A 72,089-nucleotide genomic window follows, 5' to 3' on the forward strand; every position below is an offset into this window, starting at 1 on the left:
CGAGAGGCGCGAATTTGCAGCTGCAATATTATTTTTAACTATGCCAAAGACCTCTTTGTTCCAGACCCGGAGCTTAGCCCTTAAGGATTTCAGTTTGTAGCAGAAAAGTTGTGCTGGTGGTAAAAAGACATGGGTACCTTGCCAGTGCGCAAAAACCAAATCCCAAAGCGAGATATGGCTAGTCCACATAGAAAAGAATCGAAACCGGGAATGCCTTACTATACCGTTTTTGCAAACTAGTAACAAAGGACTATGGTTTGATTAGCGGAAGAGAGCCGTACAGCTGATAGTACTCCAGGAATCTATAAAATCCTCAGACACAAGAGCCCTATCAAGTATACTTTCAACATGATCAGTGCCAAACCGACCGTTTGACCAAGTGTACTGCAAACCTGCATTAGCCACTTCGATAAGCTCATTATTGTTAATAAAATCACGGAACTCCCTGCAGCTAATATCAGACAGACTGCGTCCAGTTTTTTGTGAGCCCCTGTAATCGCATTGAAATCTACAATAACGATTTTTTTCTGCTATCATCAATAGTACCGACAGAATCCCAAAGCAGACGTCGTCGACCAAAATAATTGCTGCCATATACAAAAGTAAATTGGGAAAAACCCACTGCAGTACCATATCTAATCGTAATGTGCTGATCATGACTCAAAATGATGTTGCAAAGACTGATATTACCAATTTTGCAGAACAGCCAAATAGAATTACAAGGATTGCTTTCAACAAATTGTAAGCCAATCGAATTCTAGAAAAACCTAGGAATTTTATCCAAAGTAATCATGGGTTCAGAAATACATACCAAATCCGGATGATTTACTTGACATATGAGCTTCAGCGCCCGTTGAGTACCAGGGTTATTAATTCCCCTGCAATTCCAATACAACACAATCATGTGCAATTGATAATCGACCTGTTCCGCCCCTTAGAGCGAGAATATGTATTAGTACCCGGCATCTTGGCCTTAGCCTTCTTTCTAGTTGTTATACAGTCAGTATCCACATCTGGAATGTAGATATCATTATTATGAGGTCGTTCTGAAGAGCCCGTCAAGTTACCTTCAGCAACTCGCTCAGCTGTACGAGGAGTATCAGTCTCTGCTGCTGGGAGGTCTTCCTCGTCACTGCAGTCTCCCCAATGTTTGGAACCCTCCTCACTTCCCTGAATTTCCAGATTGGCGGCGGGAGGAAGAATTATTTGTAAAGTGTCTCCTGCTACTTTGTTTTCTTCCGCATCATCCACGGCTGAAGAAGCTTGAGCTTCATTTGTTTCCGAATGAACATCCAGATTTTCATGTGCAGTAGGTGCCGCTCCACTCTTACCTGACTTCATATGCCTCTGCATTTGATGTTTTACTTCTCTGTTGTTGCGCCTACACTGAGCTGTGGTATGCCCAATGGACAAATAAGTGCCACAAAGAGCCGGGAGCTTTTCATACTCTAAATAAACCCACAACTTCTGATTATCCGTATCCACTCTGAGCTTCGACTGAATATCCCTTGACAAATCAACATCTATCAACACCCTTATATAATGGCCAAACTCTCCATTAACAGTATTATGATCGAAACGAATAGGCACCCCTACCACACGTGCAATACTCACAATGATATGTGTATCCTAAAGTTCCCAAGGCAAGTTATAACAACGTACCAAAACTTGCACAGAGGTGGACTTGTGAGAGTCCGGATTGAATCCTGGTGTCCAAGGTGAAAACCAAATGATTCCAGGCTTGAGTGAAATGGGACTGAGCCCCCAAATAGTCTGTAGGGCATCCCTATCTGGCATAATAATCTGGTTGAAACTGTTACCCAATGATATACGATTCTAATCCATATTTCTCTTCCATAGTTGATTCAGACGCTGCTTCAATTCGGTATGTTTCCACGAGCGATCTCCCTTATTCAGAGATATCCTCCCAATGACTGAGTGCTGAAATGCTTTAACTCGTTCCTCATAAATGGCTTGTGGGACTTTAATGGCCTTGAAACCACCCTCCTCTGAAATTAAAGGTTGCGATGACGCTGAAATCGCCGTTGTGGTGACTGATTTCTTTACAATCGATGCAAAGGAAGGTGCGGGAGGATCCTTACTAATTGTAGTGTTTAGTTTGCTGTAAGACCTACGATCTAATAAATGGGCAATTGCGAAGGCATTTGATTCGGTTGCAGCGGTGGAAGTAGAAGCCATGGTGAATCTGAAGAGAATGGAGGCGCTAGGTCGACGGCGACGGACGGCGACGTGCGGTCGGACGGCGGCGCAGGGGCAGCGATGCTAGTATATGGTGCTGGCGGTGATTAGGTCACGGGGTGCTAGGTCAGGGAGATTAGGTCATCGCCCCTCCTTGAAAGTCTTAAATTTTTCTTTAACCATTTATTTGTTATTTACTTGATTCAACTGTTTAAAATTATTACGTAGTTTCCAAACAATATATTTTTACTATTTGTTTTACCTATCATGTGGCGTACACATTACTACATGGTTGTCATATTGTACGCGATATTTTTTTCCAATATGACTGTCACGCTCCATAAACTTTTTCTATCAAAATTGTTTGGAATTATTCTATGAAAGAAAACAATAGAGTAATGACACTAGTAATTTTGGCTAGCACTTACAAATATTCTATCAGTTTTTATCTCCCAAAAATCAATCTTCTCTTTCTAAAATATATATTAGGAACACATTAAAATATATATTATGTACCTTCTCGCCCCTCATAATTATTGCTTGTCTTGTTCATATCATGCATCTTCTCTCTCTAAAATAATGGTGGATATTCTATTAATCATCTTACACAATGAAACATGACTTAACAAATTATTGCCACACGTTTTCGGGACTAGGGCATACTCCAACCCTCCCTTCAACTCCAGCCCTATGGACTATGAGAATAGGACCAAAAAGAAAGATGAAGTGTAAGAAGAGGAATCCTTCACTGAGGAAGGACATAATAATGATGATTAACTCCTTATGTGTATCTCCCTAGTCCCTAGCCCTATCATGTTTTCTGAAACTCATAACTATTTTCATTTCAAAGCAATGGTAATGTAAGTGGTGGATTGTAATTGTTGGGTCATGCTTTAGTTTTTCTTTTTGCCTTTATCATTGAGGACAATTCTTGATTTAAGTATACGGGGGAAAGATGCATGCTACATTGTTCATTTTTGGGTTATTTTCAAATTTTTGTTTGTGTGATGTTGTTTATAGCATGTGTTATGAGCTATGTGGAAGCATGTTTCTGGAAAATAAAGTTTTAACATTATTGAGAGCATGTAAATAAGTGTATTTCAAGTCAGTTGAATGCGTTTTTTTTTGCCTGTTTAGTGTTGTCGTATTCGATTTGGTGAGCGGCTAGCTTTTAAATTGAGCTTGGCTCTTTACTTTTGGCTTAGTGTTGAACGGTTAAAAAGAAGTATGCACAACGTTTTCTTGACAATCAATAAATTGACATGTTTTAATCTAGCATGCCATAAAGGAACTGAAACATTAAAAGCTCGGACTTTGTGAGGTTGTGATGGTGGAAGAAACATGGTGTAGAGCCTATTTTTATTGGTTCCCCGATACATCTCTCCTTACTCGCCAAATCCTTCAAAATAAAATGATTAGCAAAAAATTCCACTAAAACTGGATTAGTTCGAGTTAAAGAAGAAACAAATAATAAATTATTAACTGTTTTAGGAACATAAAGGATATTTCGAAAATTAATGGAAGAGTTAGAGAGATTAAATGAAGAATGACTAATATTGGATATGGGAATAGTATTTCTATCACCTACAACAACTTCTTCGGGTCCGTCATACTCAGAATGAACATTGAGATTCCCTAAGTCAACAGTTAGACGATGAGTTGCTCCTGAATCCATAAGCCAATCAGGGGAGTTCGATTGATAAGTCACTGCCATATTTGAAGCATGTTTGGTATAATTGCGTAGATTGCGGTATAATTTGGAAGATGGGCACTTTTGATCACTGATATGCTTAGCTGTTTACAGATAATCAATAATCGAATTGTTATCACATCGAAAATTATGTAACCTATTGAAAATATTAATTTTTCAGTTAAGTTTGTTCCTCGATCATCGAATAGAGCGGCTCACCTATTCCAATGTTTCGATCGGCTCACCTATTCCAATGTTAATTCTTTTATGTAATTGTTGAAGAGTTTGCTCCTATTTAAACTATGAAGTTTCACTATTAAAAAAAATGATGTAAGCAAAAGCTACATGTTTGTCAAGTTTTGAATATTAAACACATGATTTGTTTTTGTAATTTCCTCTAATAAATAACCGGGCCCTAAATAACCACATAAAAAACAAATCATGTATATATTAAAAACTTGCAAATACAAATTTTCTTCTTTTGAACGGTAAGTGAGCAGAAAACCCCCAGGTGTTGTTTCAGGCGATTCGCGGTTTCTCTTCTTCTTTTTTCTCTCCCATTTACTGAGCGATTCGCGGGTTATCTCCTCCTGAGCAGAAAGCGATTCCTCCCCCTCTGTGGAGCTTTGATTTTCCAGATCATCCACAACTAGGACCACCGCGCTCTTAATTCTAATTCGAAGCTGTCTCTTTATTGGCCTCTTGTGATTTCAAACACAATTGTTCACTGCCATGCCATCCTATGCCATCCCTTTTTCCTCTCTGCCACCGGTCACTGCCAATTGCCATATCTAATTCCTGTATCCTCAATCCTCACTGTCATCCCTCATTCCTTAGTCAGTCTGACCATTCAGTCATAATCGCCCAAGGTCCCAAGCAATTGTTCTATTCAGGTAATTTTATACTTTGGGCTTTTTATTTGCGTGTTCGGTTGAGATTGAAAAGTCTTGAAATTTTGAGAAGTATTTACTTTTTTTGGACTGTGAGTTGAGAATGCTTGAATTTTGAATGGCAGTCACTGCCATATCCTTTTTGTTTGGATTGTGTGTTGGAATTAAAATGGCAGACATACTCTGTTCATTCATTACGACTTTATTCTGGGATTCACAGGAAATTGTTTAATCCCTATTAGAATCACAGATATATACATATTTTTTTTTTTTATAATGATCTCCCTCTGTCCAGTCGTCGTATGTCAGTGCGAAAGCCTAATCGAACGGCATCGCTCAGAAGCCCCTCGCCGGAGGCAGAGAGGATGGAGGGAAGTGGTGTTTGGGAGGAAAGCCTCGATTGGCTCAAGCTTGAGGTTGCTATTCTTCTTTTTTTCTTCACTTATTAACAAATAGATTTGGTTGCTTTCTTCATTTTTTTGGTGTTTCTTTTTTTTGGTCTGGAACAGCATCCAGTTTCGCGGTCGGTTTCACATCATGTGAATTATAATTGTTTGCTTGAGGCTGAACGGGTTATGGTGGAGGTGCGCATTTTATTTTCCCTTATAATTGCTGTCTGAATCACTATTGTTTAGTCTGAGGAATTTCTGCAGTTTCATAGTATTTATTTCTGCAGCTTCAGAAATATAGGTAGATCATTTTTTGATTTCTGATAGCAATTATACAATGTGAAGAGTTTTGTTGCAGTTTGGTTCTTTTAGTTGGTCGTCTTTCTTTTTTTAATGTATAATAAGTTGTCGCTAATCCGTTATTCTTTGCTTTTAGGGACGTGGAGTTGTTCTTGTTAATACAGATGAGGCAGGTACCTTGATAGTGACTAATTTTCGTCTTATTTTTATGGTGAGTTCTTTACCTTATATCTTGTTTATTTTCATTTCAGTTTTGACATATTAAGGGATATTATTATTTTTTTGAAAGTATTTCCATTTAGTGTAGCACTTTATGGGTTAGGGTGGATAGGATAAATCATTAATTTGTTTTTTTTATGTATTTATTATATCTAACCATGTCAGAAGGATTGAAAGGAATTGTTAAAGGAGGGGTTTCTTCTAGTTTAAAATGTCATTTTTTATTGCTCTAATTTTAAAACAACTGTAGCGCTAGAATGTTAGAGGCGGGCTGGCTTTGTATTTTATAGTTTATAGGTTGTTATTTGTATTTCTTGTTGTGAGGATAACGAGGGTCCATAAGGATTTGATTTGGACAGTCAAGAAGCTTCCAATGAGGTAGGCCATATTGTTGCTCTTATGGGAAATTGGTTTTAGGTTGAATGTTCTTGTAAATTTAAATATAAAATTAAAAATAAGATTATCACCTCTTGCATACTAGGAAGTTCCCATTTTGGTTTGAGAATTGAATTAGGGAAGATAAATGGTGAATTCATGAGGTGATTAATTTATATAGACTTTTGTTTCTACCCATGAACGGTTCTCATAATAGGAAATGATATTTTCTTTTTCTCAGATGTAGAACTATGTTCGTCGTTTCGAACTTAGTGAAAGCCATTATGGTTGACAGCTTGGCGAAGCAACATTTTTTTATGACTGACATTGCTTGACAACTTTTGTTTCTACCCATGAACGGTTCTCAGAATAGGAAATGATATTTTCTTTTTCTCAGATGTAGAAATATGTTCATTGTTTCGAACTTAGTGAAAGTCATTATGGTTGACAGCTTGGTGAAGCCACATTTTTTTATGACTGACATTTTCTGACAATGATCAGCCTAAATCTATGCTCAAATGAGTCCAATATGTGTTACTATGGGGGCTGGGTGATGGGGAGAGTACGGAATTGGAATCAAAGATTTTGGGTTTGTGGGAAAGGAAGAAAGATACTTAAATTTCTTTAATAGTTTGTTTACTCAAATTCCTTTGTGACTTTGTCTCTAAATTATTTAAGAAGACATTTAGTTTATTTCTTGCTTTATTTCTAATAGGAGTGTCTTTCTGTGCATGAGTCTAAGGAGTTATATTGATTCATAAGGTTGACCAATAAGAAATTGGGAAATTGGATGAAGGTCATTGAAATGACCTTTGCTTGTTAAATTTTTCAGAGGATTTGATTTTATAAGCAACAGAAATGAATGGAAAGTAGAATATATATAGCTTCCCAATTAGTTGGGACTAAGGTTTATTTGTTTAAGGCAAAATTAGGTGAGTAATATTCATTCGTCCTTTTGTAAACAGTATTAAAAGGCGAACTTTTAATGTTTCTGGGATTATGTTGATTCCTATGTAAAAGTCTAGCTGCACTTATATGGATTGTTGGAGTTCCTTACCTGGAGCATTTGGTGCCTCACAAAGAGTGCACCCAGAGCATTTCATGTCTACAATAAGTTCCCATTTAGTTTTATGTATGAGCCAAAAAAAAAAAATGTATGTTTTTCTGCTGTAATGATGTTAACTTGAATATGCACAAGATTCATTTGTTTATGTATGTAATATTAAATTGTAATTGTAATCGCATTTCCTTTTTCCTTTTTCTGTTTGTCTTTTTAAAGAGCGAGGGGACAGAAAATATTATTTCACTTGGCACAATTCCATTGGCAACAATTGAGAGGTTCAACAAAGTGGTATGTTTTCTCGTGCTAATTATTTTTGTATTTACTCAACAAGTAAATATGCACTGTTGAATACCATTCAAAGTTCTTGTTTTTTTATTACTTTATTTCGAGGATCATACTCTAATAGGCTGTGTTCTCATGTTAACATCTTAACCTTCTGAATTGTACATTGTATGTGTCGAATGGTTTCACTTTCAGAAGACCTTCATGTGATTTTGTCTCTTATATATTTTTACAAAGCCTTTGTCCACGAGTTCTTTGTTCATGATTGTTCTTGTTATGAGAAGTTTGACTGTTCTAATGAAGGATATATAATTGAGATAAACTGCTTTGCTCTGAATCGATTCTATCACTTAGCTCAACATTAGTGGACGTCAAATTTGATCCCTTAGGATGAAGGGGCTGATGAGGATCTTTTGTTTAGGATCTTGATATAAATAGACCAATCTCATTCCTTGACTTTTTCTTTGACTTTCCACTAACAAAGTTCAATAAGAATAATATTGAGCTCTTTATTGACTTTATTGCAATTGGTAATCAAATAATAAGGATATGCATGTCTGCATTTATGTCTGCATTTGTGTGTTTTCAATTGGTACTTGAGTAGTAAGAATCCATCTTTACAATTTTAGATATTTTCTTCATTAGTTACTCTTTATCCCCATGCAGATTGCAAACCATGCTAGATGCTGATACAAAAAATAATGCTTTAATGGATTATAGTTGATGTTGTGCAGGAATTATATTCTGGAATTATTTAAGCATTCTTTTAGATAGGAGCTCCCTTTTTTATAACATGTTAAAATTTGTGCTTGTTCTGCTGAAATGTGAAATAACATGTTTACTCTTGTTATTTTATATATGATATTTGTTTGTTAATAGGTTAGATTAATATGTCATGTATTACACTTCATTGTTACATAAGATAACCTCACTCTTCTTAATGATGCATGTAAGTTTGTGGTCTGTAATCGGAATATAGCATGCCTTGGATAATATAATGACACATATCTTTATAATATTGTAGGTCGTAAAGAATCAACCTACTCCTCGTCAATCAGACAAGATCCCATCACGCCGACTTCTCCAGGTCATTGGTATGATTTCAGTAATATTCTTTTTGGTTTTATATGAATATCTTTTTTATTTAAGGCGAACTACTCTTACTTTGTTTTCTTGCTAATCCTTTTGAACTTTATTCTCTTGATCACAAGATGAGAGTTGGTTTCGTTATTGAAATGTGGTGAATAAGCATATAACTTGCCTTGGTTTGATTGCCCCCCTGTTATACAATGTAGAATGGATTTGAGGTTTGCGCTTTCAAATTATTAGCTGACATAATTGACATGTTGAAGTTTACATCATTTTCATCCATTAAATTAACTTGGAGGGTTGATCATGAATGCAACTATGTGTACATTCTTTGAGCATAGGCAGTGTTAACTCTGGGTGGAGGAGGAGAGATGTGGTAGGTTGACAGCCCACATAATTTTTGTCCCGATTCTTTTGATTTGAAAGTCCAAGATAAACTTGCATAAGGTTTTTTAAAAGGCTTAATACCTCCGCTGCCCCCCTGAACTTGTCCCATTTTGTCACTTAGCCTCCTCTACTTAGTGGCCAACCTCTCAGCCCCCTCAACTCAACAAATGTAACACTTCATGCCTCTTTATGTGCCTACATGGCATTGATTAACCCACTCAACTCATCTTGTGCATCCTAACTCTAACTCATCAAATGTAACACTTCGTGCCCCTTAGGTTTTTATGTCTGTTTATGTATGTTTCAAAGCAATGAAGGAAGGGTTCACATCTGGATGCAGAAGGTGTATTAGAATGGATGCACAATGTGTCTTCGGAGGTGGACTCATTGCCATGTAGGCACAAAAGGGGTCAAATGTATGACAATTTTTGAGTTGAGGGGGCTGATAGTTTGGCCACTAAGTAGAGGGGGCTAAATGACAAAATGGGACAACGACGGAGGTATTAAGCCTTTTTAAAATAATTTGTTATAGGCCCTAGATTAATTTCTGGTTATGGGACCTTGAAGACCACAATCTGATTGTGAAGGGGAAGCTTGTGTACTGTTTTTTCTAATTCTTATACCTGGGCTAGGGCACGTTAGACAGAACCCTGCAATCTCCAGGACATATAAAAATACAAAATTCAACTCTGCTGTCAGTAAAATCCTAACTAACTAATTCAAAACTGACATTTAAATTTGAAGTCAAACTAATCTAATCTGCTGCTAATACCTTTTTCTTTCTCATGAGAGGGACATGTTGATGTAACATGATTTCTGATTATTAGATCCTCCAGAGGATCTTACAAAGGACATGAATGACTGAATGGCATAGAAGAATCCATATAGCTCACCCCTGTGAGTTTGCAATAAGACTTTGTTGTTGGTGGTGGGGTGGATCATGAATGCAGGTCATGTTCTTATTCATTGCTCCTGAAATGATGGCAGACTTGTTACTGCTGCTTGCAATTTTAAGGGCCCTAAAACAACCAACTTCCTTCCCTTCATCACACTTCTCCAAGAGTCAGCAAGATCTTTAAATATTATTTCCTACCAAGTACCACCCACTGGATTTGTTTTAAATGCTGATATTGAAGAAATTGGTTTCTTTGTATTCATATTTTTTTTAATAAAAAAATCAGCTACTTAGTGAGGCTGCAGTACCTTCCACCTACTTCATGCCTTTAGTAACAGCTTCATGAAATAGGGTTACACACTCAAACTCCTTTTGAAGTTTAAACCTTAAACCTTCTGGAACCTTGTGTTTGTAATCACATTTTGAACTGCATTGTACATTTAGACTTCCACAAGTCCCCTCACGCTGCAAGGGTAAGTCGTTAATCATTTTCCACATCTCAACCAGCTCCATCATTGGTTATGGTTGCAGCTGTATCATCCTTTGCCTCAGCCTTCCATAGTCTCTAAGCGGAAAAAAGAACTTCATAAAATACAGATTTTGTGTTTATTTTTACTTTTGTGAGCTTTGAAAACACTGGATGTAGCAAATGGGTTTCGCAATTAGATTCAGTAATTGGGATTAGAATCATATGATTAAGATTGGAACAATATAGAATAGTTAGAATATAATTAAAACATCTGAACTAAATTGTTAGTAGAATTTGAATTAGTGATTTGTATAGTGACAAGCTTTTTCATACTAATTCAAAATAAACATTATATTTACTAAAATCAAAGACTTGTTGAAGAAGCCTATTACATAAAGATGAAAAACAATCGCAATTCAAATGATGTACAAAAGTAATATATAAACCAAGGGAAAGAAAGAACTTATATGATTTGTTATCCTATTTAGGCTAGGTGCTGTCACATCATAATTTTTCTGATGATGTCATTTTAGACCTACAAGAAAATATTAAATTTAAAACATCTCTTATTTGATAGATATATATGCCAATGCAATTCTGTATAAATTATTTTACTCCGATGAATTAAAACCAAGTAATGCAAGTTCAATATCACTTCTTAACTAAAAAATACCCCTACAAATTCGAAACATAGTATGTATTCTAAAATGCATTTTACCATTGAACTTTTTTTATTGGTCTACCTTACATTTTGCACATCTTGCCATCAAATAGAAACTGCTGTCATCATCCAGTGGTGATTACAAGCTCATTATTGCTAACTTAGTTTTAAACAAAGTAAGCATAGAATAGTAAATATTGTTGATTGTAATGATTTTATGTTTTATTCCTTGTGTATTTGATCATTCTCTCTTTATTGCATCATTAAATTAATATAAAAAAAGAAAGAAAGAAAAAAGACAACCACTGTATTGTTACTTCATAATTTAAACATGTAGGTCTCAGCCATAACTCACATCTATGGTATGCGAGTCCATGAATTGTCAGTCCATTTGGAACTTCAGTCAGATTTATGGTAATCTTGTCCATAAATGTCGGTGGTTCTAAATGGTGAATGCACAACAAAATCAAATTTATAATAGAAGATAGAAAATGAGCAAAGAATGGAACAAAACACTGCAATCCAATGGGAAGTTCACCAAGAGTTATGGAAGTAAAATACCAGAAAGAACATGAGATGATTCCTTGAAAATGGTTTGAGATAGCATCTACGTTGGTAACAGCCACTATATAGCAGCAACAGCTGAGCAATTTTTGGAGCTTTTGCTCCTTTCTATATCTGCGAGCCTTTTGTTTCTTCTGTACATCCTCAATGTTCATATGAAGTCCTTGAAAGTATTTCCTAGTTCCTATTTCAAGTCAATTCCTTGTTTTGCGTAATAACAACTCAAAACTAATGCAACATGCAATTTTATGACACTTTTTTTGTACTTTATTGTTTTTACTTGCATTTATAAATCCTTTGTTGGTTCATTGCATATTTTTTACCCTAAAAAACTTTGATTCTTGAACCTTTCTTTTGTTGTAAATTTTTTGGTTTTGTTGAAATCCCATTATGGGTATTCTTTTTCTTGAGTCTACTAATATTATACATTACTTTGAAGTTCAAAATATTTTTGTTTGGGTTAAATTCTTTAGTTGATTGATGATTTGATGTATTTAGAATGTTTAGTTGCACCACATCTTCATTCTTGCAAATTTATTCAACAGTATTAGTTTTATATTATATGTTCTGCAAATTCTTTCAAAATTTACGTTGTACTATACTCAAATGTTTTCTTATGGCTGCAACAGTCTGTTTCTATTACACAAGACTGACCTTGATTTTTGCTGTGACTCTGATCTTAAATCCATGGCTTTCTACCTAGTGGCAAGATGCCTTTCTCCACTCCTATAGCCAAATTTAATGGAATTTATGACAAGCCACTTCATCCCTACTGCTTTACATACACATAGAGTAGATGCTGATTTGGTTTGGGGACGCTTTCTAGAACTGCCATTTGGAATGTGCAGGCTAATATGCTTTCTTTGTAATTGTTGCATCTCTTATTGTCTAGCATTTATCAGGAATTTGATATATAGTCAGCTAGTCCATTTATTTGGTTTCATGATTTCATGACTGAAATGATATTTGAAAAATTCTTTTTGGTTTCAAATCATATTGTAGCAAGTTCTAATTTATAAGACCAGATTATTTGAAGTATAACAGTTTGGTTATAAAGTAAGTCAATTTGTGGGCTTTTCTATTTTTGGCAGGTAAAGATATGAGAATTATTGTTTTCGGTTTTCGCCCCAAAACAAAACAGGTTGGTTTTTACTTCTAATTCTTGCTGTTTCCATGTGCTTATTTTCTTCAACATTGACATTTGTGCTGTTTATGATGCTAATTCAAAGTGTCTTACTAGTTCATATGCATAATACAATGTATCAGAAAGATCACAACTGAGATTTCCTTATTGGTCCCATGTGGGTGTGTGGCTAATGTCAAAAAGATTCGGAGCAATTTAATGGGCAAAATATTGTTAGATTTATGTATCAAAAGGTATTTAAATTGCTCTTCTTATAGAGGGAAAAGAAAAGACTTTTGGTATCCAACCGTGAATTAGATCCCTGACAATAAGCAAAGATGACATATTGGATGAGAGAGAAATGCAGACATCGTTCTGCTTGCATGTTCTCAAATGGAAAAAGAACAATGATGTGTAAACCAGTTATTGAACTCCAAGAAAATAACAATATTATTCACGATTTCTCAACAATTCTAATGGCACAAAAGGTGCCTAAATGAGGAGAACATAGATAAGATAGTAACTTTTGAATATATATAAACATCTTAACAGAATTCTCTATTTCAGCATCCTTAGAAATTAACTACCTATGACCCAACGAGATACGTTTTGAATAAAAATGAAAGAACCAACTTGAAAGCTCCATGTAGATTGTAGAGTGCAGCTAAGTGACTACATGGTTTAATACATGCACACCGATAAACACTTGAATATTTACTTCCATTCAAATTGCGCCAATTCATTGCACGTTCCTAGTTGTGAGCTTAGGCTAGAATTGAAATGACTGGGTCTGAGATTAGACGAAAATTGCAGCAGAGAAATAAGAGAAGTGGAGAGAAAGTAAAAAATAGTTGTCAGTATGGAAAACGTGTATTGTTTTAAGATAATACTTCAATTCCACCATAAAAAATGATTATTTTGTCTTACCTGATTGATTATGGATGTGGCTCTTTGTTCTAACACATTAAGAAAAACTCTTATACTTGAATACTCCTATCGATTACAAGATGCATATAGATTACAAAATTGAATTCATAGAAACTAACTAACTGGTATAGGTACCCTACACTTCTTTCCTTAATCATAAACATGTAAACTTTGGACAATGCTTTAATCTCCAACTCTCTAGATTGTGCAACATATAGTTTTTATGAATTTCAATGTGGTTCCTGAAAATTGTGCACTTTTTTCTAATAATTGCGAGGCTGAATTGCTAATTTTGGAAAACTGGTGTTCAAAGTGTCTTTTGGTCAAACCTCTTTACTATTTCCTTACTTTTTAATATCTAAAACCTCACCTATAAAATTGTAAAAGTCAATATACAAGGGAGTTCAAGTAGGTTTCAGAATAAAAAGATGTTCAACTTTTTTGTGATATGTGAAAAGTTCTGATTGCGGAACTTTGCCCTTTTCATTGGGCAGGACTTCAATTCACAAGTTCATTTATAATTTTCTCTACTTCCTCGGATTAATTTAATTGCCACAACTCCTCAATGCGGGATTACTTGATTATCCATATTATAAGTGTTGTTGGAAAGGGGAGTTGTATGGTGAAACAGTAGAGGGGTTAGAAGGAAATATGTTGATTTAGAAGGAAGCATGTCCAACCATGGATGTAATGGATTTCCATTGGAATGGAGAATTGAAAGTTGAAATATTTAAAGCCAGATGAAATGGAATTATTTGGTTGGTGTATGGTTTTTTGCCATAAATAAATTTATTGATTATTGAATTCCTTGTTTCGTTTCATTTTGGTCCTTTCCTTTCATGCGCTTCTATTCTTTTCCTTATTAATAAATTGATCTAGTGCCATTCTGTGGATTAGTGAACTTTATATCACCTAGTATATTTTTTCAAATAGATGTTGACTTTGAGTTGTAACAGAGACGTATCATTTTTGATGCGTTATTGAGGAGTATGAAGCCTTTAAGACTCTGGGATCTTTATGCCTTTTCTTGTGGAGCCTCCAAATTCAGCAATGATAACCCAAAAGTGCGGTTGTTGAATGAGTATTTTCGTCTTCTTGGGAAAGGACATCTTAATGCATCAATGGATATGATTGAAGACGGGTCTTATGAATTGTCTAATGAATTGTGGAGAATCAGTACTGTAAATTGCAATTATACAATGTGTCAAAGTTATCCATTTGCCTTGGTTGTTCCAAAATCCATAAGGTGAGCCATTTACAAAATGGAAAAAAAAAAAAAAGGATAACTGAATATATTTTTGTGTAAGGCTTACTTGTGCCTCAACTTTATAACCAAAATCTTTGGAAAGTGTAGTGATGAAGAGATTCTTCAAGCATCCAACTTCCGTGCTAGGTGTCGATTACCTGTAGTCTCTTGGTGTCATCCGGGTATGGTAAATTTAATCATGATCATTTTTTTTTATTTCCTTGATACTCAGTGTTCGTTCTTTTGGAATTTTAGGCACTGGAGCAGTCCTTGCGCGTTCGTCCCAGCCCTTAGTTGGAATTATAACTACAAGGAGGTATCTTAAAATGGCTGCTTAACTAACCATGAAATAAAAATAAGGACAATTAATTATATATGATGAAAATCTAATATGACATTTATAATGCATCTATTCTCTTGGTTATTAATTGTTGTTTGCGATACTTAATGTCAATAGTAGTATATAAAAGTTGTTCCTGGCCTTACCTATTAGCTTAAGCTTTTAGGTTGAATAGTTTCTTGACATGGAATCAATTGAGGGTTCAAGATCAAGGGTTGTGTCAGAAATAATATATAGAAGTTGTTTTTGGGCCTTACCTATCAGCTTAAGCTTTTAGTTTAGGTCAAATGGTTCCTTGATACTTATGTTATCATTTGTGTTAATTTTGTTGGTAATGCTTGATTACATTAATGCATGTCCACAGCAACACTGATGAAAAGCTTGTTGCTGCACTTTGCTCTCAACTTGGCAGTGCAAAGGGGAGAAGGTATGGTTTTCGATTCCTTTTTGCTTTGAAATTGTAATCATTATTTGTCAATCCTATATTTCATTGGGTGGTATGTTTTATTTTCTTATCTGTTGAAATAATAACTTATAGAAGTATCGAGTTCATAAACGATGCAATGAAGTTATAGGAGAGGTCATAGAACAAAGGTTAAGAAGCTATTCTAAAGTGACAAATATCAGTTTGGCTTTATTCCACAAGTTCAACTATAGATGCCTTGAACGTCATTTGTTAGAAAACTACACATTCAAGAAAGGATCTAGACATGGTTCTCATTGACCTTGGCTATGCTTTGTTATATAGAGTACCAAGTGAGGTTCTCTAATTGGTATTAGAGAAGGAGATTCCTATTAGCTGTATGAATGCAACTAAGGATGTGTATAGTTGAGCAGACACCGTTGTGAAACCAAAGTGCGGGGCCAAGGAAGTTTCCTTTGTATTTCATCAAGGATCCTGATGATTTGAGTTCTTATCTTTGTACCTTAGTAATAGATGAGCTGACCAAGCATATAATGGGGAGGTACCTTGGTGCGTGCTGTTCGTAGATGGCATAATGCTTTCGAATGAGACTAAGGAGGGAGTACATAGGAAGGTAGAACAACGGCAAAGTATCCTAGAAGAGGAAGAGTTCACGTTGAGTAAAATAAAGATTGAGTGGGTTATTCATTATAAGTTTGAAAATAGCAAGAAGGGTAATATAGATGATGCTCAAGTATCTCTTAGGGGAATATGACTACCTTCATGTAACCGGTTTTGATACTTCGGATCGATTTTTCATAGTACACAAGATAGAATAGGATATCGATTGTATAACTAAAGTAAGTTGTACTAGCGGAGAGGTGCAATAGGGAGTATATGATACTTAGAAACATGGATATAGAACTGGAAGAGGAATTTTATATAATATTTGTTGTCGATAATAACTTGTGGAAGTGTGTGTTTGACAGTTGTTATGGGCCCACATATAGGATATTGTGTTCACAGGGAAATCCTTGATTTCCCTTGCTTTTTATGTTTCTCGAGTAACCTGTCTTTGAAGCTTAATAATGGGATTTATAAGAGATTACCCAACTCCCTCTATATTTTTCTTGACTGGAAATTTATAATTTATTGAATGTGACCTCCCCTTTAAATAGACAAGGATTGCAAGTATACAATAATTCTTATATAGAAAAACTCCTAAATAATTAGAATCATAAATAATTGAAAAACATTAAAGGGCGGCCCGGTCGCATTACGCGTCCCCGCTGAGCGAGGGTCCGGGGAGGGGTCCCACCACAAGGGTGTATTGGGGGCAAGCCTTCCCTTGCCAATTTAATTGGCAAGAGGCCGCTCCTAAGACTCGAACCCGTGACCTCAGGTCACACGGCAACAACGTTTTACCGTTGCGCCAAGGCTCGATAATTGAAAAACATTAAATAGAATAAAATCCCTAAGACATGTAAACCCTAGTTGTTATTTGCTGCAATTAAGTTTTGTTTCTAATAAGCATCTGTAATAGCAGTAGACCAAAATATTGATAAAATAAGCGTAGCAGAGATGAGGATGGATGAGTGAGCACATACGAATGGATAAGCTTAGGAATGAGTGCATGTGGTAAAATTTAGGTATCTAGATTAATCTAGATGCAAACTAATGTGAAATACAATGAATAAAAGACACAAGAAGATAAAATGACAAACCTCAATTTGAAGCCCAAGCTCTGATACCAACTGATATGAATCCGGTTATGCAAGGTGAACCCGAAATCAGGAATGTTCCCATTGTCGATTGAGATTTAAAAAAGGCAAAGAAAACAAAAAATTTAATTAGACTTCAGCATATATATTCAGTTGTTAGAAGAAATAAAAACAACAAGCAAATTAATGTATAGTTAATCCAACCTTTCAATTTGGATGAAAGAACTCGAGAATTGGTTGATTCTCAATTGTCTAGCCACAACAATTGATCACAATCAAGATAATAATTCAAGAATGCAATCTCACACTCTCAAATTAATGATAGCTGAAATTCACAATAGTATTTAGGAGAAAATAATCAGTATAATTAATCAAGAGTTATATAGAGATTTCAGTCAGCCCCTGTATTTATAGGCCAGAGATTACGTTCCTACTAGAATAATGAAAACTGAAACCTAAAACCCTAAACAAGAAAAAATAAACTAGTGTAATCAAACATAACTAAAGAAGCCTTAATTCTTATGGCTTGTAGAGAAATCTTCTCAAGGCTCAATCGTGCAATCCCTATTGGATGTAAGCTAAAATGTAGGAATTAAATTAAGCCCGATTACTAATAAGACATGGACCAACTATTTAAAAGATCCCAATGGGTTGCACATATACATGTCTAGAGCTCTCTTTAATTAACTTAAGTTGGGGCTAGCGCAATAAGACTAAAGGGCTAAATTACAAAACTAAAACACATCACACTTAAGTTTTTTGCCAAAATAGTGGACTGTCTTCTGATCAGTATGCACATATGAATTGAGGTCGTTTGAAATTTTTTGGAATTTTCATTTTGCATTGAACCTTCCATAAATCACCACTATGCACATATGAATTGAGGTCGTTTGAAAATTTTTGGAATTTTCATTTTGCATTGAACCTTCCATAAATCACCACTTGAAGCCTTCATAATTGATCCATAGGTTAGGACATTATGATTGAAATTCATACCATTCCTGGATCACATCAATTGCTACAGCTTAGTTGTTATTGTTGTCTGTCAAGATGTAATAGTGGTGTTTCTGTCTTAGCTTTGCTGTTATTTCGATGACTGAATATTAATTTCTTCAAAATGATTTTTCTCTTTGTACTTTCCAGGAAGTTATATATTGCTGATGCAAGACCAAGAAGAAATGCTATAGCAAATGGAGCCATGGGAGGTGGTTCAGAGTCATCTTCCAATTATTTCCAGTCTGAGGTATGACAAAGGTTTGGACTGTGGTTGTCTTTGTCATTCACCATGACGATGTATGATTGATTTACTTTGTGCAAACCTGCTCCTTTTGTCAGGTAGTTTTCTTTGGGATAGACAATATTCATGCTATGAGAGAGAGTCTTTCCCGGCTTAGAGAATACCTAGATACTCATGGCACCACTTCATCAGATGGAATGTCTTCATTCCTGGTGAGTCTTCAAATTCCATTAGGAAAAGTAGTAAATCTCTTGACAATTCTGGAGACATGTTGTCATCACAATGTTTTACATCAATATGTCACATCCAATTTATACATCTAACATGATTGCACATTATTGATAATAATAACAATAAAACAATACTACTCGTAACAATAGAACAATTATAAAAGAATAATAGAAAAAGAATTTGCTCCTTGAACTGTAACCATACTAGTCAAAGTCTCACGCAACGTGCGGGCATGATATTTTGCCAAATATTAAAATTTAAATATATTTATGAAATTTAAAACATATTATCAATAATACATAAAAAAAAAAAATCAAATTTAAGACAGTAAATATATTAATTAAAAGAAAAGGGAAAAATTCATTGTTGGTCCTGGAGAAACTAAAGTGAAAAAGGCGAGCACAATTAAAGATAAAAGTTATTATATTGGTAAAATCAAATGATAATAATGATAATAATAATAAGAATAGTAATAGCTTTCACCTTCTGTAAATTAGCACCATTGTTTGGTTCCTTACTTTCTTTGCATTTTGCCACGCCTAACTCTGCCATGTGCTTCTAGTATCCAAACTCACCCACAACTTCATATATAATTGTTTTCCAAAGAATACAGGGAAATTACAAAATTGGGTCAAATGGGAGACCCATTTACTCAACCTACTACATATCTAGACTATGTTTGTGTGACTTTCCCAAAATACCTTTAATATGTTTGTAATTTTACGCCGCGTCTGTCTCCCTCCCGTCTGACTTCGCAGATTTCACGATATGCGAAGTCTGCGAAGATAATGTTTGGGTTATTAGATGATTTCAATTCGCAGATTTCTCAATATGCGAAGTCCTAACGTGTTTTTTGCGAAGTGGTATATAACAAGGGATTCCAACATTAAAATTATTACATTATCAAAATTTACAACAAGATTGCCACAATAACAACATGAAAATCATAATATTATCAAAATTTACAGCAAGATTGCCACAATAAACTCCTAACAAATCATTTTAAAGTGAACGTGACGAATCTGGACGGAAATTTCTCCCTGTATTGGAAGTCCAGACCTTTTGGGATGAGAAATGGAAGTCCATACTTTTTGGGATGGATGTGTCCCTGATAAAGAGTGTGCCAATAGACAGAATAAGGGTCAGTTACTGGGCCAATTGTCTCATGGACCCAAAATATGGAAAGTATATTCTAGGAGGAAGAAGGGACACATGTAATTGTGGTATAGAATGAGTTGGTTACGTATTGGGGAGTGTGAAGTTGTTATAAGGGGGTGAGTAGCATCAGAGAAGGGAGGATTTTATTCTTGAGTGCAAAGGGTCTCTGAGCTCTGTTCAGAGTGGGGAGTTTTTTCCTTGGCTATGCTTGCATAGATTTTTTTTCTTTTCCATTTCCTTTTATATGCTGTTAGCTATTTCTTTTATCAATCCAGAAGAACATCAGTTCAATCTTTCTCTATTAATCTCTATTTTACTTGATTCGTTGTTTGAGAGTTTTCTAGTTCTTATCATTGGTCCGACCTGTCGGATACGAAATCAACGGGAGATATGACAGTCGACACTCGAGCAACTCAAGCCCGATTTGAGGCTCACGATGAACATCTTAAGCAGTTAGATGACAAGATGGAAGAGGTATCTAAGAACCAAGAGAAGACCCATACCTTGGTCCTTCAGATTTTGCAAGAGCTAGAAAAGTCACCAGCGGAAGAAAATTCAGTCGGATCTCCTCAAGTTACTCAACTTTCATCTGGGTCTCATCAAACAGCTCCAAACCAAACTGGTGGAGAATCTCGATTTATTCTAGTACCTCCCCCTGAGTCATCCACAGTCGTAGAAGAGCCCTATATCACAGCTAGAAAAGTTGTGTTGCCTGTGTTTACAGGAGAGGATCCCCGTGGCTGTATTATTCGAGCCGAAACATATTTCGACATACATGGGACTGCTGATAATTTGAAGTTATCTCTTGCGCAAATCTGTATGGAGGGTCATGCTGTGCACTGGTTCATGATTGTGAAGGCTTCTTATGCTAATCTGACATGGGCGATTTTTAAAGAAGAGTTCCTTACTCGCTTCAATCCACACCACCTCAAGAATCCACATGAACAGATGGCTGCCTTGCATCAAACAGGTTCTGTTGACGATTATGTTAGAGAATTTGAGCTGATTGTATCTTTGATTCCACATGAATCTGAATCATCTTATGTGGGTCACTTTTTGAATGGATTAAGGGACGAAATTCGAAATTGGGTGAGGATATTAGGAGCTGATTCCCATTTAAAAGCAATTTCTCTAGCACGAGGTGTTGAATTGGTGATGGGAACAGGTGGCGCTGCCATGGAAAGAACAAATAGAGGCGGGTCAGTTGTGGGAGATAGAAGTCACTTGATAGGGCATGTGGGCAATAAACCTATCACTCAGACATTTCAAAATGAAAAGAAAACAGGCTAGGCCCAACACTACCGCCCCAATACAAATCAATTAGAAATTAAAAAGGTTGACAGTGGAAAAAATATTGCAGACCGACCAAGAGGAACTCGATCCTTGTCTCGCAGCGAATGGGAGGAGCGACGGAGGAAGGGATTATGTTATCAGTGTGGACAGAAATATGGGCCCAGCATAAGTGTCCTGAGGGTAAGCTCCATGTTCTTCTCTTAGCAGATGATGAGGAATCACAATTTGAAGAAGGGGAAATTGCTCTCTTAGACGGAGAAGAGCGGCAAGAGGCAGATGTAGAGGGGGAGTGCAAGGTCTTAGAGTTTAATGGGTTGATAGACTCTGAAGGCCATGGTCTACAAACGTTAAAATTAAATGGGGAACTTTTGGGTATTCCAATTGTGGTTCTAGTTGATAGTGGAGCTACCCACAATTTTCTCTCTCGGAAGTTGGTAACAGCTCTGGGATTACAAATTCGAACATTTGACGGTCTCAACATCAAATTAGGCGATGGTCATCGGGTGTTAGTCCATGAGCGTTGTATAGGGTTGGAGGTAAAGTTTGGCACATTCAACTGCAAGATTGATGCCTTGGTGTTTGATATGGGAAATCTAGATATGGTATTGGGACTCTCAGATATATCACCTTTAATTGGGTGGATCAATATATGAAATTCACTACAGGGGAAGAGACATCAATCTTCTTCCCAATCAGGGTCCGGTTTGTGTACGCCCATATCGGTATCCTTATTCCCACAAAGCAGAAATAGAGCGTCAGGTAAAAGAGCTTCTAACTCAGGGTGTTATTTGCCGCAGTACTAGTGCCTTTTCAAGTCCAGTCATCCTAGTTAAGAAGAATGCCTCATGGCGAATGTGTATTGACTATATGGCACTTAACAAGGTTACAATTCCTGATAAATACCCGATTTCGATCGTTGATGAATTGTTAGATGAGTTGCACGGTGCTTGCTATTTCTCGAAGTTAGACCTGAAATCTGGGTTTTACCAAATACGAATGAAAGAAGGAGATGAAGTGAAGACTGCTTTCAGGACTCACGATGGGCACTATGAGTTCAAGGTAATGCCATTTGGGCTTACAAATGCCCCGGCTACTTTTCAGGCAGCAATGAATGACATTTTTTGACCGGCTTTGCGTAATTATGTGTTGGTATTTTTTGATGATATATTGGTATATAGCAAGGCCTGGTCTTCTCATCTTCAACACTTGCGATCTGTCTTACAAATTCTTGACACAAATGGATTTTTTGTGAATCAGAAAAAATGTCAGTTTGGACAAACAACAGTGGCATATTTGGGGCATCGAATCAGTAGCAAAGGGGTTTCTATGGATGTGGAAAAGATTCAGGCAGTTCTTGATTGGCCGATTCCTAAAAATGTCAAGGGGGTGCGTGGTTTTCTAGGCCTAACGGGATATTATCGAAAATTCATCAAAGGCTATGGTTCTATGGCACGACCTTTGACTGATCTCACCAAGAAAGGATTCAGATGGGGTTTTGAGGCTCAAACGGCATTCGAGCAACTGAAATCAGCAATGGTTGTTGCCCCAGTTTTGAGACTTCCTGATTTTTCAAAACCGTTTGAGGTGGAATGCGATGCTTCCGGAAAAGGACTCGGAGCAGTCCTCATGCAACATAAACATCCAATTGCCTATTTCAGCAAGGCACTTTCAGATCGTAGTTTGGGGAAGTCCGCATATGAGCGAGAGACAATGGCTCTAGCCTTAGCTATGCAACATTGGCGTCCCTATTTGTTGGGGCACTCTTTTAAAGTCTTCACTGACCAAAAGAGTCTTAAACATTTGCTCCAACAACGCATTACCACTCCGGATCAACAGAATTGGGTAGCGAAGCTGTTAGGCTTAATTTTGAATTTTTTTACAAACCCGGCAAGGAAAATAGAGCTGCGGATGCTCTCTCTCGTCGGGACGCGAATGGCGAATTTGGTTCCATGGTTTCTTTGCCAATTTGGTTAGAAGGGAGTAAATTGTTGACTGAAGTAAGGCAGATCCTTACCTCCAAAAAAATTCGAACCGATGTGTTACAGGATGCAACTTCAAGGCCTGGCTTTTCAATTGATAAGGGAGTTCTTTACTATAAAGGTCGATTGGTAATTTCTACCCTCTCCCTCACCTCTTGACGGAGTTTCATAGCACAGGGACTGGAGGACATTCTGGCTATTATAGAACTTACAGGCGGTTAGCTGCAAACTTGTATTGGGTGGGCATGAATGCACAAGTTCAACGGTTTGTTCGGGATTGTGATGTCTGCCAACGTTGTAAGTCAAGTACTCTTGCCCCTGGTGGCCTGTTACAACCTTAGGACATTCCAGAGCTGATTTGGGACCAAATTTCTATGGATTTTGTCACTAGTCTGCCGAAATCAAAAGGTTATGACGTTGTACTGGTTGTTGTTGATCGTCTCTCGAAATACAGTCATTTCCTGCTATTGAAGCATCCTTATACAGCTAGGTCCATCGCTGAGCTTTTTGTCAAAGAAATTGTTCGTCTTCATGGTCTTCCCCAATCAATTTTGAGTGATCGTGATCCACTTTTCATTAGCAACTTCTGGCAAGAAATTTTCAGAATGCAAGGAACTAGTTTGAGCATGAGTTCATCCTATCATCCCGAGACTAATGGTCAAACCGAGGTGGTAAATCGGTGCCTCGAATCATATCTGTGTTGTTTCGCTGTTGAGCAACCCAAATCCTGGTCAATCTGGATTCCATGGGCTGAATTTTGCTATAATACTGCCTTCCATTCAACCACAGGTGTCTCTCCTTTTGAAATAGTATACGGGCGAAAGCCACCTTCCGTCATTCAATACATACCGAGAGAAATTCGAGTAGAGGCAGTGGCACGAGAATTACAGGATAGAGATGAGGCTTTGCGCCAACTTAAATACCATCTCAAATGTGCTCAAGATCAGATGAAACATAGGGCTGATGCACACCGCAGGGATATTTCGTTTGAAGTAAGGAGATTGGGTGTATCTCAAACTTCGTCCTCATCGTCAAACTTCTGTTGCTCATCGCATTAACGCTAAATTGGTTGCTCGATATTTTGGGCCCTATCCTTCAGCTTTACCTGATGGCCTAGCTGTTGAAGCTGACAATGAACCTCTCCCTCTTCACATTTTGGCTTCTCGCTCTATTAATCGGCAGGGTGAAGAGGTCCCCCAGTGGCTTATCCAATGGCAGGGGCAGACCATAGAAGAAGCTACCTGGGAAGATGTTTTTGCAATTCGAAGCCAGTATCCCTCTTGCAATCTCGAGGACAAGACTGGTTTTAAAGGAGGGGAAAATGATAAAGAGTGCCAATAGACAGAATAAGGGTCAGTTACTGGGCCAATTGTCTTATGGACCCAAAATATGGAAAGTATATTCTAGGAGGCAGAAGGGACACATGTAATTGTGGTATAGAATGAGTTGGTTACGTATTCGGGAGTGTGAAGTTGTTATAAGGGGGTGAGTAGCATCAGGGAAGGGGGGATTTTATTCTTGAGTGCAAAGGGTCTCTAAGCTCTGTTTAGAGTGGGGAGTTTTTTCCTTGGCTATGCTTGCATAGATTTCTTTTCTTCTTTTCCATTTCCTTTTATATGCTGTTAGCTATTTCTTTTATCAATCCAGAAGAACATCAGTTCAATTTTTCTCTATTAATCTCTATTTTACTTAATTCGTTGTTTGAGAGTTTTCTAGTTCTTTTCAGTCCCACGGTACAGAACAAGATTGACACAATAACTCTTAACTAATCACTTTAAAGTTGAATGTGACCAATCTTGATGGGAATTTCTGTCTGTATCAGAAGGAAAGTCATCCCATCTGCATCCGAGGACACCGCCTTCTTGCGGGATGTTATGTGTTCAACTACCTTCAGAAAAATTAAATCGTGTTAGGCAGAAAAAATGAAGATTTGGCTTCGTGAAATGAAGATTTGCGAAGTATGAGAATATAAATGTGCAAGGAAGAGCGTGATTTTACTTCGCGAAACGATAATTTCGCGACATCTGTGAGGAGAAATGTGACGCTCTGACTTCGCGAAATGAGGATATGCGAAGTCTGCAGGAGAAATTTATCAATTTACCTCGCAAACTTCGCGTAATCATCGTTTCGCTTAGTTAAATCGATAAATTTCTTCCCGCAGACTTCGCGAAAACGGCATACGCTAAGTGAATTCCTGGGAAAAAACATAGAGAAAACAGTATATACTTACATTTTTTGACAAAAACAATATGATAAATTGGGAAAAACGATGAAAATAACGTAGAATCACCATTTCTTCGATGGTCACAAGAAGAAAGAAACCAAGAAACGAACAGGAACAGGAAGATGAAGAACCATGGCTTCGTTTTCTAGGATTAGGAAGATGAAGAATCAAGAGATGAAGAAAGGAGAAGAGAAATACATGGTGATGTGGAGAAATGGTGCAGATTTCGTGCAATTTATAGGAAGAGAGGAAGATCAAAGGTCTGGGAATCATTTGGGGAAGATGAAAAGGTAAGGGTATTTTGGGGAAGTTACACAAACATAGTCTAGATATGTAGTAGGTTGAGTAAATGGGTTAAATATATTATATAGATAAGAACCATTTTTCTTTTCTTTAAAAAAATTGATACAACCTCTCTAAATGTGTCAACAATTATTCTACTAACTAAATAAAAGATAGAGAATTAAACAAAACTCATTATTACAATGGAAATTAAAATCAATATTTAAACTAAAATTTGGCATAATTTGTCAATTTTGGTGGTGATGGTTAGTGACAATAATGGGAACAAATTTCAATCCAAGCATTCTCGCGACGAAATTCATCTTTTGACCATGCTCTTCTTCCTTCTTTCTTTGAGCAATTATACCATTATTCATTTATTTTACCTATAGAGAATGTTATTAAGAAGAAACGATTTAGGAGATCTAATTAAACAATCTATAGAGAAATGAAAAGGCAATTTGAAAGACATTAAAAAATATTTGAAGTTTGTAACCGAAAAAGAATTTTAAGTTTTGATTAAGAATAAATTTATGAAGAGAAAATGAAAAGACAACTTGAGTGATTTTATTGAGATGATTTGAGAAATATAACTAATTTCAGTTTTTTTAATATAGTATCAACACATCGCTACAACAATAAAGCCTTAGTCCCGAAATGATTCGGGGTCGGCTAACATGAACCATCATACAAAATCGTAAAATCAAGTCATGTCAGCAGTGTAAATTCTCTCTCTCCACTCCGTCCTATCCACTGCCATATTTTCCTCAATCCCCAATAAACTCATATCACTCTCAATCACCCATTCCAAGTTTGCTTAGGCCTTCCCCTACCCCTCATTATTGCATCCCTTTGCCACTCTTCAATCCTTCTAACCGGCGCATCAAGCGCTCATCGTCTTACATGGCCAAACCATCTTAATCGGTTTTCCCTCATTTTATTCTCAATAGATGTAACCCCTATTTTTGTCCTAATTATTTCATGCCCAACATTTCGTACTATATAACAGTGCATGTCTAATTGTCGTGCGGTAGAATTTTCCCTTCAATCTATTAGGCATATCGGGGTCCCAAAGGAAACCCGTAACACTCTTCCACTTCAACCAACCAGATTTAATCCTATCAGCAATATCTCCATCCACTCATCCATCCGTTTGAATAATAGACCCTAACTAACGGAAGCAATCCAAGCCCTAGACAACCCTCCTATCCAGGGTGATTGTCCCCCTCCCTGAACTTACACTCCAAATATTTTGTCTTACTTCGGCTCAATTTAAAGCCTCTAGATTCCAAAGTTTGTCTCCATAATTCCAACTTCCTCTCCTCTCCACGTCTTCTTTCGCCTCATCAACCAACACAATATCATCTGCAAACAACATGCACCATGGTATACCGTCTTGAAGTGAACTCGTTAATTCATCCATAACGACGACAAAAAGAAATGGGCTAAGTGCGGAACCTTTATGCACTCCAATCATAATAGGGAACTCTTCAGTCTTCCCAACAGTGGTACGTACACTCGTGCACGCTCCCTCATATATGTCCTTTATGATGTCAATATATTTCCGCGAAATGTCTTTCCTTATTAAGGCCCACCAAAGTACTTTCTCTTGGTACCTTATCACATGCCTTCTCCAAATCAATGAAAACCATATTCAAATCTTTCTTCTTATTTTGATAGTGCTCCATTAATTGTCTCGTTAGACGAATGGCCTCCATAGTTGATCTTCCCAGCATAAAGCCAAATTGGTTTTCCGAGATCTTCACCCTCCTCCTTAGCCCTTTTCACTCGCTCACAAAGTTTCATAGTGTGACTCATTAGTTTGATTCCTCGATAGTTGGCACAATCTTGGACATCGCCTTTGTTCTTATATAAAGGGATTATGGTACTTTTCCTCCATTCCGATGGCATCTTATTGCTTCTCCAAATCTTTTTGAAGAAAGTCGTCAACCATTTGATCCCTCTCTCTCTCAAATATCTCCAAATCTCAATAGGGATGCCATCGCTTTCTTCAATCTCATCCTTTTTAATGCCATTTTGACTTCCTTTTGAATTCTCCGCATGCAGTCACGATTTATCATATCGTGAGGGATACTTATATCTCCAACATCTTGTCCGCGATCTCCATTAAATAAGTCATCAAAATAGGATCTCCATTGTTGCTTGATATCCTTATCTCCAACCAGGACTCTTTGGTCCACATCCTTCACACATTTAACTTTTCCGAGATCTCGTGTCTTCCTATCTCTCATACAGACAATTCTATATATGTCTCTTTCCCCCTGTATACAGATCCCGATTCACCTTTGCTCTGACATCTCGTATGACCTTCTTTGCTTTCCTTTTAGGCTCTTTATACTTTTCGTAGTTCTCATCACTTCTGCATTTCCCCAATATTTTATAGTGTTCTCGCTTACTCTTTATTGCTTGTCGTACTTATTCGGTCCACCAAGATGTGTCCTTACCAGGTGGCATGCTACCTTTAGATTCCCCTAGAACTTCCTTCGCTACTTCCTTTATACTATGCTCCATCTTAGTCCACACAATCAATATAACTCTTTCTCCAAGCACACTCCTTACTAGGAAGAAGTCAAACTCGCATTACCGCCACTCCGATAAGTCACTAAGTGGGAGGTTCTTTTCGTAAACCAAGTGTTTATGATACTCAAGTCATAGGCTGATGCGAATTACATACTATCATTTCCTGCTTTGTTCCTATCTCCAAAACCAAAACCTCCATGAACACTCTCAAACCCATCTCGCCTAGAACCCACATGTCCATTGAGGTCACCACCCAGTGCCAACTTCTCATCCCTAGGAACCTGTTGCACCAATTCCTCCAAGTCCTCCCTAGAAGAGTTTCTTACAGAGGCATCTAGTCCTATTTGTGGTGCATATGCACTTGTGACATTCACAACCTCATGGCCTGTTACAAGCTTAATACCCATAATTCGATCGCTCTTTCTAGACACCGCTACTACATCATCAATATACTCAGGATCAATAACAATATCTTCTCCATTTCTACCCTTATCCTTTCCTGAGTACCAAATTCTTGTTGGCAAGTTGGGATTAGCAGGTTTTTCCTTTGTGCAATGTTGAAATTTTATATGCCTTTCCCACACTGTTTTATTATGTATTTCTGATATATTAGTAGAATGTTTGGCATTCTTATATGCTATGTATAGTTGAATTAGACATTCATCTTGCATACTATTTTGAATTTGTCATCAATCTGATCTTAGTTTGAGATTTCTGAAAAATATTATATGCTTGTAATCTCTATGATGCTTACCTCCATCTGGTGGTTGTAGGACGTTTTAGTTCCTTACTACAACTTGTCCTTTCATGCATGTTCTAACTGCCTTTTTCAGCAACATTAAATTTTGACTACTTACCTAATTATTGTAAAATACTAAAGAAGTGGATGGAGGGAAATTCTCTAAATACAGATTTAGAATTCCTAAGCTTTCTCTGCACCCTAATGAACTTCGGTAGTAAATTGCTATTTGTATTGGATGCTAATATCTGCAGTTTCCACTTGATTCAGAGACATGGTGGTTGGACCTGGGGTGGAGGCAATCTCAGCAGTATGTCTGCTTCTGTATCAAGCCTCGGTGATACTGGTTGGCTGATACATGTTCAAAATATCTTGGCTGGTTCAGCTTGGATCGCTGCACGTGTTGCTTTGGAGTCAGCATCAGTCCTTGTACATTGCAGGTAATTTATTGTTTCATCTCTTGATCTTGGTGACATTGATTGAAGTGCCATATGCACCTCTTTGGAGTCTTTTCCTTCTGTACACTGTTGATATATATATATATATGTATATTTTTTTTTTTTTGTTCTTTTCTGGTTTCTGCTCTACAATAGACTGCAACATTCTGAATGTTTGGAAATAAAAAGGACAACTAAACGTTGTTTCTGCCTGAAGATGTTTTTTCCTCTTTGAGAATGTTTATATAAGTTTATTTTCAGCCGTTTCTGTTGTGGGCTCTCACCAAGGACCTACAATTAACTTGATGGTCCTTTTACAGAAAGTAGGGAAATGGTGTACTTAACTCTTCTAGCACACACTTAACCATGCACAGAATACGTGCTGATAATATATCCAGGAGTTCTTTGTTGCTTGTTCCTTCCGATGTTATAGGGTCTTTTGATTCCTTTTCACGGAATCAAGTAATGCCTGTTACTTCATGTATCAGCTGTGAATTGGTTGTTTAACCTTTTAATTACCTTTTCTTTATATGTATATACTTTTTTATAGTTGAAAATGTCCAAATGCTTACTGAGACTAAAACTCTTTGGATTTCGACTTAGCACTTTGATCTCTCTCCACACTTCTGTTGATGCCATATATCTTGTGTTATTTCAATTGACTGGGATACAATCTCTATTGATGTGGTCAGATAGTCTGACAAATTGAAATGACATAAAAGGATTCTGTTTAGTGATCACGTAATATCAATACCTGGAAAGCAACTGATCTATTGACAAAAAGCGCTAAATTTCTGGAGGGAGTAGGAGAGGTACACTTGCTTATTTGTCATGTGTTTGGTAGATTCATGCATGCTTGATCAGGAGGGGAAAGAAGTACACTTGTTTACTTGTCAAGTGTTTGGTAGATTCATGCATGCTTGATCAGGAGCGGAAAGAAAAAGTGTCTAAATGGGTTTGTATATCAAGTCTTGGTTACAGATGAAAATTAGTCATCGGTAAACAGGTTCTTCATAAATAAGATTACTATTTCTTGTTATTCAATTCTAGTGGTAACTTCAGATTCCTAATTGGTCAAGGCTTTCCCGCTTTAGTTGTCACTGACAGAAATCAGCGTTTTCAATATATCAACATATTTATTGGTATCTCGGAGCAAGATAGCAATGGTAGTCTTGGAAGGGTTCCTAACACCTTTTTTATCCACTTGAGAAATTGAGATTTGTTTTTTGTTACTCAAGACAGTAGAACCTATTGCACTGCAGGCTTTTGAGTTTCACAACTTCCATAAGGAAATAATTTTTCATAGCAGTTAATTATCACCTTTTCTAACCGTTGGTTGGTTGATTGGTTGATCTTACTTTCCTCTTGTTTACCCCATTGGATGTGATGGTGCATAAAAATTTGTGAGAGAAATCCTTTTATACTAGGGGTGTTGGCTGATAAGGCCAACCTTTTCTTTTTCTAAGTGAATGCTTATTAGCTGGATATTCTTAATGATAGTTAGTGATGCGGTTGAAGAGAGAGCTGCGAAGTTAATGGAAAAGTTTGATTTAATGGCATTTCGGGCAAGTTGTGGAGTTTCAGATTTCTGCGATTTCAGACCCTATTTTGCATGGAAAGGGGCCTGCAAGCAAAACGCACGTCTTCGCCGTGATGTCTGTGCATTTTTAGGCAAATTCTATCATCTAGGCCTTTAATTTTGCAATTTAATGTTTTTGGCGATTTTTAGGACTTTCCTTTTGTCTTTACGTTTCCTATTCAATTTCCGTTTTAGGGTTTTCAGTTTTTACCTATTTAAAGACTTATTTTCATTGTAAGAAACAGCTAGTAGGCATAGTTATTAAAGGCGCGCCTTTGGCGCACCAGGCGCAGGGTTAGCGCCACGACATCACGGCCTGGTGCGCCAAGGGGCAGTTGCCAAGGGGCAGTTAGAAGGGTGGCGCAACTGCTGTGGCGTGCGCCTGGTGCGCCAAGGGGCAGTTGCCAAAGGCACACCAAGGTGCGCCTTGGTGACATAGGGGCAGTTTTGTGGTTTTTTCTAACAGTTAATATCTGGAACAAGTGTTCTGAAGGGTCCCAAAAGAGATTATACGTTTAGAAGAGGAAGAGACAGTTAGAAGAGGAAGCGACAGAGTCTTCTGATAAGAGGAAAAAGTTTAGTAGAACAAAGCACAGAACACGAATTCAAACAGAAACAAAGCAGCCAAGGGGAATTCAAATCCAACAGGAATGATGAATTTGGAGAGTTTTGGTCAGGAGTAGAATTTAGGATTTAGTATTCAACTTTAGCTTTCTAACATGTGGTTTTACTTTGCATTTTAAAATTTATTTATGCTTAAGAATATTGTCATGATTTAGTATTCATTGCATTTTTTATGTTAGTTTTATAATTTTTGTTTTTGTAAGTGCGCCTTGTCTCGCTATGGCGCGCGCCATTGCCGTGCGCCATGCGCCATGCGCCTTTAATAACTATGTTAGTAGGACTATGCTAATTGGGTATTTGTGCGTTCAGTCAACTATTAGCAATGAAACTTTGTTTATTCTGGTGCATCAGCTACTAACAACAAACTAAATTGCTAGTACATTTTTCATCAGAAATTTTCTCTTCACATGCTGATGTTTGATTTTATTGAATTGCAGAACTAAAGTAAACTTCGCTACTGTGCTTTTTTATTTTATTTTAATTTTAATCTTATTTGTGAAGGCTAGACAGGTGCTGATTTGTTCATTTGTATTGTGTTGTGCAGTGATGGATGGGATAGAACTACACAGTTGGTTTCATTGGCGAATTTGTTGCTTGATCCATACTACCGAACATTTACTGGGTTTCAGGTATTTTGAGCAGTGGGATTGCAATTGAGCTTTTTCCTTTTTCACATTTCTTGTTGGCTGTACTTGGCCATACATAAATTTTTCATTGTAGGATTTCTAAATTGGTACAGGCACTAATTGAAAAGGATTGGCTAGCATTTGGACATCCATTTGCAGATCGTGTTGGAATGCCAACAGTATCTGGAAGTGGCAATATGGCTTTTGAATTACCTAGACAGTCTTCTGTTGGGAGCTATTCATCATCACCCTTGCGCCAATCATCAGCATCATTGGCATCTCAACCTCCAAGTTCTTCTCATGCACAGAACAACTGTTCTCCCATTTTTTTGCAGGTCTATTGATTTATAAGTTCTTTTGACATGATGCATGTTTAAGAATGACTTCCCTACTGGTTGTCATGATTATTGATGGTAGCAACCTGAAACTGATGATGATTGAGATAGGCTTTCCTAGGAACCCAAACTTAGTAAGCAACAAATGCAGTAGGCAACCACTTGGTGCTTGAAAGGTCTCAGTAGTCTTATGTTGCTGCAGATGCTGTCAACTCCCTTGCAGTTTCCATCTGAAAGGGGATTTGCTACTGCCTTTCCGCACCATGCATTTTTTGCTTCCTCTTCTTTTAAGAAAGGAATTTTGGATAATAAATTTTCTTTCTACAAGGAGAGAGGCAGATCAATGGACTAGCCATATTCTCGCATAAAGTTGTGAGGATTGTGATTTTAATAGGACACCTTTATGTAAAGAATATCTTGCTTATAGAGGTTTTCTGCTAGGGCAAGGATTTGGTTTTGAAATCTGTAGCATAAACTAGTAAAAAATTGTAGATACATAACGTTCATCTTCTTCTAAGAGCTACCTGATTATTGATGTTCTACTTTGTGACTTCATATGCCAGATTCTTAAAGATTAGAAGATGCATGAGAGTGCAAAATATAGAATCTGGAATTTTTTTATGTCAGCTTGGTAATCTGTTGTGCATAACGACTTCTGCAAGTTCATGGGAATTAACTAACGCTTTGATAATGTGAATGTCTTTTACAGTGGGTTGATTGTGTCTCACAGCTAATACGAATGTATCCGTTTGCCTTTGAGTTCGGTCCGGTATGCTGCTTTTCTTTTTCATTTACATATCATTTTATGAAATGGAGGTTGTGTTTGAAAGTCTTGATGCTAGTAATTTTTTTCGGTTGTCTTACATTTTTGGTGATATGTTGTGTGTAGGCTTTCCTGGTAGATCTATTGGATTGCGTTCTTTCGTGTCGTTTTGGAAACTTCTTCTGCAATAGGTAATTTACATGTTCTTGTAGGCCTTTGTTTGAAGTTCTATTCTTCTTAGATGCCATAGTTGCATCCTCATAGCGAAAAGCAACTAATCAATTATCATTTTTTGCGCGCTTAACTAAGAGGCCAGTTGATGCTACTGCTAAAGAGTTGGATTATAGAATTTACATAATTTTATCCTTCACATTATTAGCAAGTCTTGTCTGCCACTATGACCAGTATAATTTGGCAGCAAGGAAGTATAAAACAGAACTTTGCACCTAGGGGTGTTCATCGGTCGGTTCGGTTTGAAAACCGAACCAAATCGAAATAACCAAAAACCGAATAGTCTCAAAAATAAAAACCGAACCTAACCGAATAATAATAAATAATTGAACCGAACCGACCGAATTATTTCGGTTGGTTTGGTTCGGTTTCCTTGCATTAAATTTTTTTATTAACAATTATTTTTATGTTAGGTTAATATTACACCATTAATGATGTTGTTGGACATTTACTTATATATACAATATTTTTTATTTTTATTTTTGGATTGAAAGAAAAACACAATAGAAAGAAAAAAAAATAGAAATTTTATATAGAAATGAAATCAATCTTAACTCCAAATATGAATTAGTGTACAATTGTACTAAATTAGTATACAAACATTAAATAGACCAATAACATAATCAGTTACAGGAAATATCATGCTTAACAAAGATTCTAATAATATAATTTTAAATCAAATATAACTTAGAACAATAAACGACATACACCAATCATATAATAAATCTAATTTCTAATTATATTTAATTTATTTCGGTCTGTTGGGTTAATTCGGTAATTTTGATTTAAAAACCGAACCGACCGAAATTATCGAAATATTATAAAAAATAAAACCGAAACCGAACCTAATAGACCAAAAAACCGAACTGAAAAACCGAAATTCATCAGTTCGGTCGGTTATTTTGGTCCGGTTCGGTTTTTGAACACCCCTATTTGCACCAGGTGTAGAGTGTATATAGTGCTATTATATGAAGGAATTAGAAAGGCCACTTTCTGAGCTCTTGAATTATATTTCAGTGAAAAAGAGAGGCAACAAGTTGGTGTCTCTGAAGAATGCGGATGCTTGTGGACTTATTTGGCAGATTTGCGTTATTCAGAAGGAAGGTCCCATTCGCACTATAACCCTTTTTATGATGCACAAAAACATAACTGTCCATTGTTGCCTCCAGCTGCAGCCTTAGCCCCAACTTTGTGGCCACAATTCCAACTTCGATGGGCTTGTCCATCAGAAGCCCAATCTGGGGAGCTTGAATCTCTGTGTAGGAACATGTCTATAAAGTTTTCTGAACAACAGAAGGTAATGAACCTTTTTCTTTCCTCTGATTTTAAGCCTGCAGGATGCTTATTCATCAAGGCATGACTAGTTGAAATTTTGCACAATTGTGTTTGGGCTAGAGTTTCTTAGACATTTAATCTTTAGTGAACTGGAAAATCTTTTGTTCAAGTGTTAACCAAATTGCAAAAGTCAAATTTATCTTATTTATCAAATCATTTGGGGGTGAACATCTTAACAGGCAAAAGAAGTGGCAGAAAGGAAGGCAAGAGAAGTCACAGTAGCCATGGAATCACTAACAGCTGAATTAAAAAACGAGAAACAGAAAAGTAGCTCGGCGATGACCTTGGCCAAGAAGACCAGCAAAGAAAATGCTGCTATAAAGAGAGCCATTCAGTCATTGGGTTGCAAGGTTCACTTTGCAACTAGTGATGGTACATTGGGGGTTGAACACAATGTTACAGAAACTCCAGAGAGACGTTTGTGTAGCAGTGTGCAGCATGATGAGAAATCGGATCTGTCTGTTTCCATTACAGTTGTGGCAGAAAATCATGCTGTGTCGAACAATCCAGTTGGTGGAGTTTGTGAATCTCTATGCCCGTTGCGGACAAAGGAGGGAGGGTGTCGGTGGCCAGATGCAGGTTGTGCTCAACTGGGTAGCCAATTTGTTGGGGTAAAAGCAAACTATGATGCTTTTGATAGGCTTTCTATTTATGATAGTTATTTTGAGACAGAATGAAGAGAGACTAGACTCAAGACTTGGATTAAGTTTTGCCTTATTCGTCCAAATTTCTATATATGGAGAAGTTAGCCGATCCAACGGAGCACTAGGGATCAGAAGACCCTCGAGTCGATATTGTTCATAGAGAGAAGATAGGATTAAGTAAGTGTAAAGCATAAGAGCATCATAAATTGTTCATTTTTGGGTACAGCTTCAGCCTTCAACTCAATAAATTGGGACCACAACCATCACTCATTCAACTCATAATATTGAAGAGACTTAAATCTGTATTTTACATTTTTTAGAGGTCAACACCCATTTTTTATTCCTTTTTTAGTCTTTTTATCCAAGTTAAATTTCAGCATACAGTGTATATGTATCCAGAATCAGTTAGTATGTTCATATGGAAGCTCTCCTTTTAGTTTTCTTAGTACAATGGAAATTGTTTTATGTTATATTTAATTCAAATTATTTGTTTTGCTTGCTTTTACAACTTAACTGGTTTTTTTGTTTAAGAAATCCAACAAAATTATTGTTTTGAATTTCATCCAGCAAGCAAACAAGCAAAATTTTATTTGAATGTTGGAAAATCTAAACGTACTAGAAATAAAATAAAATCAGAATCTAATTGTATTGTATTTCTTTTTTTATTACCCTCCGTCCGATGAATCTAGGTAATTTTTTTAGGGTATTGCTATATACCGCAATATGTTTTTCCAACCACCGCACTATTTTGACAATTATGCCCTCTTCATAATTTAAACTCAAAAACCAAAACTTTTTTTTCCTCTCTCTCTCCCAAGCCTAAAAACTCTAATTGGACGAAAATGGACCTGAGCATTCCCGAAGACCATGATTTCGTACACGAGGTAATCCTACGATATAAATTTAAATTAAAATTTCGTTTTTGAATTTTTGAATTTTTTTTTTATTGAATTGGCCTAAATGGGCGTCCGATGCTGTTCGTCCGCACGGTCGAACGGACGAACTGCCCGTTCGGCCGTGCGGACGAGCGGCATGCGCCGCTCGTTCAGCCTACGGAACGAGTGGCATGCGTCGCTCGTTCCACCAGCCGAACGAGCAGAGCGCGCTGCCCGTTCGGCCTGCGGAACGAGCAGCGCATGCCGCTCGTTCTGCCGTCGGCGCGCGCGACGTGACCTGCCCGTTCCCACGTACGGTGGAACGGGCTGGCTGCCCATTTAGGCATAATTTGACCAATTTTTGGCATTTTAACCGGGCAGCCTGTCCGTTTAGCCTATACGAGGCCCGAACAAGCTCGGAATTGTAATTTTTAACCCGACTAAGTCCTAAATTTATATTTTTAAATTTTTACATGTATTGTTAATACCTATTATGCAATCGAATGTCATTTTTTAACATTTTTTTTGCGTATTGTTAATACATATTATGCATTTTTTATATATTCAGGAACTGTTAGAAGATTGGCAACCGGATGACATTGATTACAGTTCTCGTTTTATAACGGACACCGTTTTCGCTTCGTGTGAAGATGCTGTTACTTGGGCAAAACAGGTAGCTATTCGAATTGGGTTTGAGATTACAATATCTTCGCATAAAAATGGTGGAAAGCAAAAGCAATTGAGATGTTCACGGGGTGAACGCTACAGAGGGAAAATAGATGACGCAGGGTTAATACGAAAAACGAAAACTAAAGCGTGCAGGTGTAAATTTGAGATTAAAGCCTATCAACGGTCAGACCTTACTGGTTGGGGGATAAAGGCTAAGGCTGGATTAACTGGTCAGCACAATCATTCGTTACGTGTGTATCCAGAGGGAAGTCGGCAGATGAGCGGACTCAGTATCGCATCTAAATTAATTGTTCGTGATATGAGTTCGGCTCAAGCAAAGCCTTGTGCTATTTTAGCAGCCGTTAAAGAAAAGCATCCTGAAGACCACCCGACAATTAAACACGTCTACAACTATAGAGATAAGATGAGGAATGATGAGTTTGAAGGTAGAGACTTGGCTAGCCAGTTCTATCATATCGCTCTCGAGAACAAGTATGCTCTTTATACGCAAACTGAGGGTGATTCCAACGTCATTACACATGTGTTTATGGCACATCCAGAATCAGTAGATTTATTCAGGACTTATTACTGGTACATCGGCATTGATTCCACGTACAAAACCAACAAGTACAAAATGCCATTTGTTGAAATTGTTGGGATGACGCCTTACAATAACAATTTCAAGATCGCATATGCCATCATTAAAGATGAGACTGAAGGAAGTTACCGTTGGGTCCTGCAGCGGCTGAGGGTTTTGATTGGGTTTGATCTCAACCCGACTGTTATCGTCAGTGATAGGGAGTTGGGGTTGTTGAAACCGATTCTGGATGTTTTCCCACATACAGCACCTGGCATATAAACAAGGATGTAGAAGATCGGGCGTACAGAATCATGGGAGACAAATCAATTACCGGTAAATTCAAGAATGGAAAATGGAGAACATTAATTGAATCTTTATCCATTGCGGAGTACGAGGGAAATCTGGGCAAGATGCAAGATTCGATGAGCAGGTACCAAACTCTTATCTCGTACGTTGAGGAGACGTGGTTGGTGCATAAGGAGAAGTTTGTTGTTGCATGGATGAAAAATTTCTTACATTTTGGCAACACAACCACTTGTTGTGTGGGGAGCGAACATGCGAGTCTAAAGCAATGGCTCAATACATCCACAGGATCGCTGGATACGGTATGGCAAAAGGTTCATAAGCAGATAGAAGCCCAGGCATCTCATATCAGGTATTTTCAATAAGTTCTATTGGAAGATGTTTGTATTCTTATCATGTATTTGTAAATCTCAGTCAACTGATAGTATGTTTATGTTCTTATTAGGTACATGCACTACTGCATGCAACTGATCAATGTTGAGTTAGCTCGCATGAGAAGTTTGAGCCATGAAGTGAATGCGCGTTGTGGATGTGTATTGAGAACCTCTCATCAGATACCATGTGCATGCGAGATCAAACAAGCTTATGAGTCCGGCGATATTATCAGTGTTGAGAGGGTTCATGTGTTCTGGAGAACACTTTTGATTAATTATGGTCAGACTCATAAAACTGAAGGGTGTCATGATCAGACAGAGGATCAGAGATATTTTAAATCCTTAGTCGACCAGGTATCTAAAGGTGACCCAGCCTTGCTAGGAAACATTTCAATACTTATACATGATCAACTACACCCTGATCAAGCACATTACACCGAACCTGATGTGAAAATTAACGTTCGAGGACGACCGAAGTCGGGTAAATCTACAAAACGTATGCCTAGTGCCTGGGAGTACAACGAAACTCGGCGTGGACGTGCTCGTTCTAGTAGTTCGTCTAGGAGCCGTGGTAGAAGTGGTAGGAAAAGCTCTTCATCATCTGTTCATAATTTTTCATCCTCAGGTAATACAGTTTTGCAATATCTAATTCATTTACACTTAACATAAGTTATCTGCGGTTTACAATATCTTATTTTGATTCAATGCAGATGGAAATACGTATGAAGTTAATGATTTCGTTCATTCTGATAAAGTACTTGGGATCATTAAGCCGTACGTTGAAACATATTGCGACGTAGTCGGTAATGGAAATTGTGGCTTCCGTGTTGTTTCTTCCTACATTTTTGGCACCGAAGAGAAGTGGCAATCAGTCAGGCATCACATGAGGAATGAAGTAATTGCTAACTGTTCTCGGTATGAATCTGTGTTAATTGACGGTGTTGATGCAGTAATTAATAGAATCACTTGGGACGGTGGAGCTTGTTCGCAGGAGCATTAGATGCTCGCTTATGATGACATGTTTGTGATTGCTACATTGTACAATGCTGCTGTAATGTTTTTCGGATACCTGGATGGAAATAACTCTACTTTTTGTGGTACTATTTTACCAGTGTATGCCCCTTCCACTGCTACAAGACCAGAACGAGAGATCTGCATAGCTCATTTGGGTACGCACTGTCGCCACTATATTCGTTTAAATTTATCTCCTAATTTTCCAGTCCCTCATGTAATAGAATGGTGGAAGGGGCACCATGAACGTAGCGTTGAAGGGTGGGATCGCATTTATGCAGCTAGGACAGCACAATGGACAAGACTGGTTCAACTTAGATCTGGATAGCTTTATATGAGTTACAGGTTGATTCTGATAGATTCTGGATAACAAACAATTGCTGTTTCGATTCAGTTTTGTTCATTCGAGTTACATGTTGTGTCTGTATTGTGTCTGTAATGATTCTGTATTGATCTATATTGATCTGGATAGCTTTATATGAGTTACAAGTTGATTCTGATAGATTCTGGATAACAAACAGTTGCTGTTTCGATTCAGTTTTGTTCATTTGAGTTACATATTATGTCTGTATTGTGTCTGTAATGATTCTGTATTAATCTGTATTGATCTGGATAGCTTTATATGAGTTACAGGTTGATTCTGATAGATTTTGGATAACAAACATTTGCTGTTTCGATTCAGTTTTGTTCATTCGAGTTATATGTTGTGTCTGTATTGTGTCTGTAATGATTCTGTATTGATCTGTATTGATCTGGATAGCTTTATATGAGTTACAGGTTGATTCTGATAGATTCTGGATAACAAACAGTTGCTGTTTCGATTCAGTTTTGTTCATTCGAGTTACATGTTGTGTCTGTATTATGTCTGTAATGATTCTGTATTGATCTGTATTGATCTGGATAGCTTTATATGAGTTACAGGTTGATTCTGATAGATTCTGGATAACAAACAGTTGCTGTTTCGATTCAGTTTTGTTCATTCGAGTTACATGTTGTGTATGTATTATGTCTGTAATGATTCTGTATTGATCTGGATAGCTTTATATGAGTTACAGGTTGATTCTGATAGATTCTGGATAACAAACAGTTGCTGTTTCGATTCAGTTTTGTTCATTCGAGTTACATGTTGTGTCTGTATTGTGTCTGTAATGATTCTGTATTGATCTGGATAGCTTTATATGAGTTACAGGTTGATTCTGATAGATTCTGTTTAACAAATAGTTGCTGTTTCGATTCAGTTTTGTTCATTTGAGTTACATGTTGTGTCTGTATTGTGTCTGTAATGATTCTGTATTAATCTGGATAGCTTTATATGAGTTACAGGTTGATTCTGATAGATTTTGTTTAACAAATAGTAATTAACAGTACTAAAATATCAAGTACATAATAAAAGATATTATCTGACTGCCAAAAAATACTAAAATGCCAACATCCATATACTTATAATAAAAAGTACTAAAAACACAACCACAAATCACTTGGCCGAATTCCAAGCATCCAAAATCTGGTCGTACGAATGTCTCCACTCAGCCGCAACATCCTCATCAAGAAGGTTCATCGCGTCCAATGCACCTTCTCCCCAGTTAACCCAATGGCTAACCCACTAGCAAAAGAAATAACCCAAAATTAATAAATATCACTTCATTTAATTTCATTCTGATAATTGTAAATAAATTGATTAACAATTAAATTACGTACCACTTCGTTGTTCGAGCGAGTATGAATAACGGGTCCGGGTGCAGGCATATCCGGTAGTAGCTGAGGGTGTGAATGCAGACAGTACCACGGCATGTACTGCTCCTCACATTCCGAAGGAGTCCGTGCAAGAGTGAACCGAGACAATATCAGCATGCAAGCCTTGGGAAACGAGGTCCAAAGATCCTCCGCCATATCGACGGGCACTTCTACCCGATACTTCAAGCTGGACCAAGGATGTACGGACTTCAACGGCCTCAAGATCGGTCGGGGTATGTTCTGCACGTAACCTAGCTGGCGCATGCATCTCCCCGGCATGTACGGCTCAATCACATCTCTGTAACGTATCCATCCGGCGTATATCGTCCTAGGGGTATGCGTAATGACATCAGGACCATACGACATCCACATCACCTACAGACGTATACAACAACATTAACATGAAAATAATACAAGTAAATGAATTTGGATTTTATAATTAAATTGAAATTGCACCTCATCAGCAGTCAATCTATCAAGCCGGACACGATATGATTTCAGTCGATCCCCACTCTTCTCCAACGGTATAGATGGCCACATGCAAGCCCTCGGCATCGCTGAATCCAATGTGACTCCCTCCCGCTGAGGCCTGAAGCACGGGAAGTACTCATAAATCCATGCCTGAAGCAGTGTCAGACAACCCATGATCTGCCTGCAGTCTCCTCTACTAGCAATACCTAGATGACGGTATAGATATGTTAGTGCAGATGAGCCCCATGAGAGTCCAATGGCTCCAGATACAGAGTCCTGTACCTCCAACAGACAAGAAGGTCGAATGCGGTCTCCACTCTTGTCCACGAACAATGTGCAACCGAGCATCAAAAACGTCCAAGCAGTAGCCTGTGCATCAGCAATCCGATCTCCTTGACAATAATCCAGGACGGAAGCCGCTCGTATACCGCCATTAAAGTAGTGACCCTTCTGCAACTCCTCCCGAGTCATACCAAACAACTCCATCACACAAGACTGAAGCTCCTCAACACTCGCATCAGCAGTCACCATAGCCCCATCGATGGGGATGCGCAAAATCTGCCACACATCATGCAACATAATGCTCATCTCACCAAACGGCATGTGAAATGATGATGTGTCTGGCTGCCACCGCTCTACAAAAGCCGCAATCAGGGGCGCATCGATGTGGCCATACATGATATTGGGTAAATAGGACAATCCAGTTGACTCTATACGCTTCTGGATCTGTTGAGAAGCACCACCGTACCATACACACAGCTTCCCACAGTATAATGATCGTGTCTGACACCTGAGGAGGCCCCTATCCTGTCCGCTCCAAATAGCAGTGGCAATATGTCCCAGGAAGCTCGGGATCATAAGACCATCAGATGGACCCCCAGGAACCGGGCTCTTCACGATCCAGTCATCCTCCACATCACTCCTCGAGCGCTTGCTGCTACCTGAAATTACAGTAAACTCATTTATTATATTCGTATATTTTATAATAATCACGAATAAATAACATAATAATAAGTAAATTTAAATTTCTCACCCGAAGACGACCCTGCTGTAGAAGCAAAACGTCCGCCAGGACCCCTCGGTATGGTCTTAGTAGGTACTCGCACAGAGGATGAACTCTGAGGAGGCATAGAGTCATCTCCGTCCATCTCTACAGCATCCGCCATCTCCTCCGGCTGTGCCCTCTGGGCATCCCCCATCAATATCTGGTCTTCCCGTTCCCTCCGGGCAGAGGCAGTCACAACATGTGACCTTGTATGTCTCTTTCCAGAACGGTTCTCAGCAATATCAGCCTGTAAAAACCAAAAACATTTTACATTTATAAGCAAATAACGTATTTTTATTTAAATATACTCAATTTCTCGTTTTTCGATTTTTTTAATACTTGGGCATTGCCATAGGCCGGGTCGAACCAAGTTATTTAAAAAAAACAAAATTTCGGGCCTAATTTGGCCTAAACAGAGCGCCGCAACCGTCCGGCCGCTGGGCTGAACGGTTGCGGCGCTCGTGTCGGCCTTACGGCGGAATGGGCAGCGCGCACCGTTCCGCCTTACGGTGGAACGGATGCGCCGCTCGTTCCGTCGTAAGGCGGAACGAGCACGACCATCGTTCCACAGTACGGTGGAACGATTGCGCCTTTCGTTCCACCGTACTGTGGAACGACGTCGCCGTTCGTTCCACCTAAAGGTGGAATGAACGGCCGTGCCGTTTCCACCTCGGGTGGAATGGACAGTTCGTCCGTTCCACCCTTAGCGGAAACGGCACAAGGAGTCCGTTTAGGGTAAAATTCATACGGGTTTCGCCTCTGATTCGGAGGCGGAACCCGTGATTTCTGAATAATTTTTTAAAAAAAAACTTACCGGAGATTTCATGAAGCCTTTACCCGCTCCTGGCTTTGGCGGCATGTTGTTTTAGGTCGGGTTTTTTGAAAAACCAAAAAGCTAGAGAGGATTTGAGAGGATTTGAGATTTTTGATTTTTTGAGTTTAAATTATGAGAAGGGCATAATTGTCAAAATAGTGCGGTAGGTGGAAAAAATATTGTGGTAAATAGCAGCCCACTTTTTTTATTGTTTTATTTTTTTATTTTTTTATGTTCCGTGCATAGAATAGGTAAAATTCCTCTTTTAGGTACAAATGTCCTTATCTTTCTTGAGGGTAATGAGGAGCAGTTGAGAGTAATTATGGATATTCTGGATTGTTTTTGGTCGGCCTCTGGGCAGAAGCTTAATATCCAGAAATCTAGGATGATGTGCTCTAAGAATATGAATCAGAGAGTCTGTAAGAGATTAAGTGATCTCTCAGGTATTCCTCTTACTGATTCTCTTGGGAAGTATCTGGGCGTTCCCCTCCACAGTGAGCGTGTGTCTAAAGGCTCCTTCAAAGAGACTTTGGATAAAGCTAATTCGAAGTGTGCCACTTGGAAAGCCAAGACTCTGTCTCTCGCTGGCCGCCTCACGTTAATTCAATCTGTTAATTGTGCTGCTCCCAATCACATCATGCAGGCTTGTAAGCTTCCGGATCCTGTGCTTAATGATCTTGACAAGATTAACCGTAGGTTCCTGTAGGGGGAAGCTGCGGAGGGTAGGAAGATCCATCTTGTGCCTTGGAGTGAGGTTTGCCAGCCTAAAGATTCTGGGGGTCTGGGTATTAGGAAAGCAAAGGACAATAATAAAGTTTTATTAATGAAACTCCTTTGGCGTATGTGGCAAAACCCCTCATCTCTTTGGGTTCGCCTCCTTTGTGGTAAGTATCGGAAAGACAAAATATTCGGGGGCCCGAAAGAGAGAGTTGCTAATTGTTCCTTCCTCTGGAAAGGACTTAGTGCTGTGTTTGATGAGTTCTGCTCGGGAGTTGGCTTGGAGGTGGGGAATGGTAAGTCCATTAGTTTCTGGTTTGATAACTGGATTGGGGATAAACCGTTAATTGAGGTGTGTTCTTCCCCCCCGCCTAGTGATATACGCAACTGGAGGATAGCCGATGTGGTTGACTCGGAAGGGGACTGGATCTGGTCAAAGTTTGATACTTTCTTTAGCCTTGAGACTCTCCTTAGAATGCGGGGAGTGAAGGTGAGTAATCAAGAGGAAGACTTGGATAGGCACTGCTGGGCGCTGACTAACAATGGAGTTTATTCTTGCAAATCGGCCTTTGAAGCTTTCTCTCTCTTTAGATCTGATCCTCCCTCAGATGTGTGGAAGTCGATTTGGACCCTTAAAGTTCCTTTCCGTATTAGGAGTTTCCTGTGGCTGGGCGTTAAGGACAGGCTTCTTACTAATTCGGATAGGCACAGAAGGCACTTGGCTGATTCTGGAGCTTGCAGTAGATGCAGAGGCCATGTTGAGACTTTGTGCCATGCTCTTAGAGATTGCTCTAATAGTAAAGAGGTTTGGAGGAAAATTCTCCCACACCATATTTTCTCTTCCTTCATGGCACATTCTGAGGTCAACTGGTTCTCTGATGGTGTTAGAGGAAAGTTGCTTCCATACATGGAGCATGGTGACATTTTCTTTGCTATTATCTGTCACCAAGTTTGGAAATGGAGAAACGAGGAGATTTTTGGAGATAAAACTGTTTTTATGACAAACTTAGCTGATTTCTTCTCGAAAAAACTTTTCTCTATTATCGATAGTTTCAAAGGAGAGTCCCTTGCCAGAGCCTCTCAGTGTTGTGATGTCCATCTCGTGGGATGGAGCAGGCCAAGAGAGGGGGTTGTGAAGCTGAATACTGATGGTTCCTGCCTCAGTAACGGTAAGATTGCGGCTGGAGGTGTGCTTAGAGATGCAGGGGGCGCCTGGCTTTCTGGGTTCTCCCAGAATTTAGGGTTGAGTTCTTCCTTTTCTGCGGAGCTCTGGGCTATTCTTACTGGAATCAATCTTGCTAAAAGGCTGGGTGTTAAGAGGCTCTCTGTGGAGTCTGATAATTTGGAAGCAATCAAAATGATTTCTGAGAATCATTCTATGGGTCTTAACAGTCGCAACCTCATCAAAGCTATTAAAAGGCTTTACTCCTCCTTTGAGTTCGTAGAGTTCAGACACATTTTTAGAGAGCAGAATCGTGTTGCTGATCGCTTGGCGGCGGCGGGCCATGAAGGGACGTTAGGCGTTACTACCCTTCCTGTTTCCCCTAGTTTCATCTCTCCTCTTCTCTTAGAAGATAGGATTGGGGTTAGCTTCCCTAGGCTAATTCCTGGGTAGTTTGTTGTTGTTCGTTTTTCTTTTCCTTTTCTACCAAAAAAAAAAGAAAAATAAATATATAACATTTTATTGTTGAGTGAAATTAGACCAGCTCTAGTGTATCCAATTTGATTTTAACTTTTCATCAATTGCTTGTATCACTACGGAGGTTGTTCACAAATTTGATGTGTTATCAAGTTTGGTAACATAATTAAATTATTTTTTTATCTTACAAAATTTTAAAATAACAACTCATTTTAATAGGATGTTATTTTAGTTTCTTACTCGTACTATGTGGCACCAAGAAATTACAAATTTTGTAATTTGCATTAATTACAACTTTTTGCATTAATACCAAATTGAAATTATTTTGCATAACATATATGAGTAAAACTTATGATCTATGAATAAGTTTTATAACTAGTCGAAAACTAGTGCGATGCACGAGACATGAAACTTTTATAAATTAAATAAATAAATAAATTGACATATTTACTTTAAAGTAATTTTATAGCATGCTATGAATTTTTTTTATATTATGTATATTTGAAATTAATATATATTTTTTTATTGATAATTCAAATTAAATTAATTTTGAAAATAATTGATTAATTTTTTTATAGAATTTTAATTAAAGGTGAATGATTTATTTATTTTTACAAAATTCAATAATTTGTACTTTTTACTAATTTTAATACATTTTCATATTTTTTTATAACTGGAATTCCGTAAAAAATAATAATAATAAAATAGAAGATTAATTAAGAAATATATTAAAATATAATAAAAAACTAAAAATTGAATTAAACTACAATTAAAATTAAATATTATATTTACGATACAAAAGAATTACAATCCATGTTAAATAAAAGTTGAATTAAACTACAATTAAAATTAAATATTATATCTACGATACAAAAGAATTACAATTTATGTTAAAATGGAAACAACATAAATATATTATGTTGAAGTTTAATCGTGGACGAGGTAGATCAAATAAAAAAGTGGACGAAAAATGGAATGTTGAAGTTGTTGCAAGCACATGTGAACATTAATTGTAAACTGAAGGATAACAACAAAAAAAAAAAGCTACAAATGTTGTAACTGGTGAGGTACGCATGTTTTGTTTTTCATGTTGAGTTAATAAGTCCTTTTAAGAAAATTCATAAGATAATATGATGTTTTCAAAATAGAGGGAGACAATTAACTTTTATGGACAAATAAATAGAGGCTAAAGATGTATTAGGGCTTTTAAAATATTACAACATTCTTTTAATAATAAAATTGCTTTTAAATTGAAAAGGAGTGAAAAACATAACATAAAAATAGACCCAACCGAATCCAATTTTAGTGTTTGATGAGTTGAGTTAGTTTTATCAACAAATCCATCAGTTGTTTCTTGTTTTAATAGGATGACTTGGACTAAAACCAATCCATAGGTTGCTGGATTTAATGGAATGGATTGGAACTCAAAAGTTACAAATTAATCTATTGTATCTTTATAATAAACTTTAAGCAAGAAGCTCAAGAGGCCTTGGGTGAAATTCAGAAGACCCTTGATGTATTCAAGCCAACATCATAAAGAGATGTTTTAATTCCAGTTTACCATGATTAAATATAATAATTTTATTGACATCATAAGCTTACACTGTACAGTTTTCTTTTTCTTTGACATTTTCCTTTGCCATGGATGCACAACAATTCAAGACTGCACACTACAAACAGCCCAAAGTACGAGATTAGAAACCTTTTTAAGAATTCATAAACCAGGCAAGCTATCAACAAAGTGAGCGTACATGACATGAAAGCTTCTTCTACCTCCTTTTAAGAATTCATAATCTCTCCAGAGATGCTGATTGCTGCAATACACATATTTTCTTTATTTAATAATATGAACATGATATTAAAACATAAAATGGTAACCTGAGTCTTGTTTAAATGAACATATATGGACGAGGGGAATCTCGTTCAAATTGGGTATGTCATCAGAAACTTAAATTTAAAATTATGGGAGTTTTTACGACATGAACTGAAACTAATTGGAAATTTAACACCACATTTGAATGTGTTACCGTATAAACGTTGCTGCAAACTAACTAATCCCTCCTGCTTGATCAATCAAAGTACCAACTTGGTTTCCGCATAATGCTCTTGAAATATTACCAGGCTCAAGCAAATTGAAGATTACAACTACAAGGATAACACGTAGATACATGTTTTATCAGTATACTAGGGACAGGGAGAATTGGAATAGAATAGGTATTGAAGTACATGAACCAAATATACAATTAAAAAAAACGAAGCAGAGGAGCGCTTACAAACTGTGCCAAGTACATGGGCCAATTTATAAATTTGACCAACTAAAAAGGGCCAAATATACTTTTTTTCAATAAGAATTAAGGAAGAGATTTATAGTGCAATCAGAAAACAAATGGAGAAGTAGATCACAAACCAGGAATTCCGTTCTCCTCACAATACGTAATTGCCATTATATCCATGAAAGTAACTCCCCTGGCAACCACATCTCTGAAAGATATGTGTTCCAGTAAAACATTGCTAGAGCGACAATCATAGATTCCATCAACATTTGTACCTTTGAGTAGTACATCTGCATTAACTGGTAAAAACAGATATCATCATAAAAAAGTTCCAAAACAAAGCCTCATCCAGAAACTAACAGCTATGTTGAACGGAAATGGACACAAAAATACATACAGGGATATATTATAGAATTTTGAAATTATCAAAATGCATTTATAGATTTTTTAAGTATAAAATGGAAAATATTAGCTTTCTCATTCTGAAAACTCGAAGAAAATGATTTAGAAAAAAATTGAGGATTTCATGTGATGTGAACCATGATGAACTGATTGAAAGATTGTTTAATGCAATGATCAGTTTGTGAAACACAATTTAATTTTAAGAAATTGAGTTTCCGATTTTCTTAGGGGATAGACACATGACCTTTCACGAAGTATAATTTTCTGATAGTTTCAGAAGTTGAAATGTTTCTGTGAAAACTAGTTTCCATGGAACATATAGACTAACAGTATACATTAAGGGCAAAGTAAGGTAATACTCTCAGAAGCCCTTAGAGCTGCAGCAGTATCAGTGGTGAATAGTGGATTTCCAGCACCAGCACCAACACCACCAAATATGACAACTCTTCCTTTCTCAAGATGTCGGATGGCTCGTTGCCTGCTATAAGGTTCAACTAACTCTGGCATTGAAAATGCACTTTGCACACGGGTCTGAATACCCTGCTTCTCTAGAGCAGACTGAACCAATATAGAATTCATCACTGTTGCCATCATACTGACATGACATCATTAGTTACCATAGTCAAAACCCAGAAAAAGCAAAACTTATGCTCAAATGCAGCCTAGTAAACTGAAGTCTAATATACATGCCGATTTTAAAAGGAAAAAGAGTCTAAACTCAAAAATCTTTAGGTTTTGAATTAATAAATAAGTTACCCAATCTGGTATGCTGTTGGTCTCTCTAAGCCAGTGGCAGATATCCAGGAGTCCCCACAAAAAAAGTTACGACCTCCAACAACAATTGCAACCTGCAGTAGAAAATGCTCCTGTTCAAATCTGTGACAAACCAACTATATATATATATATATATATATATATATATATATATATATATATGACAAAAGGGACTAGGCAATACCTCTAGCCCAAGGCGGCAAGCTGTTGCCACTTCCCTTGCAATTTGCATTGCTACCTAATAATGGGGAAAAAGAGTGCTCAGCTTGCAGCTTCCAGAAATATAGACACAACATGCAACTTATAATTTTGAATTTTTCTTTTCCAGTCATGGTAACATGAACAACATATCAACTAGTATAAAACAGATGAAGCTTGCACCTTGGGGTCAATGTTTTGACAGTTTGCAGCCAATGAAGCACCACTAATTTTAAATACTACTCTCCGCCATCTTAAATTAAGCACCGGTTTAGGTTTCAGGTTATTTGCAAAAACAGCATTGCTGGATGAATATCTGCATAAAAGAGATTCAAGGAATTTAATTAGAACATGGAATATCAACACAGCATTTATCAGTAACTATGATTTGAATTTCTAACTCACTATTAGACAGAAAATTTAGATTTGAACATTCAACATGAAACCATCATAGGATATTCATTTTCCAGATCATATCTCAATATATCATTAATTAGTACCAAAAAGAAAAATTCACTGAGAAAAGAAAAAACAATCGGCAATGATGAAAATAAAATCCAGACACTACCAAATACTGCCGAATTGAATACCTCTTAATTTGCTTAGGCATCATATTTGCATTTCTATCACAATCATTCTCTCCACTCCCAACGGTCTTAGTATTATAAGAATTTCCCATAATAGCTTCAATCTGCTTAAACCAATGCCAACTAGTGCTGTTCCCAAATCCCCCGCCATTAATGTTAATCCTCTGGAACTCTACTTTATATCGTTTCTTCAAATTATCAATCTTGTTTTTACACTGTTCCACGCTTTTCTTGTTATTACTCCCTCCTCTCTCGCTCACCGCCTCCGCCACCTCCTCCCAATCTCTCCCTCTCAGATTCCCTCTGTTCAGCTGATTATACTTCTCCATGTACGCCTCCAGCAGACACGATATTGCTGTGTCGCTCCATTCTTCCCGGTCCTTCCTATAATCAGAGCGGTAATCGACGGCGTTTGCGTTGATGTTCGATTCCGATTCGCCTATGCCATTTGGCTTTTGCCTTTTGTTGGTGTTTCCGCTATTATGGTAATAGTGGTGGTGGTGCTTCAAAGACGGTGTGGTTAGGGCTCCCGATCCGGATTTGTCCTGCTCGGAATCTGCGTAGGAAGCGTAGTAGTCTCCGCCACTGACAGATTCGGCATTAGGGAGTCGGGTTGGCGCGTGGGTGTCGTTGATGAGAGGAAAGTCGTCTGTGGCCATGAGGGAAAAGAAAGGGGAAAAAAAAAAGGGAAAGAGAGACGACGTTAGATTAGAGTGACGGAGAAGTGAAGAGAGTGTGACGGAGTTTGCAGCTTTTGGTGTTGCTAAGCGGAAGCTGGTCTGAATGGGGCAACCCGGGGGGACCGTTCTCCGTGAAACCCACATAAACGGAAAATTCTCAAAATGATCATCCATTAATACGGAAATAGCGACAATTTATTCTCGTTGTCAAAATCTGAACAGAGTCAACAACAACAATCTCACCCTAAAATTTACCAAACAATAAAAAAATAAAAAATCCAGTAAAATATTGGGTACACAATGGGTAGTGTACCCGCGGGTACCCGGCACTACCCGACCCTAATGGGACTATTCGTACCCTGTATAAAAGGGTATGAGAAGGGTATGAGATCAAAATAATTATCCGTTAGGGTAATGGGACGGGTATGGGAATACCCCCAGGGTACTCGGTACCCGTTACCCGTCATAATTATTTTATATATTAAAAAAATTATTGTTTTTTAGATGTTATATTTGAGATTTTAAACCCCAACTTTTTGTTTTTCAACCATTGAGTGATACAATTAAGCTACTTATTCTTATTAATTAAGGTTCAATTTGTTCAATTTTTAGATAAATGATTTATTAAATTTATACTTTGTTAAATTTGTAATATTTTTTATTTTATTTATTGATTCTTAACGGGTAAGGGTATCCGTGGGTACCCGCGAATTAAATGGGAAGGGTATGGGATGCAAAAATATACCCTAACTATGGGACGGATACGGGTAATTAAAAAATAAACGGATAAGGGTTTGGGATTGACACTACCCGCGGGTACCCTACCCGTTGCTATCCCCACTAGTCAATCCAATAAAATACTGATAAAGAAAATTTTGAAGGGTTTTTTTTTCTTTTTCTGAGTTTACACATTTAAAAAAAATACGTTATATAAAAAATAATCAATCATATGAATTTCTTAGTTAATTCTCATATATTAATTTACAACTTAAATATAACAGTTTGGGAATATCTCTCTATCATTTCATATTCTCTATAACTTTAACGAGCCCGTTAACGGACGTCCCGGGGCGCTAGATAAAAAAAATAATTGTCATTAATTGCTACATTAAAAGAATAAATAAAAGGATGTCATTATTGATCATTAATTTTTTTTTTTTTTTTTTGATCGGAAAAGGGATAATAGATTAATGAGTAGAATTGTCAATACAAACTAAAGGTCAAACAACTGCTGGGTAATCTTCAATGAGAAAAATTGGAGCTTCTAAATCCAAGGCCCAAGAAGCTAAAGAATGTGCTACTCTATTACCATCTCTAAGAACGAAATTGAAAATACAAGAAGTGAAATTAGAGCTAAGACGACGCACTTCCTGATAAGAGGTAAAAAGAGATGATATAGGGAAGCTATTGGAGTTAATAGTATCAATTGCAACCTTCGAATCTGATTCAAGAATAACAGAGTAGAACGAGCAATCAATTGCAAACCCCAAAGCTTGTATAATAGCATGAACTTCAGCTTCTTCCACAGAGAGACAAGGATTAATAGGAATACCCGCAGAAGCTAATACCTGACCCTCCGAGTCCCTAATAATCAGTCCAACCCTACAAATCTGGCCATTATCCCTCCATGTGGCATCGCAATTGATTTTCACAACACCGGCGGAGGGGGGACACCAAATTTTTTTAGGATCACAGATAGAAATATTAGGAGCATCAAAAGGACAAGTAGTAGAGTTAAGACCAGTAGCTTGTTGAAATTCCAAGAAAAAATTATGAGCCTTATCCAGTAAAAGAGGGGGATCAAACCATTGTGTATCGTGACTCCAAGTGTTTCTCCGAAACCAAACGAACCAAGCAATAACAAGCACTTGAACCATTTCATCTTCACTAAGTCTCGCCAACAGCAGCTCAAATAGATCAAGGAAAGACCGAGCGCACAGCTTGTCAAGGCGCAAAGGGAGAGCTGCGCGCTACCAGACTAGCTGTACACTCGGGCAACGAATCAGGCAGTGCAGGACATCCTCCGAGGCAGACCAGCAGCAGGGACAGCGTGGGTCAGCAGGGACGCCACGACGATGAAGCTCGGCAGTGGTGGGCAGCAGATTCTTCAGGCATTTCCAAGTGAAATGCAGCACTTTTGGTGGAGCTTTCAGTTTCCAAAGGGATTTGAAAGGTGAGGAGGAAGGTGTGGAGGAAGACGCCGTCAGTGTACCTGCAAAACGAACACCCTGAATTAGAAAATAACAGGTCTTCACCGAGAAGACCCCTCTCCGTGTCTCACTCCAGTACACTTCATCTTCCCCTCCATCCCTAGGCAATTTCAGCTTAAGGATCTCTAAAACATCGGATGGGACAAAAACGACATCAAGTAGAGGCTTATTCCAAGAACTAGCATCATCATTAATAAGATCAGCCACCACCATTGGTTTGGGATCTATAAGAGAGACAAGAGGCTTTTTTGAGTTCAAGGACGGGATCCAATTGTCTCTCCAAATATTAATTTTATCCCCATTACCAACTCTCCACACCAACCCTAATTTGAGGTACTCCATCGCGTCACAACCGCCCTTCCAAAAGTAACTAGGAGCCCGCCCCTTAACAGCTTCGAGGAAGTCAGATTCCGGGAAGTATTTAGCTTTCAAAATTCTAGCAATCAAAGAATTAGGATTCTATATCAATCTCCACCCCTGCTTAGCTAGTAGAGCCAAATTAAAATCTCTGAGCCATCTGAACCCCATGCCACCAGCCTCTTTTGCCCCACACATTTTGTCCCAAGCTAACCAGTAGATATGGCGCTTCTTCTCAGATCCTCCCCACCAGTATCTGCTAATCAGACTATGAATCTCTGCACAATCAGACTCAGTGAAGAGAAAACAAGACATAAAGTACTGAGGAATGGCCTGGATAACTGATTTGATTAGGATCTCCTTACCAGCACTAGATAAGAACCTTTCCCCATACCCATGAAGCTTACTCCGGATACGATCAATGACTGAGGCAAAGACCACCTTCTTCGATCTGCCAATGATAGTGGGAAGACCTAGATATTTTGGGAAGGCTCCCGTCTCAACAACTCCCAAGTAGGATGCGAGTTCAGCCTTTCTCTGATCAGGGACCCCTTTGCTAAAGAAGATCTCAGATTTCGTGAAGTTGATCATTTGACCTGAAGCTTGCTCATACTCAAACAATAAGGATTTAATGATGTCAATTTCAGCTCTATTTGCTCTACCAAAGATCAGCGAATCATCTGCGAAGAAAAGGTGAGACACTCTAGGAGCATTGGTACTAACTTTCACACCATGTAAAGAACCTATTGCTTCTGCTCTTCTGATCCGGGCTGATAAAGCTTCGGCACAAAGAAGGAACAAATAGGGAGATATAGGATCTCCTTGTCTTAGACCTCTAGAGGGCTGGATGAACCCTTTAGGTTGACCATTGATCAAGAAGGACATAGAGACAGTAGAAACACACATCATTATCAAATTAGTGAAATGAGCTGGGAATCTCATCTTTTCCAAAACTCTTCGCAAGAAACACCATTCAATGCGATCATAAGCTTTACTCATATCTAATTTTAGAGCAAAATTACCCCTGACACCTTTCAGACGGGTTTTCATACTATGGAAAGCTTCAAAAGCAATGATAGCATTATCAGTAATAAGGCGACCAGGTACAAAAGCTGATTGAGTATCACAAATTAGGTCAGAGAGCACACTTTTCAACCTATTGGCCAGCACTTTAGAAATTAACTTGTAAAGCACATTGCAAAGAGCTATAGGCCTCAGCTGTTTCATATCACAAGGGTCTTTGCATTTGGGGATAAGAGCAATATATGTATGATTCAATTTATCAGGCATAATTCCAAAGTTTAAGCAATTCAAAACAAGAGAAACCACATCATCACCAACAATATTCCAACAAGACTGGAAAAAGAGAGGAGTCATACCATCAGGCCCAGGGGCCTTATTCAGATACATCTGCTGAAGGGCAAAGAAAACATCTTCACGTCTAAAAGGAGCCGACAACAACTCCTGCTGGTCCGGACTAAGAATAGAATCAATTGCTTCAGCAAAATTTGAAGAGCTAGGTGGGTGAGAAGTCAAAAACAGGTGACTGAAATACTGAGAGACAACACATTCAATATCATCAGCTGTAGAAACCCAGGCCCCACTGTCATCCTTCAATTTCCGAATGGTGTTATTTCTCCTTCTCTGATTAGCCTTTGCGTGAAAAAATGTGGTGTTCCTGTCTCCTGATCTCATCCAGTCGGCTTTAGCTCGCTGCTTCCAAATTAGCTCTTCTTCATCTTCCAATCCTCTAATCTCATAAACCAGCCTATCAATCTCGGGTTTGCAAGAAGGATCAGTCCGACGTTGGAGAGCATCAAGTTCCTTTCTCTTCATGTGAAGCCGACGTGGAACATCACCCAAATTAACTTTGTTCCACTCCATAAGCTTCTCACTGACCCTAGAGATACTGCCCTGAACATCCGAACTACCCCTCCCACTGTGATTCCAAGCTTCTAAAATTACCTCTTTACACGCTTCATGCTTCAACCACATTTGCTCAAACCTGAATTTTCTCCCCCTACTACGCGCCACTGGAGTTCCCAGGGTGTCCAAAAGAATTGGACAGTGATCAGAAGAGAAACGGGGAAGACCAGTAACAGTAGCCTGCCCAAACTTATTCAACCAAGAAATAGTAGCTAAAAAACGATCCAGTTTTTCCCAAATAGCATCGGCTCCAGCACGATTGTTATGCCACGTAAACTCCACACAACCAGCATCAACTTCATACAAATCACACTTCAGAATACAATCATGAAATATAGCCATCTCATTAACACTTCGAACACGGCCCCCTTTCTTCTCAGAGCTATACAAAATTTCGTTAAAATCCCCAAAACAAAGCATCGGATAAGAATCGAAATCAGAAATTCCCTCAATAAGTTCCCAGGTAAGCTTTTTCAAAGAAGATTCAGGCCACCCATACATAGCTAAACCCCTCCAATCCACCACACCATCAATCAACACGAAAAAATAAACACAATGCTTTGAATATCTATTAATTTGAAGATCAATACATTTATTCCAGCCCATAATTAAACCCCCACTCTTACCTACAGCATCAATGAAAAATAAATTAAAATCCCCAAGCATATAAGAAAAATGCTTACAATCACTCTTTCTCAGTCGAGTTTCCATGAGAAAGAAAACATCTGGGCAATTGTCCTTAATAAGGTTCCTAAGAGTGCGAAACGTCCAAGTATTGCCCAGCCCTTGGACGTTCCAACTTAATATTTTCATTGCGAAGGGTGAGCCCGATCGCCGGTGCCCACCCTCTGGTCTGCATGAACATTCTTAAGTTTCTTCACATTGACTGAATTCACATCTTCCCCATCCTTTTCCATCACATCTCTTTTCCTTTTCTCCGGAGACATCTCCTTTCCTCCTCCACGCCCTCCTTTATTTTTGGAGATCCCCCGAGCCGCCTGTTTCATGGTAACTTTCCTCCCTTTCGCCGTCACAACCTGCTGTCCGCCCGCCCCCATAGCAAACTGCAGCTCATTCAAAACCGTAGGCAGGTTGTTAGAGCTAAGAATCTCCAAATTAACCCCCTGCCCATCCATAGCACTACTAGCAGTTTCAGCATCGTCCCCGTCGTGTTCCATAGTAGTTACATGAAGCTGCGATTGTAATTCTTCAACTGCAGTCAAATCCACTATCTGCTTCGTACCCAGCCCTTGTTCTGCTGCTAAACGAGCCGCTTCCGCCTCCTGCCTCATTTTTGCAACCGCAATCTTACCCGTCGCCGCACTCAAAGTCGTAACCACCTCCGGCATCTCATTAAAAAGTTTTCGCGCAGGGTTAGGTCTTCGAATACGAGATAACTCTTCTTTGCTATGCAAACTTTGATGATATTTCCGCTCCTGAAAACCACAATTATAAACCTGAATCCTTATTGGGGTAGCACGCAAAGTTGGTTCATATGGCCAAGAATCCCCTTCCACCACCTTCTCTTTTTCACAGTCTTCATGAACATGCCCTATGATTCCACAATTGTAACAAAAGTTTGGTAATCTTTCATATTTGGCAGCAATCCAGACAATATCACTAGTCCCACTCCTAGCTTTCAATCCACGGACCAAGGGCTTTGTAACATCAATCCGAGTACGAACCCTAATATATTTAGAAGAGATGTCCAAGGTAAATTCATCCACATCCAAAACTTCACCAAATCTGCCTACCAAGCTTCTCATAAGCCCACTTGTACGCCAATTTAGCGGCACATCAATTAACCGAACCCAAAAATCACATAGATTCATGTTAAGCTGAGAGAATTGAGAAATACCTTCGAGATCCGCCATAATGACCAGATTTCGATCATAGTGCCAAGGAGATTCATCAAGCACCTTCTCTTTGTCCTTAGTGGACTGAAATTCAATAACAAAAAGACCATCACCACCATCATTGATCTTGAATCCTTTGTTCGTTTTCCACACTACGTTGAAAGCGTTAGCCATCGCCTTGATATTCGGGGGTTTAGACGATAGCATTCGACCCACAATCTTCCTGGAATTATCAGTCACGTTGTTAATCTCTGCCGTATCAACCACGAAATCAGCCTCCTCCACATCCGTTAATTTCATCTTCCCCCATTTCTTCTCCAATCCTTCCATCGCAATCGGAGATCGAGACACCCACACACGAAAAAGAAAAAGAAAGAAACTGCTCCAGACGAAACGCCGGAGAAAAGAAACGCCACAATCGGCCTAAACCCTAGCTGCGTCGAAGACACTGCAGGGGAACAGAGAACCACATATTAGGGCTAAGAGGTTATTGATTTTTTAGGTTTGATCATTAATTATTTTTTTGACTAATTGATCATTAATCATTTCTTTTGACTAATTAATCATTAATCATTTTTCTTACTAATTGATCACTAATTATTCTATTTTATTCCCACCATAACGTCCCATTCCCTCTATTTTCTATTCCCACCATTTCATCTTCCCTTAGAAATTTTATAATTTTAATTGAAAGATCAAATAAAGTGGTTATTAATTCATTAGAAAAAAGATAATAAATTATAAAAGAGTAAATAAACTTGAGTTTCTCATCATCCCATTTCATCTTCCGTCAAGAAAAAAATCTCATTCCCTCCATAATATTTCCCACTATTTCACCTTCCTTTTGAGATTTTGTTCTTTCAATTGCTGCAGATTTTTTTCCCTTTCAATTTCTGAAGATAAAATGGTGGGAATAGAAAATAGTGGGAATGAGATGTTATGGTGGGAATAAAATAGAGTAATTAATGATCAATTAGTAAAAAAAATGATTAATGATTAATTAGTAAAAAAAAAGATTAATGATCAATAATGACATCCTTTTATTTATTCTTTAAATATAGTAATTAATGACAATTATTTTTCTTATCTAGCGCCCGGGGCGTTCGTTAGCTTTTGCCTAACTTTAATTATCTTTCTTAATTTTTAAGGTAGGAGTCTATTCATACACGTTTTAAATTCTTTTTTTTTCTTTGTTTACAGGTGAGTAAAATATTTTCGTATTTATTTAAGCATCTAATCAATTTTCTCATTTTTTTTTGTTATCGTCTATTTATTTCTTTTGTCAATTAACTTGTATGATCATAATCGTTGATGCGAAAATGACAAATATATACTTTAATTCTTATGAGACTAGAAACTCAATAAGTTTCATTTTGTTATTTTTAGATTTTAAAATAAGAATTGGTTTTGTAGTTATTAGTATTTTTTATCACCAAATTTGTTTGGATTTACATGTACATAATAACTTCTTTAATTTTATAGATATTAGTTTCGGTGGAACTTCATCACTCCATCATTAAGTGAGTTTTTTTTATTGTTTTATAATGAAACAATTTTTTATGACTTTGAATTTTTCCATGCTTGAAATCGAATGTGCTTATCTTTCTAAAAACTTACAGTTTTTTTTTATCTTAATAATTTTGCATCTCCGTAATTATCTAAACTCTTCAAGTTTTTGGGTTGTCTTCGATTTACGGGTGGAGAGTGGAGCCTAATTAATTAGAATGCGATTTGTTTCAATATAATTTGATTATTGAAAAGTTTTTCAAATAGTAGGACACTTGATAGATAAAACAAAGATTTTAAAAGTGAGATAATCGAGTTTTAACTCTTTTGGATTGAAAGAGAATACAGAAATAGTTTAATTTTTCTATGAAAAAAATAAGGGGTTTTCATTTCCTCCTTTTTTTTTTACAATCCAAGTCTATTTTTATGTGTATTATATGCTCCTTCAGTTTTAATCTAATTTATTGTCTTGGTTGAAATACAAGGGATTGCTTTCAAAGTTTAATCTTTTCTACAAATTAATAGATATTGCACTACTTTTGGTTTGTTTTGATTATGACTTTTATATTTATTTATGGAGTGAATAAAAGCTTTTGAGTTATATGACTGATGATATATAGTAAGTAATAACTTTGATAAATCAGCCATTAGATTTTAACAATTTGTATTATAATTTGCACGGATATGGAGCACTACTCTATAAATTTCAAAGCTAGCCTATAGATTGAAAGGGCTAACAAAGATCTCTCTCGATCGGTAAGCTCTCTCATGAGAATTGTTATTTGCACGAGAAGGATTGATATGTTGCTGGAAAAATTTCTTACATTTGCAACAAAATAGTTTAAATTCTCTCTCAATAATCAATTGTTAATACTCTCAAATCTACTAGAATGTAATCAAGTTAAATTAAACGTCGAAAATTTACAGCACATATATGATCTACTAGAAGAACATGTTTTTATTTTTATTTATTTTTTTAATTTTGTTAAAAACGACATTGTGATTTACACAGTTAGCAAAGAAAATGAATTTGACCAACACTATTTAACATGTCATCTAGTTAATATGATACAACATCTGGTTAGCATGTCACGTCAGCAAAGATCAATACTATATTTTATCTCGTAATCAAAGTCTAACAAATCTACATGTTATGTCTTCATAGTCAAACTTATTCTTTTGGCTAAGTTACATCTATGGCCACTGAACTTTACCTATTTTAACATTATGGCCACTGAACTTCAATTCTTAACGATATGACCACTGTATTTTACACTTTTTAACACTGGTGACCACTTAACACCTCAAAATAACCGTTGACGGCCTCAAAATAAAAAATTCGAAGAGTTAAAGATATTCTAAGGAGCTTTAATTCTTGAAAATTTTCGTTTTAAGCTCATTTAGATGTTGTTTGGTTGGAGAGATTGAATTTTTAGAAAAAGAAAGCTCCAAAAAAATATGATTTTGGAAAATAAAATAATGTGGTTTCATAGTAAATGTCGTTCTAAACAACTTTAATTCTTGAATATTTTCATTTTGAGATCGTTAACGGTCATTTTGAGGAATAAGTTAAAGTTGAGTGGGTGTAAAATTTAGTGGTCATACCATTAAGAATTGAAGTTCAATAGGCATGTGTGTAATTTACCCTTTTTTTTTAACTATGTGAAACACATGCCACCTTTGCAAAAAAAAAAAAAAAAAACATTTTTCGATTCGCAAGCCGATAGAACCACATGAATTTTATTCGTATTTTTCCTTTTATATATATAATTAATATACACAAATAAATTTTTTAATATATATTTACTACGCAAACTCCATTAAAATTATTTTGATCTTCTTCCAAAAAAAATATATTGATTAAATTTGTTTTTTATTTATACATAAGTAGGGACAATTTTACCCAAAAAAAAAAAAAAAAAAAGGATTAAAGAGTTAATTAAGATAAATTTAAAGACCTTTATCATAAGATGGGCCTATTAGTGTATTAAGATTTAGAGCACATTTTCTTTTCTTTCATACGGTTTGGTTTTTCAGTTCTCATGTGACTGATAAGCTCGTGTAAAATATCCTATTTGAATTCAGTTCTTATGTGATTGATAAACTCGTGTAGAATATCTTTTTTTGTGCTTCAAATGGTTTTCAAATAATTTTTCGAGAATTACATTAGCTTGCAACATGTGGCACATATTCATGTTCATTCCCTCACTGAGTAATTCAGCAACTACATTTTCTTACTCATGGATTTGATCAATAATAGGTTTTTCATCCTCCATCTAAAAATGTAGCTACCTTTCAATGACATGCTACGTTTTCCAGTATTATCAGAACCATAATTTTGTTGAAAAAATCTTCCAAATAGTTTTGGCAGATTCATGATTAACAAAAAAAAAATATTAAATTGTTTTGTTGTCCTTTTCATATGTTTGTGTAGGATGAGGAACAACAACTTTTATGATAGATTCTGGTTTTCCAGTCCATTTCGAGTTGTTCAAAGAAAATGAGAAGTTCCTAAGACTAACGTTCAGTCCATCTAATGGTTCGAATTTAGACATCATGAATGGAGTTTCCTAGTATCGCAAACATTGGGACAAGCTAATTTTAATCTAATGAAAACAAGGCTGTGTCGGTGAATATGTCACTGCCTTGAAAGTGATTGCCATTTGACCGTGGTGTAATCTGAAAGTCCGGTCACCTCCCAGGTTAACACACCAATTCTATACTTCACATACGCAATGATTGACTTTTTTTTTTTTTTTTGGGTAAGAAATTTTTTAGGTAAGGATAGACCTACCCACTTCCAAGATCGGGGCAAACCACAGAACTCCTTCCAAGATCGGGGCAAACCACAGAACTCGATATCAAACCCCCTCCCCACCCCTAGATCCATCCCTGGATGGAGCAATAAGGCAATCTTCATTCTCCCTTTTGTAGTGGGTGGCAAAAGAGTCTTCAATCTGTATTTTCAATGTTGTTTCTAACAAAGCAATTCAATTTAATGGCTCGTCTTTCAACTTTAATATAACATCACCTTTCCACTTTTCATTAAAATTGTATATATGTGTAGCAGGATTACGTTTTAAAGCACATAAACAACTTGGCGAAGGAAACATTAAAAATCAGTTGTTGACTAACCTAAACAGCTTTCATTCACAAATCAAAATTGCATTACAGCTAATCATTTTCATCAACTGGTGATTGATACTCATCTGAAGATTGATTATCATCTTCTCCCGATTTCTTAGCTCTTTCCTTCCTTTCCTTCCATCTCGCCCATACCCACTTCACTATAATGAATCCACCCACTGCATAAACCTGAAATTAACTAATCTCATTAACAAAATAACATTATATCAGTAGAACAAGCATGTTCTGAAGTGCATTTTTAAAATTCGGATGCACCAATGTTGAGATAGACTATGTCAACTACAGCTTGCTAGTAAGAACTAACTATTTTAACACCCTTCTTAATGCATAAGCAATTGCTAGCACCAAAACTAAATCTCTCCCTTAAGGTTTGCTTGTCATCTCATTCATGTCATTTATTGGACTCTGTACTTAATTTAATCGTTCCTAAACAAGGGCCAAAACTACAAGTATCCACCAGAAAACCATACGAGCTGACATCAAATCCAGTTAAACCATGAGAGAAATTTTTGAATTTGAAATGTCTAACTTCACTTTTTGGCTTTCGCTGATTCTGATTGAGAATATGATAATAGGACTATAGGATAATTTGGAAGTTATGGGACACATGGGTTTGTATTCTACGGGAGTTCGTAACTCAGAAGAAAGGGCTTTAGTTGGTATACATATAGCAGTAGGGAGAGAAGGAAACGGTATGGGAAATTATGTTGTTTGGCTCATTTGGCTTTACTAATTGAGTAGAGAAGGAAGAATATCTTCCTTTGGGGGTTGAGCTTAGGCTCAATCCATTCTATCTTTTCTCTTTTGCTTTCATTAGTACTTTCCCTGTTTCTATCAATTGGTTCTGTTGCCAAGAAACCCAAAATGGGAAACAAGATGGAAATTGTTCTTGATCTTCAACCTAAGGAAATTGTTCTTTCATAAATGAGTTATGGACATCTCCATACAGTTAAACAGATCTGAAGAAAATTATGGAGAAACTATGGCAAGACTTGAAGCTATGGTGGACTGTTTGGATGAAAATCTTCGGCTTCTCCCACTCTATGTTCGTTAACTAGATAAAACTCAACAAATCCTTCTTTTCTTTAAATAAAAAGGTACACAATTATCTCATTTAATTTCCTTTCTGACAAACGTCAACAACAAATATGAAGTATAAGCATTTCCAAGTAAATGACCTCATTCATATAAGAATTTCCTAATATCATATATTTTCAGAATTCAAAGTGTTAAAGATGAAGTATCTAGCAGCAATGAGAAAGAGAAAGAAACATGATATGTATGCAAAATTCAACTGCTTAACCAAACTTATAGGTCCAATTGTGCAGAACAAAACATTTTTTCATCTTCTACTTATCAATTTCCTAACATACTCCAAACTAGTATCAATTTCTGGGGAAACTCGTTTCAATTCAACCATCTACGAGTGCAATCCAACTAAATATCCAAATATATGCGATAAAAATCAACAGTAAATGCATCTAAATAATATACAATAAAAACAAAACCCAAAAAGATAGGGAGAACAAAGAAGAAAGCCAAGTATAGGAAACAGACCTGCCAGATAACAATGGGATTGTGAGTCTTTCCGCTGCTTTCTTGAAACTCAACATCTAGCGGAGGAGAAATTATCTGATGGGTATTAGGGAAGCTCACAAAATTAGGTTTTTGGTTTGCCTTGTCAGTTTCCCCCTCATTAAGTAGTGGCGTATGTGGTTCCTGCGCCGGTGAAACATTCTTTTCTCGATTAAAGAAAGGAAACTTGAGCTCAAATTTGGGAAGAAGCGAGAAAATGTTACTGGGTTCTTCGTCCTGCTGTTTCTGGGTAACGATTTTGGCTTCGGCCATGGTTTTTTCAAGTCGGATTGAATTCCAGTCAAGATAACTTTTCTTTAGAGGGTTTTTCTCTTGTCCAGCGGAGAAACCAGCGTGGTCACGTGCCATATGACGTCATTTTTTTCTCACGTGCTTTTGTTTTGGGGGAAGGATTAGGATTTTTTAAAGGATAAATTACAAAACTGACTCAATTTAAAGGATAAATTACAAAACTGACTCAATTTAAATTAGAACCTTTTTAAAATACCATTTTTTTTAATCAAAGAACCAAAGAATTAAAGAGCCAAATTTTGGTAAAATTGTAACATAGGTACAGAAATGAAACTCGGTGATGAATTAAAAAATAGTGGGCAAGTGTTAAACCGAGAGGCCCGAGTCATTGCATGAGCCGCTCTATTAGCTTGCCGCCTAATCCACTTGATTGAGTACGAGTCGTTGGATGAAATAAGTGATCTAATTAATAAAATCTGGTCGTCAAATTCGGTGTCGTCAGTTGTTTCCGAGTTAACCTCATCCACCACCAGTTTGGCATCAACCTCAAAATCGACATTCTTTTACTGCGCCTCTGCTACCCATTTGATTGCCTGAATTAACGCCTCAGCTTCACATTCTTTTACTGTTTGTCTGATGTGTCCTATGGCATTTTGGCCTCCGACGAAAGCTCTGTTCGAGTCTCGAATCATAGCTCCGATTCCGAATTGACCTTCCTCCTCGAAGGTGGCGGCGTCAGTGCAGCAGGAAAAACGACCAGCCACTGGCGTATGCCACACCGAGCAGACCCCAATACCATGGCGATTCTCTGGTCTGTTCCGAGTAGCATCCGCGACGGTCCTATTTTTCAAATTTTTCGCCTTCAACCAGTCATTCCAAACCACATTTGCCAATGTTACGATGGTCTTCGTGGAACGAACCTCTTACTGCCATAGATGAACATTACGCGCCTGCCATATGCTCCACGAATTCATTAAAAAAACAGCAGCTTCCCTATCCGTTGCAGAGTTCAGAAAAATACTAACCAACATTGAGAAATTTTCAGCATTGTTAGCCGCAGAATCAATATGACTTAGCAGGCCTACTTTGTTCCAAACCCGACCAGCACACAGACACTCCATGAAAATATGCCAGCAATCTTCCTAGGGGCCATTGCAGTTAACACAGTTGCCATCCACTTGTACCCCTCGAGCCTGTAGGTTAAAACCGGTTGGCAAACAGTTCCGCGCTTTTAAAATACCATTTATATATATATATATATATATAAATAGAAATTTAGCATTTTCTTCTTCTTCCTTTTCTTCCTTTCTTTTCTTCTTTATTCATTGACAATCCTTCCATTTCATACATCAATCTAAGATCCAAACTCTTTATATAAGTATTATATTGATTTTACATACATAGGGTAAAATCAATCCAAGATCCCTTTGATCTGGTTAGTTTTGTGCATTTGAAGTTAGCTTGTACTAATTTGGAATTTTGATGTTACTCGATGGCTTCGCGGTTTACGATTTTGCTTCACAGAATCATAAACTGTGAAGATATAAAGCTTCACAGATCACCTAAACCGTGAAGTCAAATCCACCATAGGGTTTGTGGTTCACTTTAACCGTGAAGGACCGCGACTTCGTGGTTGTATAATCTGCTCCGCGGTTCAAGTAAATGCGAAGCACATATCCTTTGAGTTCATGTCTTTAATATTGTTTAACAATGTTTTTGTTTTTTAACAGTAGCAGTATATCAACCGACCATTTTTTGTGTGTGGTCATGTGTAATGGCCAATGGACAACCATGGAAAAAGCCATAACATACGGGGGGATAAATCGAACTTGCTTCAACTTTCAACAAAAATCAACTTCGAAATACTTCAAAGGAGAGTCTACACTTCTACACGTGTTGATTCAGCATCATTTGACGTATGTATGACTATGCAAACTACATATAGTCCAAACAAAGTTTCTAGGATAGTAGTTCCGATTGTCGATTCAAATGATGTTGAATGCTTCATAGAATATTGTCAGATGAATCCAAACGATGTTATCCCATTATATGTTAATTTTGAACCATGAAAAATATTTGCACAACTACCACGAGCTATGAAGACAAAAAATATTATTCAATCAAGTTGTACTGATAGCCTAATAAAGTATGACTAACTCTAAAGGGTAAGTGGACTCTATCGTTCCAAGTAGTAAACGTTCCTAAGAACGGTATCGATCTTTTAAAGACTAGGTTCCAATTTCCTACCCGACTAAAGTTCTATGTTAACTAAGGAATAGTAAAGTTGATTGAATTGTTATATGATCTAAGACTAAGAATAAGTAAAAGCAAAGATTTATATTGGTTTGTCTAATGAATGAGTGAAAGGCTAAGATGTAGGATCCTCGTGTCTAACTCTTATGACATTTAACTAAGTAGTGTTGCAATAAATACATAAACTAAAGACGATAGCTTTCCTTCAATAGATAATAATCTCGGCCCAGAATTACTAACTTTATTCCTAATTCCTTAGACCGATGTTTGGTTAGGCAAAATCTCTAAGTTACTAAGAAGCATGAATTATGGTGAAAGCTAAAGCTAAGCCGTAACTTAGACTACAAAGCCGCACTATCCGGTTAAGCTATAGGTAAAGTTAGGTTACTCGGTTGAATTGTTTACTTGATTAGGTTTCACAATTCAACCCCTTTTGCTTACTACTTGTTTATGTTTCTTAGTATAAGATGAGTAAAGAATCCTAACTAAATCTTTCGTTTAATACTTTTTACAACACACTTTAAATAATAGTTAAATTAAATCATACTTGTTAAATACGGTTCACCATAATCTTAGCCAAAGGTGATTTAGCTTATGTCTACTAAAACATAGAATGGGGAAAAGATGTATATAGGATGATTCCATGTTTATCAATTACGTTATTAGAATTCAAGATAGATAATGGAATAAGAGATGAAAAGAATTGAATTCAATAAGTAAATAATGAACAAAGGGTGAAGACAACCCGATATTGATATCTTACAACTAAGTAACGAATGTACCTTGGCTGATTGTACAAAACTTGAATCTGAACTTACTTAAAAGTAAAAACGAACTAAAAACGTAAACTATAGCTAAACCGAACTAATGATAAAAAAACTGAAGGCTTAATACATCATTTGCCCCCTAAACTTGTCCAAAAAGTTTGATTGGCCCCCTGGATTTTTAAAGTGTCCTGATAGCCCCCTTAACTTGCATAAAATGTTCAATTAGCCCCTTGAACTTGTGCAAAATGTAATCAATTGATCACTCGGTTGCAAAAAGTTAAGTTAAATGCGGAAGATGCATTGCACGAGCCTTAAAAAAAAGTAAAACGACCAAAATCGGGATATACGGTTCTAATATGAGAGAAGACAAGTTGTATAGTTGAGCAAGCAATTGTCACACCCGACCCTAAATGACCTCAATCGGCATCGTGCGTGAAAGATCATAATCAATACTTAAGAGTCTCCAAATTATCCAACGCCATTATATTACAATTGAACTACCAAAGTTCTAACCATAATTCTCACAATAAGCAGCCAACTTCCAAACCCCGCCTAAACGGTCGGTAACATTCTCTATATCCTGTACTTTCTCACCTAAAAACATTTAAACATTTAAAAACGTGAGACAAAAATCTCGGTAAGAAACTATCAGCTACAAAAACCAACTTTACTTAACATAGCTACACATATACATTGATACAGGAATTTAATCAAAACCTTATAAAATATACTCAAAGCTTAAGTTCATGATATAGTCAAAGTAGTAAACCAAAACCATAAAAATATATAATCTTGTATCCATTCTTGAGTTCAAAACCTTATAAAATATTGTAATCAAATAATTGTTTTATCAAACCAACTCATATTTAATCAAACGTAAAACCTTATATCAAAATCAATCATAACCGAAAACATAATCCAAATGAACTTAAAACATTGTATCCATCATCGAGTTTCTCCCCTTAAGTATCAATATATAACCACATATATAGTCGAGACGTCTCTGAATATTGCCTATCCCATATGGTCTTACCCGACACTTCTTTGCCATACCCAATAGGTCTTTCACACTGTGTACACAGGCCATGTCCCTCACTGAACATGGTCTTCAAATATAAAACCACCGATCCGGATAACTCTCGATGGATATAAATCATAACGTGCTCAAATATCCTTTCACAATCAAATTCCAAACTATTTCATAATCATAAATCATTTGGCTACAATTAGCCCTTTTGTATCATCAAAATCATATTTGGACTTCAATCCAAAATAATAACAATAATAACCGCAACAGATTTCTCAATCCAAAAACAATTCGTAATAAATCATCAAATTCATTTTGTTCAATATAGATATATATATTGAAACCAAAAACATATATGTATATATGTAAATCAACCAAATTAAGCCTTAAATCAACATAATCAAGTCAAATCTGAAATTCACATAGAAGCATAATCAATAGCTTCATTTGAACCGTAATTTCACAATAAAAAGCAAAATCAGGAAAAACCCCAATTTTAAATTCCTGCATAACCCTAAAATATCAATTTCTGAAACTTCTTTGATTATATATATATCTGTATACATAAAACTCAAAATATAGTTGATAGTTACTTACCTTGGCTACTAATTGAAAACCATATACTCGTTCAATTCGCCTCTAAACTCTGTCTAAGACATTTTCTCTCCAAACACTGTCGAAACTCAAAAACTCTTCGGTTAGGTTCTAGATCTATACATAAGGATGCTATATTTTAAATTTCAAGTGATTCGGACGGTCGAATCTCCGTAAATCAAAGAAACGGTGGAGAAACGGTTCAGAGAAAACTGATGAATTTTAAAAAGGAAAAGGAAAAGGAAATAAAAGAAATAAGAAGATGATGATTCCACCGGATGTATCTGGAAAATTGAGATACATATCTCTAATTGAAAAATATCTGTTTTGATCCTCTATCTTTCTATAATCTTTTAAAAAATTATCCTAACTTTTAATTACACATAAACTCATCACATTAACTTCAAACTTTCCCTATATCACCAAATAAAAATCACATCCCCTAATACTTATAATATATATGAATATCTAGGTATAAATTCTAGAAATTTAGACACGGTCGTGACAGCAATAACTTCATTTTTAATCTATTTTTGAATTATGTAATAACATTCTAAGATGCGTGGAATATATCTTCCGCATTTAACTTACTTTTTTGTGACCGGGTGATCAATTGATTATAATTTACGTAATTTCAGGAGGCTAACTGAACATTTTATGTAAATTGAGGGGGCTATCGAGACACTTTGAAAGTCCAGGGTACCAATCAAGCTTTTTGGACAAGTTCAGAGGGCAAATGATGTATTAAGCCAAAACTGAATATTAAACTACATAACATAACATAGGCATCTATAAATAGTGTTTTGATTCCTATCTTTGGCCTAATTCGGTTTTCTTTCCACATTAGAGTTGGATTATGAAGATTGAGATTGATTCGGAATAGAACATCCGAATAAAAATTGAAGTAGGAATATATCTGTCATGTAAAAATGCATTTTAACATGTTGAATTCATGTGTAACTTGATGAATCATGGGTGTTAATGAATTATTCTATAGATTTGTATGATTTCAAAATAGTTTACATGATTTTCAATGGGTTCACATGAGTTAAATCCAATTTCACATAAAGGTGAATCTGAATGGATCTGGTTCAAAGACATGTAAATCTTCATTTAAATATTTCGGAAAAACCTTAATGTTAATGTTTTTTTTTATGGTTTCAGGATAGTTCACAATCAATTTCACATATTTGAGGAAGCAAATTTTATGAAGTAGAATCCTTTTTATGTGTTAAATCTCTTGAATTGAAAACGAAGCATAGAAAAGAATATAGAACCCAAATCAAAATGTAAAGCTCAACAATAGGAGAATGCTATTTTGCAATTATGAGGAAGCAAATTTTATAAGTTTTTCTAGTAAGAAATATAATTTGAGATTTTTCTTCGTTATGTTTTATGTAAGTCTTGTTCGGTTGACCTGTTTATTAAATTGAATATTAATGTTCGGTAAAACTATGATTAAATATTACAGTTAGTATGTAAAATAACCAAAATGTACATATTTTAATCAATAAAAAAGTAAGTTATATAAATGTAACAAAACTAGCATCCTAAGTTTTAGGGTAAATTTCACTCATGGTATACAAACTTTACCCTAATTCACACTTTGGTGTACAGATTTCAATTTGTCACACTAATATATACGTACTTAGGGGTGACCTCCCACTATGGTATATGGCCGGTTAAAATAACCGGTCAACGCCCAGTCAACGTGCCACCTCAGCTTTGACCGGTCAAAAAGTAAAAAAAAATTCAATCACTAACATAAAATTACTATTATACCTTCTTCTTCTTTCTTCCTCCTTTCCCTTCCCCTTCTCCTCTCCCTTTCTCTCACTAACTCTCTCCATCTTATTTCTTTTCTTAAGAAATCTATAAAAAAAAAAGCATATTCAACCCACAACATATTTGTCACAATTCAAGAACTGGACCGAAGAATTGGGTAAAAATGCGGTGAAAAAGAATCGGGTAACACTCCAAAACTTTTATCACCTTCTTCCCTTTCATAGATCCTCCCAAAAGTTGCTCTTCAAAATTTGTCATTCATTGATCATTTTCATGGCTGCTCGAAGACACAAAACATGATATATCATCTCTATCCTGAGCCAATCGTCTGAATTTGGCAGATGCAGAGCCGAAATTGAAAAACTTACGCCTATTGGAAAGAGCAGATAAGATGTCCTGCAATTTCTTCTGGGGATTTTCATTGCTCAAAAACGTCCTTCTCATGCAGTAGTGTTGGAAGATACCGGTGGTTTAGCACCATTCGATTCCACAATTTTCAAATTTTTCCCGTTCTCATCATTTCTCGAATCCATTCTCTAACTCGAGCTTGAGTTTTTTTGTCAATCAATATTGATGAATGAACATCAAAATTGAAAAATCCACAACAGAGATGGGCTTACCCATATATGCAATATCTCTTAAGCTTAATCTAACACCGAAACCTAAAGAAACACAAATCACCATAATTAATTAAACAAAAAGCTTAATCCCAAATTAAAATAACCATTCACAAGTAAGTAGGAGTGCTAAAATAACCATTCACCAATCTTAAGAAAAGAAATAAGATGGAGAGAGTTAGTGAGAGAAAGGGAGAGGAGAAGGGGAAGGGGAAGGGAAAGGGAAAAGAAGAAGAGGGTACAATAGTAATTTTATATTAGTGGTTGAATTTTTTATTATTTTTTGACCGGTCAAAGCTGAGGTGGCGCGTTGACTGAGCGTTGACCGGTTATTTTAACCGGCCATATACCATAGTGGGAGGTCACCCCTAAGTACGTATATATTAGTGTGACAAATTGATGTCTGTACACCAAAGTGTGAATTAGGGTAAAGTTTGTACACCATAAGTGAAATTTACCCCTAAGTTTTATTAAGGGTAAAGTAAAAAAAAAATACTCATATGTTCACTTTTTATCAAACTGGTATATGAATAAATTGTTTTGTCCAAACAAGCGCTAAAGTTTTCGTTTTGCTAAAAACGATAATCGTTTAGTTTAACACTATAAAATGACCATTAACGATCTCAAAATGAAAAATTTCAAAAATTAAAGTTGTTTAATACCTTATTTACTATGAAAACAAATTTTTTATTTTCTAAAATCATCATTTTTAGAGATTTATCTCTCAAAAACACTTTTTTTTCGCCAAACAACAACTAAATGACTTCAAAATTAAAAAATTGAAAAATTAAAATCGCTTAAAATATCATAAAATCTTTGAATCTTTGAATTTTGAGATCATTAACATTCTTGTTTTTAGTAAAGCGAAAAACCTCAAGTTATCTCCTTATCGCAAAGGAAAACCTAGTTTAGTTTGACAAAAAAGTTAAAAGCACAGTTATTTTTCTTGACTTTACCCTTTTATTAATTGTTAGCCTATTTAATTTAAAATGAATCCATGTTTCTCCAATTTGTGTATTTATCTTTCATTATTTCATCAAAGATATGGACAAGTACAGGAGCTCCTTAATCAGCTATGAGCTGCTGTTTAATACATGGTTATTTCATCTAAAATGCTGCTGATAGAAACAGGACTGCTGTTTAATACTTTTGAGTTGTTTGGAGCAAAACAGCAAAAAGCAGTTCCAAAATGGTGTATCTTATGTTGCAACTTGTAAACAAGTTCCTCTATTGCTTCCAAATAACAAACTTCTGTTTGACCTTAAGAAGGAGATTCCAATCATGCAAAAATTTATCTCCTCAAGGAGCATTTCGTATTCTACTGGGATAGATGGGATAGGGATAAGGATAAAAATTGTGATAGGAATAAGGATAAACGGTTGGGATAAGAAAAAAATATGATAGTTGGGAATTATTATTTAATGTTTGGTACGTGGGATAGGGACAGAGATAAAAATAATAAATTTTACTATTTTAACCTTATTTAAACTACATAGCATTAATTTGAGGGATAAGATGGACTTTTCCATCCTATTAAAATCGCAGGAGCTTATCCCACATCCTTATACCACCCCCTCTTGG

The 72,089-nt window shown here is 36.8% G+C and overlaps 4 protein-coding genes across 8 annotated transcripts in view; 1 reads left to right on the forward strand and 3 right to left on the reverse strand.

Moving 5' to 3' along the window:
- The first annotated feature begins 4,351 nt into the window (after positions 1 to 4,351).
- Positions 4,352 to 35,992, forward strand: LOC136226070 (phosphatidylinositol-3-phosphatase myotubularin-1-like). 2 transcript variants are annotated; one of them, XM_066014362.1, is made up of 20 exons: positions 4,352 to 4,782; positions 5,075 to 5,195; positions 5,289 to 5,363; positions 5,605 to 5,679; positions 7,342 to 7,413; positions 8,432 to 8,501; positions 12,564 to 12,613; positions 14,479 to 14,768; positions 14,877 to 14,950; positions 15,024 to 15,084; positions 15,473 to 15,535; positions 18,376 to 18,475; positions 18,568 to 18,681; positions 29,187 to 29,356; positions 32,101 to 32,185; positions 32,296 to 32,517; positions 33,227 to 33,286; positions 33,407 to 33,471; positions 34,529 to 34,808; positions 35,026 to 35,992. In XM_066014362.1, exons 2-20 carry the CDS (start codon positions 5,082 to 5,084, stop codon positions 35,521 to 35,523), a joined length of 2,538 nt encoding a protein of 845 aa, XP_065870434.1. In that variant the 5' UTR covers positions 4,352 to 4,782; positions 5,075 to 5,081; the 3' UTR covers positions 35,524 to 35,992. The 2 variants fall into 2 exon arrangements, with proteins under 2 accessions (XP_065870434.1, XP_065870435.1); XM_066014363.1 differs by lacking the exon at positions 5,075 to 5,195 and having other exon boundaries at positions 4,353 to 4,782.
- A 4,726-nt stretch (positions 35,993 to 40,718) lies between these two features.
- LOC136226622 (protein MAINTENANCE OF MERISTEMS-like) lies at positions 40,719 to 43,681 on the reverse strand. Its single transcript, XM_066015209.1, has 5 exons — positions 43,367 to 43,681; positions 42,541 to 42,799; positions 41,493 to 42,448; positions 41,001 to 41,411; positions 40,719 to 40,905 (listed from the first exon to the last, which is right to left on the reverse strand). Exons 1-5 carry the CDS (start codon positions 43,409 to 43,411, stop codon positions 40,777 to 40,779), a joined length of 1,800 nt encoding a protein of 599 aa, XP_065871281.1. The 5' UTR covers positions 43,412 to 43,681; the 3' UTR covers positions 40,719 to 40,776.
- A 3,604-nt stretch (positions 43,682 to 47,285) lies between these two features.
- LOC136226623 (uridylate kinase PUMPKIN, chloroplastic-like) lies at positions 47,286 to 50,796 on the reverse strand. 3 transcript variants are annotated; one of them, XR_010687799.1, is made up of 9 exons: positions 49,960 to 50,796; positions 49,553 to 49,685; positions 49,356 to 49,409; positions 49,154 to 49,245; positions 48,757 to 48,992; positions 48,130 to 48,294; positions 47,750 to 47,867; positions 47,496 to 47,536; positions 47,286 to 47,392 (listed from the first exon to the last, which is right to left on the reverse strand). XR_010687799.1 is itself a non-coding variant. In XM_066015210.1 (8 exons), exons 1-7 carry the CDS (start codon positions 50,778 to 50,780, stop codon positions 47,770 to 47,772), a joined length of 1,599 nt encoding a protein of 532 aa, XP_065871282.1. In that variant the 5' UTR covers positions 50,781 to 50,796; the 3' UTR covers positions 47,286 to 47,536; positions 47,750 to 47,769. The 3 variants fall into 3 exon arrangements, 1 of the variants encoding a protein (XP_065871282.1); XR_010687798.1 differs by having other exon boundaries at positions 47,474 to 47,536; XM_066015210.1 differs by having other exon boundaries at positions 47,286 to 47,536.
- Positions 50,797 to 69,713: 18,917 nt separating this feature from the next.
- LOC136227416 (uncharacterized) overlaps positions 69,714 to 72,089 on the reverse strand; it is a 5,109-nt gene continuing 2,733 nt past the window's right edge. Inside the window, exon 3 of one of the 2 annotated variants that reach the window (XM_066016074.1) lies at positions 69,714 to 70,553. The gene's annotated coding sequence lies outside the window, so the exon portion shown is untranslated. Of the gene's footprint in view, positions 70,554 to 71,073 lie in introns of those variants that run through there. The other variant, XM_066016075.1, reaches the window with a different exon arrangement.

This window comes from Euphorbia lathyris, chromosome 4 (genome assembly GCF_963576675.1).
Source record: "Euphorbia lathyris chromosome 4, ddEupLath1.1, whole genome shotgun sequence".
Lineage (NCBI taxonomy): Eukaryota > Viridiplantae > Streptophyta > Magnoliopsida > Malpighiales > Euphorbiaceae > Euphorbia > Euphorbia lathyris.

Excerpts from the sequence above, each read along its gene's own strand:
- LOC136226070 (XM_066014362.1), top strand. The coding sequence starts at position 5,082 with ATGTCAGTGCGAAAGCCTAATCGAACGGCATCGCTCAGAAGCCCCTCG. Across the intron at positions 14,769-14,876 it reads GTTGTTCCAAAATCCATAAG|TGATGAAGAGATTCTTCAAG; the intron begins GTGAGCCATTTA and ends TGGAAAGTGTAG. Across the intron at positions 15,536-18,375 it reads GGCAGTGCAAAGGGGAGAAG|GAAGTTATATATTGCTGATG; the intron begins GTATGGTTTTCG and ends TGTACTTTCCAG.
- LOC136226622 (XM_066015209.1), bottom strand. The coding sequence starts at position 43,411 with ATGCCGCCAAAGCCAGGAGCGGGTAAAGGCTTCATGAAATCTCCG. Across the intron at positions 42,800-43,366 it reads AAGGCTTCATGAAATCTCCG|GCTGATATTGCTGAGAACCG; the intron begins GTAAGTTTTTTT and ends TGGTTTTTACAG. Across the intron at positions 42,449-42,540 it reads TACAGCAGGGTCGTCTTCGG|GTAGCAGCAAGCGCTCGAGG; the intron begins GTGAGAAATTTA and ends CTGTAATTTCAG.
- LOC136226623 (XM_066015210.1), bottom strand. The coding sequence starts at position 50,780 with ATGTGGGTTTCACGGAGAACGGTCCCCCCGGGTTGCCCCATTCAGACC. Across the intron at positions 49,410-49,552 it reads GTCAAAACATTGACCCCAAG|GTAGCAATGCAAATTGCAAG; the intron begins GTGCAAGCTTCA and ends CCCCATTATTAG. Across the intron at positions 49,246-49,355 it reads CTTGCCGCCTTGGGCTAGAG|GTTGCAATTGTTGTTGGAGG; the intron begins GTATTGCCTAGT and ends TTTCTACTGCAG.